The sequence below is a fragment of the Stenella coeruleoalba genome (genome assembly GCF_951394435.1).
Source record: "Stenella coeruleoalba genome assembly, chromosome: 4".
NCBI classification, from domain to species: Eukaryota; Metazoa; Chordata; class Mammalia; order Artiodactyla; family Delphinidae; genus Stenella; species Stenella coeruleoalba.
The window spans coordinates 38,824,838-38,896,926 of record NC_137149.1 but is presented as its reverse complement, the minus strand read 5'-3'; the positions used below and the strand labels follow the sequence as shown (position 1 = coordinate 38,896,926).

General features: G+C 42.8%; 1 protein-coding gene across 1 annotated transcript; it reads left to right on the top strand.

Moving 5' to 3' along the window:
* The first annotated feature begins 38,460 nt into the window (after positions 1–38,460).
* Positions 38,461–68,942, top strand: HS3ST1 (heparan sulfate-glucosamine 3-sulfotransferase 1). Its single transcript, XM_079921058.1, has 2 exons — positions 38,461–38,705; positions 67,190–68,942. The coding sequence occupies exon 2, from the start codon at positions 67,299–67,301 to the stop codon at positions 68,232–68,234; it is 936 nt and encodes a 311-aa protein (XP_079777184.1). The 5' UTR covers positions 38,461–38,705; positions 67,190–67,298; the 3' UTR covers positions 68,235–68,942.
* Positions 68,943–72,089: the final 3,147 nt, after the last annotated feature.

Sequence of the window (72,089 nt, the reverse complement as noted above, 5' to 3'; positions counted from 1 at the left end):
CTACTCTTTGTTGTGGCATGCCAGCTTTTCATTGTGGTGGCTTCTCTTGTTGCAGAGCATAGGCTCTAGGCACATGGGCTCAGTAGTTGTGGCACGCAGGCTCTAGAGCGCAGGCCCAGTAGTTGTGGCGTATGGGCTAAGTTGTTCCACGGCATGTGGGATCTTCTCAGACCAGGGCTCAAACCACATCCCCTGCATTGGCAAATGGATTCTTAACCACTGCACCACCAGGGAAGCCCAAAGACATTAACTTTTAAAAGGAAGCATGATTTAAAAATGAAAAGACTACATCTGGCTTTTACAAGAAAAAGACGGGTCAAAAGACCTATATGGAGTGATTACTTTTTGTCAAAAACTGTGTTACCTCCTTCCCATTCACAGCCTTATTTAATCTTCACAACTAGACTTAGAACTGTGGTGATCTTATAGATGAAAATATTGAGGAACAAAACACCAGAATTCATTGTCCTGGTGTATAAGTGGGAAGAAAAACTCTCCTTCTGCCTTTTCTAGCACAACCTGGATGTGTCTCTTTGTTTAAACTGAAGAACCTTTGCAAAATATTCTGTGACCTCCTTCCTGGTGGAGCTGAGGTGATGGTGGTGTCTAGAACAGAGCCTTAGTCATACTCACCAGGCACTGTGCACCCAACCAGAAGCTTGTCTGGGACTCTTTGACAAGTCATATGTGTGGTTTGGGAATTTTGTTTCCCCGGTGACAGAAACCAACATAAAATTGGCAAAAGTAAAACTGGAATTTGGTGTTCACCAAATATCGGGGTATTTGAACAGAGGGAATAAATATCTTAATATCAGAAACATAGGGATCTATTGGTTTTCAAGAGAACTGGAACCAGGGGCTCAGAATGCTGCCACGATACATTATTTCTCTATCCCTATCTCGACTTGTGTCCATTGTCACTGCATCAGCCTTACTCTCTTGCTATAGATGGGCTTGCTCCAAGTAGCAGGAAACTTACCTCCCAAGATCTGGGAAGGACTGACTCATATTCATCCTGGTCACAGATTTAGAAATTAGCTCACCTCATGTTGTGTGCCCACTGGTAGACCATCACCTAAAGCCAGAGAAGTAGCTCTGTATGTTCACGGTAGCTCCTGTACTGACAATACAAATGAAGTGGAAAAGAGAACTTTCCAGAACAGTAAGCCTACTGGGGTGACCATACCATTAGCATCCAGGACACAATGGAGGCAAACAGCCACGGGACAAAGGAGAAGTTTCTACCAAGTCTAATGTAAACATTTCAATGCCCTGGAAACTGTTACATTTTCAAACTCCAAGTAGGTGGTTGTCAAGACTTCAGAGTATGCCCACACTCTCTTATTCATTCCTCAGACTACTGGTGCTAAAATAGAAGAGAAAATAAGAATAAGATATGATCCCTACGCTCAGAGTTTACTGCCTGCCAGGGGAAACAGACAAGTATATTAATGATGTCAGTACTGTGAGCAGAGTGTATTAATGAAGGTCCATAGAGGGCAGCGTTTTTCATGCTGTATGTTGGGACCCATTGGCAGGTCATTAAATCAATTTAGTAGGCTGCAGACAGCATTTTTAAAAAAGAAATAAAACAGGCCAGAGTATATCAGTGTAAAGATGCAAGAATCTGGTGAAACAATTGTATTTCAATTGTGAGGGAGGCTGTGTATGTGTCGGTTTGTGTAGTAAGTCATGATATAAAATATATTTTTTACTTTAGGTCATTGTCAAGAATCTTTGAAAGACACTAATATGGTGTGAGTAGGAACACAGAGAAGAGATATCTAGATGAGACTCATAGAAGTTGGAAGAGGAAAAAGTTTTCTGAAGAAGAGGACTCTTCATCCGAACCTCGGAGAAAAGGCAGTAATTCCAAGAGAAAGGGTAGCTTGTGAAGAAAGCACAGAGGACTGAGAAAGCAGAGCAGACTGAAGAAATCTTGTGGCTGAAGAGTAGCAGTTGTGGACCTACAATGGGTCATGCACTGTAGTTTTATCCCTCAAGCTACCGTCCCATGACCAAGAGCTGAGAATGAAGAAATGAGGAGACGGGGAACATACCTATCACAGAAGGCATGAAGTGATGGATGAGAATCAGATGAAAATATTATAAAAATTTAGAGTGTCAAAGATCACTTTTGCTTAAGAACACAAGAAAGCTTCATGAAGGAAGAAGCATTTTTGAGTTATCTATGAATGTTTCTCAAGCTTGGCCCAGGGATCAAATGTATGGTGCTTGAGTGCTTGAGTGTGGGGAGTTGGGTGAGGAGGAAAGAGTAGAAAACATTCCAAGAAAATTTCAGAGCCAAAAAGAAAGGGGTGACTGAGTAGGCACACCCTTGCCCTGAGACTCTCTCAAACCAACGGTGGTCATCGTTTGAGTTCTCTGTACAACGCCAAATAAAATCTAATTCATTATTTGACACTCTGAAATATGCTCATTGGAGGGAGGCAGTCTTTCATCTTAGTTAAAATTCTAAGATCTGTGTGACATTGGTCTAGTTAACTTGTCATTCTGTGCTTTGGAGTTCTCTTGGGTGAAACTGATAATTGTATTCTGCTCAGATCTTCTAGAAAGAACTTGACAGTCAGCTGACAGTAGTGTCATTAGCTATCAGCCTTCAGCCACAGCACCATTGGTTTCCACTGCAGAATTCAAGCTGAGGGCACACTCTTTCCAGAAGGCCCTAGGCAATGACAGAGCATGGACAGATACTAGGCCCCAGCCATATTTGTCCAATGTGAGACTCTGCTAAAGAGTAAGCTTTGCTTTGGATCTCCCGCTTGGGATTGCCAAGACTTTGTCAAAGCTGCATCAGTGTCAGAGTCTCATTCTACCTAGCTCTGCTTCCTCCAGACTCCTCCCTTTCAGAGGTGTCAAATCTGCTTGGTGGTCTGAAGTCTTTCCCCACCCTATCCTGCTTCTTCCCTCTTTATCTTCCATAGGCAAAATGGCCAAGAAGTCTCTTGCACTGCCTGAGCATCTGTTTCCCTGAATGGACACAATACCCAAATGTTGGGCTGTCCCAGGTTTCAGTTCTTGAATCGCTACTCTTTCTCATTTACTAGATGAGCCCACTTCATTTTTAGGGTTTTAATGCCATTTATATGTTAAAGACTCTCAAATTTGTGACTCCAGACCCAAAGAGTCTTCTGAACTTCAGGCACATATATCCAATCCCTATTGAACAGCTCCAGTGGCTATCCAATAGGAACCTACGACAAAATTGTCCAAGTTCCAACTCGTCATCTTTTCTCCTAAACTTGTCCTTTCTTCAGTATTTCCCACCTCAGTAAATAGCAACTTGACATTTATAATTAGGCAAACACTTTGGTGCCATCCTTGATTTCTCTTATTCTCTCATAGCCCACATCAATCCAACGGCAAATCCTGTGGATTCCACCTAAAAAAAACACACTGAATCCCAACCAGTTCTCAACACCTGCACCAGTACAACACAGTCTCAGCCAGCATGTCCTTCTCTCTGGAATACTTCCATGGCCTCCTATTTGGACTCCCTATTCCTACTCTTAACCTATCCAATCTATTCTCAACACTGTAACCAGAGTACCCTTTTTAAATGTAAACCAGCTCATGTCATTTTCATCTCAAAACCCCCAACAACATCTCCTGTCACTCAGAATGACAGGAGACCTCGTGTTATCTGTCCCCTCCTTCACAGTTTCCTTCTTGTTCACTCACTTCTGGTATTCTAACTACACTAACTTCACTCCTGACCCCATATGCGTCTACCTCGGGATGCTGTGCATGCTATTCCCTTTGCCTGCAATGTTCTTCCCCTCAGTATCTGAATGGCTCCCTGTCTTCCCTGCTTCCCATTTCTGCTCACATGACCCTTATCAGTGAAGCCTTCTCTGAACTCTCTCTGCAAAATTGCATAGCCCAGCACTCCTTTTCCCTTCCTTGCTACACTTGTTTATGACACTCTTAACATTTAACATAATTGATGCTTGTCTTATTGCTCTCTTCTGCTCCACTTAGATGTAAATTCCAAGGGAGCAAAATGTTACACTTATTTCAATCCCTGCCATATTCCCTGAGGCCTATTTCAATGCCTTGTGTATGGCAGGAACCCAATACATGCCTGGTGTATAAATTAATGAACTGGGATAATAATAGTGCTGACCTCATACAGGGGTTGTAGTCTCCAATAATTGATGTAAATACCTTAGTACAGTGCCTGACACATAATAAGTACTTGACAACTAATATTAACGATTCTTAGTCAATTCTTGTGTAAGGTGGACACTTAAATGTAGTCCCCATTCTGGGGACAAAATTTGACAGCAGTAATCAGGTGGGGAAGACAGAATCTAGACATATCTCTATAAAACAATTTGTTCAGATTCTTTAGCAGGAAACTTTAGGGTAATGCATCCCATGTAGGTGAAAATGAGTACAATTAACCCACAAAATGACTGGGTAACTCTAAATAGTTTACTGTCTTCCTAATAAATATATTGTACTATTGTACTATAAATACTGCACCATAGATTTCTAGAAAAAAAGTCAATCTTTTCTTCAATAACGTGAACAATTTTAAGCCAGGTATAACTGAAAGATAAGACTCTAGTTTGGTTTACCTGGATTTCTCCTCTTTCATTGCCCAAGTCTGGGGACTGTGTTCATTTTTTTGCAACAAATGTTTTTGGAGTGCCTGATGTATCAAGGTACTGTGCAAGGGAAGAAGGATTCAGCAGCTAACAAGACAAGCTTGGTTTCTGTCTTCATAGAGCTTACTCTATCAGAAAAGAGGGATCATTCAATAAGAAATGACAGCAGGAACATGCTGGAATAGTGGAAGTACAGAATGCATATGATAGAAGCAAGTAACTTAACTTGGGGTAGGGAAGAAAGATGGGAAAAGAGAACACTTTAATTCTCAGAAGAGGAGATATTTAAGAAGATGTGTGAAGTTATCCTGGTAAAGATTCAAACACAAAACAAAATCAAACAAAAAACCACCTGGCAAAGAAGTTATCCTGGTAAAGTAAAGGCTGCTTCCAGGCAGATGGGAAATATGTACAACGGCTTGAAGCCTGGAGAGAACATAAGACCTCCAAGCCTTAAAAGTTCTGAAAGGTGTTTTTAAAGGTAAAACAAGGCTTACCTGCTGTGTCACATGAATGACTTGCCCATAATGAGTAGAGTTTCTCAGATTCTATTAGTAAGTATAGGAAATTCTTAATCTTTCTTTAATACATGTTCAAAGTTAACATTAAATCTTAATAAATAAGATTTCCTTTTTAATATGGTACACTCCAAAAATGTCTCCTGATCACATTTAAACTCTGGCCAGGATTCTTTCTCTGTTAACATGGACCTGCAATTCTCTGTCTCACTCAGTTGCACGAGTACACAGCTGGCCTTGGGCTTTGGACTTTGAGCTTCTTTCAGGGCTGGAGTATATGCTTGCTATTCCCCCTCCTTTTCAAGAAAAGAGTAACTTAGTATTGGCGACAGAGCCGGACATAGATCCTAAATGTAGGCACCACATGCAAGCCTTGGCAATTCCTTCCACTACCAGGCCCTGTAGAGTTGCTCTACAGGGCACTGGGTAGACTGGCTGATCCCAGGAAATATACAGTGTAAATAAGGAGATAGGGCGTGTAAGCATAAAAAGACGGTTAAAAATACAATGCAAACTTTGTGAAATGATGAGTGGTTTACCCAAAGAATATAATAGAAAATCAAGAGAAGGAAAGACCATCACAATTCGGACAGGTATTGCAAAGCAATAACAGTTTGAAATGGATCCTGAAGAATTAGTAAGATTCTGAAAGACGGGTATCAGCTGGATAATGCAACGCAGGGAGAGGGAAGGTGGTGGGGTGGGGGGCAGAGAGACAGGGGAGAGAGCATAAGTAAAGAAGTTCTATAGAAACCTGTAGTCAGCGTTCTGAGGTTCCAAAGAGACTCTCTTGAAATTAGTGATCTCTTTGCTTGCAAACTTAGACTCATTCATTCATCAAAATGTGGATGTGGTTATTAAAAAAACTTGGATTCTGCAAAGTTTTAGGATAGGATTTTAAGTCAAACCAAGGAAATAAAAAAAAATGTTAAAGAGTAAAGACATGGCTTCCCTGGTGGCGCACGGGTTAAGAATCTATCGCCAATGCAGGGGACATGGGTTCAAGCCCCGGTCCAGGAAGATCCCACGTGCCGCGGAGCAACTAAGCCCATGCGCCACAACTAATCTAATCATAAGGAAAAGCCAGACAAACCTACACGGAAGAACTGTCTATAACTGGTCTGGATTCTTTAAAAATGTCAGTGTGTGCAAGTGGGAGGGACTGATAAACTTTTCAGATTAAGGGAGACTAAATAGACAAGGCCACTAAATGGACCAGATCCTATATTGAAGGGGAAAGTGCTTAAAGGACATTACTGGGACAACTGACAGCTATGGGATGTTGGAAGGTAGATTTGATGAAAGTACTGTAATAATGTTAAATTTCCTAAATGGAACAGTATTGTGGGTATTTATTTAAGAGAATATTCTTGTTCTTAGGAATTACACACTGAAATATTAATAAGTAAAAGGGCAGAATGTATGTAATCTACTTTAAGATAGCTCAGAAAAACAAATAAATATTTTAGAATTTATAATTTAAGCATACATATGTACATGCAGATACATGTGTGTATACATATAACTGTATACCTATCTATCTATCTACATATATAGAGAGAGAAGATGATAAAGCAAATGTGGCAAAATGTTAAAAACCAGTGAATCTGGCAGAAGTATATCCAGAAGTTCTCTAGAGAGAGAGAAAGAGAGAGAGAGAAAGAGAGAGAGAGAGACTGTTTTTCCAGCAATTCAATGAGCTTTAGAAGTTTAAACAAATTGAAATTTCTATTAATAGGGAGTACTTACTGTGTGCCCATCATTTGCTATAGAATGTCCTAGACAGGTTACAGGCATTCTTTCTAAACTTTTTAAATAGCTGTGGATGTGGAAATCATTTTCATGTTTTGATATGAGGAAGTTGAAACAGGATACTCACTGCAGGACTTGGCAGGGTCCTGGATTTGAATTCAGGTTGGACTCATTTCCTATCACTAGAAGGGACAGTTCATGCGAGGTCAGGTGGGAAGAGGTGAGGCTTCACCCTTCAGGAGCTCAGAGCCTATAGGGAGGGTAGAGAAGGAAAATAGAAAAGACAAATATCATATGATATCTCTTATATGTTGAATCTGAAAAAAAAAAGGATACAAATTGAACTTATTTACAAAACAGAAAAAGACTCACAGACATAGAAAACAATCTTATGGTTAAGGGGGGAGGGATAAATTAAGAAGATGAGATTAACATGTACACACTAGTATATACAAAATAACAAACAAACAAACAAAAATAACAAACAAGCACCCACTGTATAGCACAGGGACTCTACTCAGTATTTTGCAATAACCTATAAGGGAAAAGAATCTGAAAAAGAGTAGATACATGTATATGTTTAACTGAATCACTTTGCTGTACACATGAATCTAACATGACATTGTAAATCAACTATACTTCATTTTTTTAAAAAGAAATAAATTTAAAAAATTAAAAATTAAACTGAAAATAAAAAGAAAGAAAAGTAACTGGATACCATAGAGTGCTGTGATAAGTACTGTTAAAGTCTTCCAACCACTGTTCATTGAACACCTACTAGGTGCCAGGTGTTATGCTTATCTCTCTGGGACCAGAGCTGTGGACAGCAGAGCCCTGGGCTCTGTCCTTCCAGACCTTCGGTTGCAGTGGATAAGATGACGCTTGTGAGCACAAGCACTATGGGAGCACCTGGGAAGGATGGATCTCACATCCAGACTGGGAGGATTCTCAGAGGGGATGCCGCCTTAATGGATTTTTAGAGATGGATGAACCTGTGAAATCTTGCTCACCCCTGTGTTCTAAAGCCTGGCACGTATAGGGAACTCACTAATTGGTGAACTTGGAAAAAGAAATAGAGGTGTTCTCCATTGTGTACGGACTGCACTATTCCTGATTAAATGAATGAATGAGAGAGTGAATGACTAAGTGAGTGAATAAATCCTCACCTGCAAGGAGCCCAGTGGGATGAGCTCTCCCAGCAGGTGAGCCTCTCTGTCATCCTTACAGGTCACCAGAGAGAATGGACCAGTCTCAGCAGGCTTTCCTTCAGTGATGGAACATTGAGAAGAATTTGGGGATGGCAGCTGGTGATTAACCCTAGTCTGCGTGTGTGCGTGTTTGTGTGTGTGTGTTGGGGGCAGGGTGCGGTTCCTTGTTGCCCTGGCTTCTGTGTTTTGCTTTTCTATTAGAGGAAATGCTTTATTAAGAAAAGACATTCAGATCTCTCTTTCTCACTCTCTATTTTTTTTTTCCTGACTTGCTCAATACTTTTTCAAGCTCTTATTTTCACAGAGGAAAACCAAGCCGCCTTCCCGAAGCTGTGCCTCAGGTTTTGTTCTTGCCAAGGTCATGCAAACCCAGCAGCCCACGTGCCTCTGTAGGTCAGAAACAAGGGCCCTTCGGCTCCATGCAAAGATCATAATCATCATAGTAACAAAACAATATCCTTTCAGTTTTGCTCAGTGCTTTTCCTTCTATGATCTCTTTTCATATATAGAGTACATTTAGGAAAATATGTACAACATTTGTGGATAAAATGCTTAGGGATTTCCACATTCGTTTTGATGATGCCCCAGAAACCTGTGTAGGAGCCTATTGGGGAGGGGGCCCCCTAAGGGCAGGATGCTCTGCTGACTTATTTCTCTGCCCTTTGCTCAGCCAATCACACCAGCCAACTCAGCTGCTTGCTTGTGCACGTTCCATATACTGGAGTCCCAAGTTCCAGGTAACATACATTTCACATTTCACCTGATACATATATCTCATAGCAGGGGAAAAAATAAAAAAAGTTTGGAGATTAGTAATCAGTGGCAAAGTTGCATATCTTCATAGTGTTGCTAAAGAAATACAGGCCCAGAAAGGGAAATCATTTGCCTAAAATCACAAAGCTAATTAGTGGCAGAGCAGGAACTAATCCCTCATCCTAGGTATCATTCTGATTTCTACTCTAGAACATGTTTTATTGCTGCATCTGGCTAAACCAATCACAATGAGTGAAAAGGACAAGTAATTTGGACCAAGAGGGGAGAAGTAATAATAGTAATTAAAAATCTTGAAAGCTGAAGCTTCTGGCCTGCCCCATCACCCTCCTGTGTACCTGGGGGATCTGAGTTCCCTGAAACTTGAGAGGTTATAGAAGGCCTGGTGCAGCTACTTCTCCCTCCTGGAACCTCACTTTCACCTCCAGAAACTGACCTGGGTTGGTCACTCACCACCATCTCTTTGGGCTCTGGAATGTTCTTCCAGGTAGGAAATAACTAGCAAGGATTACCCCTGTCCAGACTAACTAAAAGTCTGGATCTGAGGTTCAACTGAAATCAAGGATGGGAATGCTTTCTTTCTAATGTAAAACAATAAGGCTTTATAATGATGAAGTTGCTCCAAGCCTCCTTGCAGCAGCACAGAAAGACAATCAGCTTCCAGGGAAGAGAATCAAGTCTCTACCACAACTTTCAAAAACCGCAGAAGGGAGGTCTCCAAGCTGCATGAAGTTCCTTTGAGAAGGCAAACTCAGATCTATTTTAGCCTCTTCCTGTGAAGGAATGGCAGCACTGAAGATGCTCCCTGGTGTCACGACCACCAAAATGACACTCTTTGTGCCACCTAGAGGTACTGGGAAAGTAGGGGGAGACCAAGGCAGTGACTGCAGCTGAATTAGCAGCTCCAGGAGGGCAAAGCGACAGTTCTTCCCAAGTTTTCAGCATATTCAGAACACTTTTAAAGATACTTTTACCTTCTGTAAAGAAAAATATGTTTGCTTATAGCTTCCTTACCTGTCATTTCTTGCAGTGGTTTGCATACTGTCTGTTCTGTCCTTCCTTCCTTCCTTCCTTCCTTCCTTCCTTCCTTCCTTCCTTCCTTCCTTCCTTCCTTCCTTCCTCCCTCCTTCCTTCCAGTAAATCCCTCTCTCTGGCCAAAACAATACCATTTTTTCCTGTTCATTCCCTGAAGAGAGTACCAGTTATACTTATTTTGAAATGATGACAACAGTATCATTAAAAGCAGATTTGAATTCATGTCTAGTACTCAGATAATTTCTTCAAATTAAGCATTGGTCTCTCCTACAAGCTTATTTTTAAATGTAAATAGTAATGTAATATTTTAATAATATCTTGAATCATGGAAGCTTTTACTGAATTAAATTTATTGAATCGATTTCACATCAACAGTAGACTCTGGCCAGGGACATATTCTGGCTATACTTATAAGGTTCTTCCTGGGGAGCAGACCCATTCGTTTCTCATCTCTGAGAAAAGATGAGTGGAGAGAGTACTACAAGAGGGGGTAACAAAACAGGTAAATACAAGGATGTGGGGAAATCTGGAACACAAAGAGGGATAGTGAAGATCAGTGATTGTTTATAGGAACTATTTTGATGCATATCTCCTTGGTGGCAGATTATCTTCCATTATTCCCACCTCTTTAAGATGTACAACGACAGGAACTTCCCTGGTTGTGCAGTGGTTAAGAATCAACCTGCCAATGCAGGGGACACGGGTTCGAGCCCTGGTCCGGGAAGATCCTACATGCCACGGAGCAACAAAGCCCGTGCGCCACAACTACTGAGCCTGCACTCTACAGAACTGCGAGCCACAACTACTGAGCCCACGTGCCACAACTACTGAAGCTCACGCACGTAGAGCCCATGCACAACAAGAGAAGCCACTGCAATGAGAAGCCCATGCACCACAACAAAGAGTAGCCTCCACTTGTCACAACTAGAGAAAGCACGCGTGCAGCAATGAAGACCCAACGCAACCAAAAATAAATAAATAAATTTATTTAAAAAAAAAAAAAGGATGTACAACAATAGCCATAGTATTTTCCAGTGAAGCAGATCAATGTTATTTGCCATCAGGGATCTTAATCTTGTAAAAGAATAAAGTTAGTGAAATATATATATGAGTGAAAATAAACCTCTCTCTTTTAAAAGAAAAAAAACAAAACCTTTTATTAGTTTGTGTCACACGGCTTGTGGGATCTTAGTTCCCTGGCCAGGGACCAAACCTGTGCCCTCTGCAGTAGAAGTGTGGAGTCCTAACCACTGGACCACCAGGGAACTCCCCAGCCTTCCTCTTTTACACTAGAATTAACAGCCAAGGGCCCTGGGAGGTGGGAAGGGGGAGGGCTGAATGTAAGGGCCATGAGTTCATGCCACACATTGGTGCCGAGGAGTGTTGCCATCACACCTATTTCCAACTCCAACCACCTTCGCAGTCCTGCATGGAGCTTTACTTCTGAAGGGGTTTTTGTGTGTATAAACAATCAAATTTACTACTTGCTCTTTCTTTAATGTTCAATGTAATTATACTTATATTAACTAAATTTTCTCTAAACATTTAAACATAAATTTACACAACTTATAAATCAAAATTTAAACTTTATGAAACCTCTTACACATTTAAAAGTTAATAACAAACCTTAGTCAAATTCTCTATCTCAATAAAAGCATGAGCCTAATGTGCTGCATTCCTTTAAGTGCGTCAAACATCTTAAAAACACATTCACAAATGTGTGATAGTCACAAAGTATCATAATGCTTATAAAATATATTGTTATATTCATACTTAGCCTATGAGAAAATTAGTGATTCTATAGGTTTAGCTAAATTTCTCCATTATTCACATACTTTAATATATTTTAATGCATCTTTCCGGGTTACATGACCTATTGAACATAAAACCAAAAGATTATGGTTGGTCAGCTGAGATTGTTATCAGTGAATTGATTATTAATCACACCAAGGCCACTGTTTGAATTTCCAAAGTGAGTCAAACCCTAGCAGATATTTTTTATCAAGATTGTTTCATTGTGTCAATGAGAATGTCCACAGCCACGTCTTTTCCTGCAACTTGGTGTCTCTGCTTTCTTCCTTCATTATATCTGTATCATGGGATGTGACTTATGTCCTCCCCAAATTCATATTTTGAAGTCCTAACCCTCAGTATCTCAGAATGAAAATATATTTGGAAATTGTATCTTTAAGGAGGTAATTTAATTAAAGCGAAGTCATATGGGTGAACTCTAATCCAATATGACTGGTGTCCTTACAAGAAGAGTATACTGGGACATAGACGAATACAGAGGGAAGATGATATAAACAGAGAGAAGACAGCCCTCAATAGGCCAACTAGAGAGGCCTGGAACAGATTCTTCCTTCATGGCCCTCAGAAGGAACCAATCCTGCTGACACCTTGATCTCGGACTTCTAGCCTCTAGAGCTGTGAGAAGGTAAGTTTTGTTTATGCCACCCAGTCTGTGGTACTTTGTTCCAGCAGTCCTAGCAAACTAATATATAATATTTAGCCTCAATTTACAATTTAACTCGATTTACAGTTTTTGCATCTCAGGAAAATTGGTTGAGTCATCCAGAAGTTTCATTTTCTAGGAGATAAGAGGCTGAGTTGACCTAGCAGTCCTTCTTCTTGAATTTGACCCATTTATCATGTGGCAACCCACTGGTATGCTTTCCACTTAGTTTCTGCCCATGGTCTCTTGAGCTGACAGGCCTTTGCTGCTCTGGGTATAATTTCGATCTCCTAGGTAAAACAAAAACAAAAAACCATAATGCTTATAAACATGTACTTGGAAAAACAGAATGTCATGTATGTCATATATGTCAATAGTTCCTTACCAATTTTAGTTCATTTAAAATTTTTATTCACCCTTCTTTGGTATTATAATGATCATCTTATACGTGTTAATGAACTTATTTCATCTTTGAATGTCATAGCTTTCTTATAGACTCAATTCATTCCAGTTAGATATATTTAATATTCTTGTTTGATGGTCAAATTATTATAACTTGGCAAGTAGGAGTTTCTTAAAACTATCTCCTTTGTCCTTGCAGGATGACCCTACACATTTTTAAAAGTGTCCTTGACTTCTGACACTCACTGTAGCTCAAAGTTCATCCTAATTTTTCTCCATACCAAGACATGGAGTCAGTTGATCTCCAAGGAGCCTTGGTTCTCTCCAGCTCAAGAACTACCTAGTGTTGGAGGAGGAGATGTGGCCACTCAGCGTCCATGACCATGCTTTGCATTTGAGTGATGGGGGACAGGGAGACATCAGTGCTGGACCACCAGTGCTGGACCACCCTGGGGATAGAACTGAAAACATCTGTTTCTCGTCAAGGTCAGGAGGCTCACAATTAATCTCTAATTTAGCTTTAAGATTAATAAGTTATTAAAAAAAGATTAATATGTTATTTAAATTTATTTCCATTTCACTATGTTTAACTTAACTTTTAACCCATCATCCCAGTTGCAATCATGTCTCCTTTTTTACTTTCTTTTTATGTCTCGTCAACCACCATTTTGCAGTCACTTTATTGAACCTAAAGAATCCCAAAGTACCTCATAAATTGCCTCTGTGTATCCTCCCTCACTGTCAGGACAGATACAAAGCAATCTAGCCCCTTTCACACGTGTGAACACATTTAGGTCCCATAAGATGATATTTCACAGGCTTAAGGCCTAATTTTCTAAGGATGTAATTTATAGGCTGAATGACCTTTACCCATTTTGTTCCCCTCTCTGGACCTCACTAACTCATCTATAATGTTTTGTTTCGTTTTGTTTTGTTTTTTTTTTAACTAAGAAAAGAAAAAGAAAAGGCCAGGTTTCTGTGATTCTGTGATTCAGGAATGGATCTGGTCCAGGACCAAATCTGTTTCATTAACTAAAGGATCTTTACAGAATGAATACAGAGGGAAGGAAGGACAAAAGAGCTGAGAGCTCTCCAGTCCTATAAAACCAGACACTGAATACCACTCAGCTGTTCTTTCCCTATGTGAACCCGAAAATTAAAAGGGTTAAGCTGTGTGAAAGCACTTTATAAACTTAAACCATGTGTAAATTTTCTTTATTCTTATTACAAATTACCAATCATGATAATGGTTGAGTTAATTCAAGCATTAAGCTGTTAAAGCTCTCACCTAGGTGTCGGCAGCAAAGTCCTTACAAAGTCCACATACCCTGGATTTCCAATTCACTGCTCTATCCACCAGATTATGCAGCATTTCAAATATGAAAATGAATTCCATGGATGAGAAGCAATCATTCACCCATGGGCCAGGCTCTCATCTTTCTCTGCACACCTGTCAGGAAGAGATCCAACTGGAAAGGCCCCACTTGCCTGAGATAAAGGCCAGTCCACTAAGGACTGTGACGTCGGGTGCTCTGCTCTTGAGCATTACAGCACACCAGCTGCATTAAGGTTGTAAGGCATGCAAGCCTTCTCGGGCTATTTTATTCATTCCAGGTCTCAGGGATACCTGGAATGTGAGATGAGTTTGGGTATACCATGTCTCTTCAGCATGGCTGAAAAATGAAGTGCATACATTGTAAACAATACATGACTTGTGTAAATTTATTTTTAATATACATACACTAAAGTATACTGTTTTATTATTGAAATATAATTGATATACAATTTTTGTGAGTTTCAGATGTACAGCAAAGTGATTCAGTTATACATATAGATATATGTATTCTTTTTCAGATTCTTTTCCCTTATAGGTTATTACAAAATATTGAATACAGTTCTCTGCTCTATACAGTTGGTCCTTGTTCGTTATCTATTTTATATATAGTAGTGTGTATATGTTAATCCCAAACTCCTAATTTATCCCTCCCCCTTCTTCCCCCTTTGGTAACTATAAGTTTTTTTTCTGAGCCTATTTCTGTTTTGTAAATAAATTTATTTGTATCTTTTTTTTTTTAGATTCCACATACAAGTGATATCGTATGATAGTGTCTTTCTCTGTCTGGCTTACTTCACTTAGTATGATAATCTCCAGGTCCATCCATATTGTTGCAAATAGCATTATTTCAATCTTTTTTATGACTGAGTAATACTCCATTGTCCATATAGACCACATCTTCTTTACCCATTCATCATCTGTTGATGAACATTTAGGCTGCTATATGATCCTGCAATCCCACTCCTGGGCCTATATCTTGAGAAAACCATAATTAGAAAAGATACATGCATCCCAGTGTTCACTGCAGCACTATTTACAATAGCCAAGACATGAAAGCCACCTAATGTATACTTTTCGGTGTACTTTTTTTTTTTTTTTTGAGCTTTGACAAATGCCTAGAGTTTTTTTTGAGTTTTGACAAATAACCACCACCACATTCAGGATGCAGGACAGCTCCATCAACACACAACTGCTGTCCTTTTGTATTCAAGTACTCCGCGGTACGTGGGCCTCTCACTGTTGTGGCCTCTCCCGTTGTGGAGCACAGGCTCCGGACCCGCAGGCTCAGCGGCCATGGCTCATGGGCCCAGCCGCTCCGCAGCATGTGGGATCCTCCCAGACCGGGGCACAAACCCGCGTCCCCTGCATCGGCAGGCAGACTCTCAACCACTGCACCACCAGGGAAGCCCCAACCTTTTACACAATGTCATATAAGTGGAAATCTGGCTTCATTCACTTACATACTGTATCATATATTTTAGATCTATCCATGTTGTCTTGTAATTTGTGTTTTTTATGGCCTGGTAACGTTCTATTGTATGGATACACCAGTGTTCGTTCATCCATTCATTAGTTAAAGGACATTTGGGTTGTTTCCAGGCTTTGATGATTACCAGTGAAACTGCTATAATCATTTACATACATGTTTTTGTATAACATAAGTTTTCACTTCCTTGAATAAATACCTGAGAGTTGAATTGCTGAATCACATGGTGAGTGTGTGTTTAACTTTATAAGAAACGGCCAAACTGTTTTCCAAAGTGACTAGACCCTTTTGCATTCCCTCTAGCAATGCATGAGGGTACTAGTCAATCTACAACCTTACCAACACTTAGTAGTGTCAGATATTAGTATTAGTAGTAGCACTATTATTATTATAGCAATTCTAATAGGCATGTAGTGGCATCTCATTGTGGTTTTAATTTGCATTTTCCTTGTGACAAATGATGTTGAGCATCTATTCATGTGCTTACTTGCCGTGGTAAATTGTCTTCAGTGAAGTGTATACACAAACCTTTTGCCTGATTTTAAATGAGTTGTTTTCTCATTCCTGAGTTCAATAACTATATTTAAGCTTACAATTTTTTGTTCACCAAGAAAAATCCAAATACCCAAGATTATTATAAATAGAATTTGAATCAATGGTAACAACAGACACCTAGATTTTAAGAAGTCCATATATTTAGTTATAGAACAGTACTTCTCAAAGTTTAGTGTACAAATGAATCATCTGAACATCTTGTTAAAAATGTAGATTCTGACTCAGTAGGTCTGGAAAGGAGCCTGAGAATCTGTGTTTCTAATAAGCTCCCAGGTGCCGCTGGTGCCTATGTCAAATTTGAACTAACAAGAGTCTAAAAGATCCTGGTTAAGTTCCCTTTTCTACCCCAGAGCTGACCAACACTCATCATGTAATCAAATCTTCCTTTTCTTTTAGAAGAAAAACATGGAATTAATAAATACCTTAAGATAATTGTATCTCTTCCACGGGTTATAACACATATTGCTAGACCTTGAATGGTTATGTCACAGAGTCACCGTAACAAATGTTTGTCCAAAATTATCTTATCCTGTTTTATATTTTGAAATTTTGCTACTAAAGAACAAAGAGGGATCCCCCGCACTGAAGTCATTCCAATGAAGAAATAGTTACATTTGTACCTTATTGGAATCAATTATTTTTTGACCCCAAAATACTTTGAAATAGTTTCTCATTGAAGTAAAAACTTTGTGTTTTTCCCCCCATTACAGTGATGTGGGAGTGGGTGAGTCGTATCCAGATATCCTAGGATGTTATTTAAAAATCCTCACAAACACAGGCTTTTTTTTTTTTTTTACATTTAGATGGCACCTACAGGAATTATTGTAGGTACTATCTAAATGTTATTTAATATTGCATTGGATATAAAATAAAATGATAGTAGAAAAACCCTTTTATGTCCAAGTCTCTTTGAGGCCTGGAATTTCTGTTTCATTTCTTGGGTTAAGAGAATCAGAATCCTACTAGCTAGCCCAGAGAAGAAAATCATCTACAATTTTGGCAAATGCAAATACTTGTTTATAAAGGGATTGTGTATACTTTAGAGGGTAACCAAGATGAGCCACTGAGATTCAGGAAAAAACTATTAGAACTTCTATTTTCATTCATTTGTAAATTTAAAAGAATAAGAAAATCACATTTGATCAGTGTTGACTGTATCAGTCGACACATTGAACTTCATTTCATCTCCATGTCATAGAATGGAAGATAAAGAATTCCATTTTGGACATAAGTTTGAAATATCTGAGAGAGATTTGAGTGGAGATGTCAGGTAAGCAGTTAGACCAGCAATCACAAGAGAAGACCTGTTGGAGCCACAAACCAACAAGGTGTCAGAACAGAGAGGGAAGTGAATGGGATCCCTTCAGTAACAAAAGAAGGTGTAAATAGGAGGTAATTCTAACATTTAGAGCTTAAGCAGAGGAGGAAAGACAATCAAAGAAAATTGAGGAAGCAAAAGAGTAAAGAGTGTGGAGAGAAGCAAGCTTGTTCCCAGGAGAAAATAATGTTTCAGAAAGTAGTTGACAGAGTGTCAAGAAAGATTGATTAACCATATTAAATATTGCTGGCGGGTTTAGTAGAATGAGGGCAGAACATGACTACAGGATTTGGTTCCAGGGATGATTGGTGATCTCAGCAAGAGGGTGGCCATCTCAAAAGACCCCAATGCAAAGTGGAAGCACACAGGATCCATGCCCAAGGAAGGACACTTCCTTGCCGCTGTAAACAGAAGTCAACTTTATTTTGGTGTAAAGAAATACATGCATGTTCTGACTGAAATTAGGGGGAATTAAAGAAATGCAAGAGGTGACCAAAAAAACATGTTCTAAATTAATCACTGTTAATCCTATCATCTAAAGGCGAGCCCTGTACTAATGTTGTGTCCAACTCCTCTGTTTTCTCAGTTGGTAGGTTTTGTTCCTTTAATTTGCTCCACATAATTGTGATTAGGTTTTATGCACTGCTTTTTTCACTTCACTTTTTAACAAACAAACTTTAAATGGTTTGTCAGCATAGTATCCATAAAGTATGTACATCATATAGATACTCATCCCATTTAGATTGTTTCCAATTTGAAAGCTGTTACAAATAATGCTAAAATGAGCATCTTTCTGTATAAGACTTCTCCCCAATTACTTTGTACTTAAAAAAATTTTTTTTAAATAAGGAAATTTCTATGTTAAATGTTAAGATGACAAACTCTAAAGACCTATTTTTTTTTAACTGTAAAAAATTTTTTTTGAAATATAGTTGAGTTACAGTGTTACATTAGTTTCAGGTATACAGAAAGTGACTCAGTTATACATATATGTGTATATATATATATATATATATACACATATATACATTCTTTTTTTACATTCTCTTCCATTATAGGTTATTACAAGATATTGAGTATAGTTCCTTGTTGGTTATCTATAACTTTATAGTAAAATATTCAAACATACAACAAATTGGAAAGAATTTTACAGTAAACACCCATATACCCAAACCTGGATTCTACTATTAGGTACTTGCTAAGGACCTCTTTTTAAAATGAATATTAGCATGCTATGGAATGACAGAAAGGACCCCAGATCAACCCATAAACAAGATAAATAAACTCTTGGCAGTTTTAATTCAGCAATTTCCATGAACACAATTTCTAATTTCTTTTCTCATAATTCAGAATATTACTTTTCTACCTTTACCTCCAAGGATACAGAACTTGTCTAATACTGAGTGGTAGGACATTGCTGCCAGTAAAAGGAGAGGGAGGTGGGTCGGGGGAGAGAGAGAAACAGGAAGGGAAAGGAAGGGAAGGGAAGGGAAGGCCATTTGCTACCTTTAATTTCAAGAAAGCAGTTGAAGTTGTTTAAGTTATATTTTTCTCTAAATATCTGCATTGTCAAAAGCTGGAGCATCCACATAGTAGACACTTATCAGAAGTTTTAGCTTCTGGGACAACCAGCCTCCTCTTCCTACCATCCCCAGTCTCCCATTTGGGAAACTCCTCTTAGCTGGAGTCCTGGTGAGAAACACCAACCCCTCACTAGAGAAGAAGAAGCAATACAATTCTTCTCTCCCTGTCTTGGGTCAGCAAGAAGCTGGCTCGTGAGTTGGGCTCTGCAAGTTGGCAATCAATTCCAGGGTTTGGATCTTGAGAGAATGATGCAATAATGTGGGAACAGAGGTCATTTTCATCACCGTGGTGCCCTGAGAGGGCCATCCCATGCTTCTATAATGACCTTTGCTGCAGTCTTTGATGGTCAGCTCTCCCTGGTGATTACCTGTTTCTACATCTACTCTTTCTCCTCTTGTTGTTTCTATGAGCCCTGAAAACACTTCAATAATCACCCGTTTCAACTAAATTGCTACAAGTCAGTCTTTGGTGCTTGTAAAGATGTCTCCGTCAGAGACCAGTGGGCAGGGCCAGGCTGCATTTAGGATTTTGGACTTTAGAGCTACTAATGGGTAAAAATTCTTTCAGCACAGCACTCATTCTTCAGGGATGATGGAAACCTCCCTGAAAACTAGTGGCAATCAGAACAAAAGGACACACAGGAGTGAATGCTCCTGGATGCTAAGGAGCAGAAAGAAGGCTGCTCAGAGTGGCTGACACCCCGGGAGCAAGGACCTTCTCATCTTCCCATCACACAGAGGCTCAGGACACCAGGGAAGTAAAGACAAGGGACACAGAGACTGCAAGTATACCTGTCTGGGAAATCCAGGGACAAATGAGGACGCCAGGAGAGACATTTCCTGCAGCCTGTGTAGACTCCAATGCTGTGTTTTGTCCACTTTGTGGAGCCAGAAAGAATGAAAAATTGATAATAATCTGTTCTTCTGACAGCTCCTGACCCCTCAGTGCTCATCTCCAACATGTCAGGTGGGAAAAGCCCACCCAGCCTATAGCCACCACGCCCATCTTCAAGAAGTGTTTCCTAAACTTCATGGGTAAGATTCACCTGCAACTCCGGTTAAAAATGTAGCTTCCCAGGTGCTGCCCCCAGAGATCATGATTCAGAAGGTCGGGGTAAAAGCTGAGAATGATTTTTTACCATGTTCGGCCATAGGATTCTTGTCATCATGGAAGTTTGGGAAACACCACTGTAAAGTCTCTTACCTGATAAAGGTATAACATAGACGCCTAGGAGGGATTTCCCTGGCCATCTGCAGTATCATCACAGAAAAAAGGTGGTTTGAAGGCCAAGAATAGTGGTTCTTGATATTGTACATACCAGCATCTCCTGGAGGGCTTGTGACAATATAGATTGCTGGTTCTACTCCCAGAGTTTCTGACTCAGAAGGTCTTGGTTGGGGTCTGAGAATTTGTATTTCTAACAAGTTCTCAGGTGATGCTGAAGCTGCTGGTCCTGGACCACATTTTGAGAATGACTGACCTAGAAGGAACACAATGTCCACAGGTGTTCATGTTGGATGTCAGGCCATGGAAATTATCACTCACCTATTCTCCCAGAGGAAACCCCTCCCCCAATCGATGAACTATTAGAAAAGAACAGGAGATCCTCAATCCAGAATTACATAACCTGAGGCATCAGAGGCCAAGATTCCCCATCCCGCACAATATATCAGACAATAAAATCTAGAATCCCGGTTGTGGTCATCAAGTATACTCAGAGATGCAACCCAAATCCTAACCCTCCTGAAACTGAATAAAGTAGGAGGTTGGAGGGATATGGATGCCTGTACAGAGGCAATGTTTCTACAGTACAGCCTTGGGAGACCCATGGCAGAGTCAAAGCAAGGAAACTGATACAAAAACACCTGGGCCTTGGGACACATCCCTAGTGTGTCAGGGAGAAGACAGCTGAGAGGAAGGGGAGGGCATGCTGGGGTGGGGACTGGACACAGCTGAAAGAACCAGGCCGAAGCTCCCAGAATGACTCTGCCATACACTGGTGGGATGCCACCACGTGTAGAGTTGGACCATGGAACCCAGTGCATACAATCTACCTTTGGAGGGCTTTGTAAATGCCAGACAATGCAATGTTCTAAGAACTTTTCATGAAACAAACTCCCTTAAGACACACTAATCCCAGTGAACAGGTACTAGTAACATGGCCCTTTACTGATTAAGAAAATAGGGCACAGAAAAGCCAAGGATATTGGTGGAAGTCACAAGATGAGCGCTCACTGGAGTCACATATCCAATCCAGGCCATGTGACTTCAGTGACTCTAGGCTCAACCTCAATGTGCTGCTACTTCTCCTTAACAGAAGATGTATTTTGTGATTATCTGCCACCTTTAAGTTTATATTTTAGCCACTTTGGGTGGGGGTTAGAGGAGGGAGATATAAAATAAAAAAGATACTTTCCCTTCTTTGAGAAAGATTACCCTCTGGTAGGATGGACAGACATACTTACAGCTAGCAAGGCATCTACATCTAGTTAAAGGCTGTGGGGATGCAGAAGAGAGTATTGAGGGAGTAAAGGGTAAATCTTGAAGACTTGGTGATAGAGGAGGCCTTTAATCTAGGCCTTAAATGTATTATAAGCCGGAAAAAAAAAAAAGTCCTTGCAAGGTGGGTACTTAAGAGAGAATATCTTGGAGAAAGAAGCACGTGATTCTGAGGCCCTGACCTCATTTTTCAGATTCTCCTTTGCTTTTCATCCCTTTCTGGTTCCCACTATCACCATCCCGCTGGCCTTAGAGGGTAGCAATCTTCAAATATTCTGGACCAGACAGAAAAGACCTTTCTATCAACTCCCCACTGTACAGCTGAGGCCAGGCTGGAATTAAAAATAATGGAAATCAATAAGCCTTTTACTAAATGCTCAGGAGCAGAAACAAGGAAATAAACAGTCCTAATAATATCACAACTTTGTCTAAGAGGGCTTCTCCTTCCACACTGGATCCCTGAGGAAAGGGCATCATGCCTGATGCCTTCTCTTCTTAGACCCTAGTCTCCCTTGAGATAGTGGATATCTATTTTCATCCCCACCTGTTATCTGGACTCCTCAAAGTCTAGACAGGAGATGGAGAATAGTCTTCCCTGGATCTGGTGCCTGTCCTTTCAGGTCTGGCCTTGTATGTTCTAACTCACCTCTCCTCTGAGTAATTAGAAGTGATTGACCTTCTCCTCTGGACTTTCATTTCTTTATGGGCTTTTAAAGAACACCATGGCTACCTTGTCTGAAATCAAGTCTGGACACTGCCATGAATCAACTGCATAAATTTGATCCAGGCATTTGACCTTTCTGAGGTTCTGTTTTTCTGTTGGAAAAATTAAGGGTTGGACTGAGTGGTTAGCTCTGTTCCATTTCTGATCTCTCTATTATTCTAAGGTTGTCCATGGACATGACTCAAGTTGCTCGTAGCATATGTTTTTCCTCAGCAGTAATACATTAAGGGAAATTGTCTGAACCTGAAATGTCAAGTCTATGAGGAGGCCCTGTGTCCCTAAGCTCAAAGACTGCTTTGCTTTTAAAGAACAAGGTTGGGTGAGTAGAACCTGGGCTCTTGGATTCTCTATCTCTATATCCATAGTATTTAAAGTACATTAGGTCTAAAGAAATCCAGGAGCCCTTTCTATCTCTGGTAAGCTCAATTGCATGTAAAAACAGCATGGCTGATATAAACACTAAGGCCCATTCATCAGCTTCTCTCTCAGGCTGCAGCATCCAGTCTCTGAGATAACAAGTTGGATTCAAGCACTTTCCCAGGAACTACAAGCCACGGCTGGGTCATACAAATGGGCCATCAGCATGTATATACAAATGACTCTTAGCCAGCCATTGGTACTCACAAGTTCCTTTTTATATGTGAAGATATACACAGAATTTTAATATGATGATGATAATGATCAGGTTTATGCTCAAAGAGGAAAAGAACCCCAGTGGAAATAACAAAATGGCTTGAGGGAATTATGCAAAGGTGTGGCTACTAGGAGGTGGGGATCACGGGAGCCACTTTGAGTCTGTCACACATAAGTAGAGCTGCTTGTTGGTGCTGGCTCTCAATATTCTTCCATTCTCCTTGAGAAATTCAGTGAAGACACCATAGGCTTGGCAATGAACTGCCTCACATTGTTAAGTACAGACTGCTGGACCAGACAATGGGGCTCTCTAATCATTCCACAGTTGATGGGACAAGGTTGTTTCTCCTCTCTCTTGGCTAATAGCTGAGTTTCCATTCCGAGAAATCAAAGCTTTCCTTTTCCCAAGTAGACAGAAACCACAAACCAAATGAAATGAGGTAAAGAATTTGACAAGGAAAAGTATTTGGGTCCCCTAAACCTACCTCACAAGTTGGGGCAGAACTTGGTCATAAAGACTCGTGAATAAGGCTTAAGGGATTTGATTGACTCAATATGAGTCAGCAGTGTGATGTGGCTGCCAAGAATAGCAAAGGCTGTGTTACATGCAGTGTAATTAGTCCAGATGGAGGATTACCCGAGAGGAGATGACCTTTTCTCACTTTGTGCTACTCTGACCACACACAGAGGCTGGTGCTGATTCCAGATCTCACGTTCTAGAGGGCACATGGGGACATCCCTGAACCTGGAAAGGAGAGCCCCCAGGAGGTTGAGGAGTTGGAAAGCATGGAAGATAACAAAACAAAAGGAACAATCTCCCGAATGGAGAATAGCACTGTTTTCAAACACTGTCTTATGGACGAGGTATCAGGTGGTTTTATGTGAGCCCAGGGGAGAGAACTGATACACTTAGTGGAAGTCCTAGAGAATCAGAGTTCTGCTCACGGTGAGAAACATTTTCCAAAAGGCATAGCTGCCATAGAAGAGGGTAGATGCTTATTGCTGGAGATCTTCATCAAGTCGTTCAGTTATTCAACAAACTTTTATTGGTTCCTACTGATGGATAAGCACCAAACTATGCAGATACCCAACAAAGAAGATGCATTCCCTGTCTTCAAGGAACGTACCTTGAATAAGACAAGTCAATAAACAGTTTCAATGACAGGAAGTAACCAATAACCTCCAAGCCTCAGACATTAAGTTCTTGCTCATGTCCCATGTAGGAGGCCACAGCTCGGCTCCTGGGGTTCCATCTGCCTGCTCATTCTAGAACCAGAATGAAGGAACTTGGGACAGGGGAAGAACAAGAGTGTTGGTGGAAACTTGTGACGCCTTTGAAAGTTTCCCCTCAGAGGAGACTAATCTGCTCACATCCCATTGGCTGAAGCATGTCACATGCTCAATGCCAATGTCCATGGACAAAATAGTACAGTCTTGCCACAGGGGGCCCTGTAAGACACAGCAACAGGCAAGTATGTATAACCCTATACAGGAAGGTGGGAGCAAGTATCAGGAATAACCACACAGTTTACTATAGTACCCTCACAGTCATTCTATGGAAGTTGAGAGAACAAGATTTTGTGGGAGACGTAACCCTTTGAAGGGACTTCAAGGATGGAGAAGACTGTTTTCTTGACAGTCTTGGGCCAATCACTCTCCCTTTCCAAAAATCACTCTATATTCACACATGTACTTACTATACAGGATAATACATTTCAGTGTGAATGTTTATAACTTAGTTAACTCTCGTCTAAGTGGGATGGTTTTCTTGCCTAGGGAGAGAAGTGAAAAAATAAACACTTTCCACTCGGGAAAGAAACCTCCAGAAATTTAAATGAGGTAAATGAAATTTAACAGCTGAGAGAAATTACAACTACGAAGAACTAGGTTAATCCAGGAATGAAAGGGAGTGAATCAAGAAAAAAATATAAGAAGCTGAATTTAATTAAGGGACCTAGAAGGAAGATATTAGTAGCTGTTCTCCGTGAGGAATAATAAATGAAAGATTGTCATTTTTGGTTGTAAAGGCCTAAATTATGGTCCCCTGCACACTTCCCTCCTCAAAAAATAATTTATTTAAACTATCTGTGAAAATTTCACAAATGGAAGGAGCCAAGGCAGGCTGATTATAGTCTGTTGATTTGTTTGTTTATAAGAAATTCTATTGCCATGGCCCCTGGGAGCAATAGAGTGGAAAAGAAAAAAATATCCCTTTTTTCCTAAGTGTGGCTTGTGAACCAAGGGAAGAGGCTGGGATGGGCACTTAGCCTAAAATACTTCATTGCTCACATTGCATGTCCTTTAATTTTTAATACATTTAATTCCTGTGTTCGGGGAGTTTTTCTTTTTTTTTTTTTTACCCTCCTGGTGCAAAATCATTTTGTTAAAACTTTTGGAATCAACATGCCAAATGCCAACTGCACCATACAGTGGCTGTGAGATAAATGCTTCTTCAGTAATTTTCAATTAAAAAGCTACCTTGTTCTCTTCAGAGGAAAAAACAGTGCTTCTTCAGTAATTTTCAATTAAAAAGCTACCTTGTTCTCTTCAGAGGAAAAACACAATTTTAATATTTTAAAAATAGTGTGGTGATGATAATAAAATCACAACCAGCATTTTCCTCTAAAGCTACCACTGGGGCCCTGGGTGGGCCCAATTAGGGGTAACTATGGTGAGTTTCAATCTTTCTGGATGTGTAAAGTTGCTGTTGGCAAGACAATGTCTGGTGAATGGAAGTTAGAAGCTTCTTTGGAGTTCTGTGTCCACAACTTGCTAACCATGGGAACCTGGCTGATAACGATAGGAAACACTTAGGGGAGCACTTACTGTGTGCCACATATGGTTCTAAGTGTTTACATGCATTAACTCGTATAATCCTTGTGACAGCATCATGTGAAGCAGGTATTATTATTATTACCATTTTGTAGACAAGGAAACAGAGGCATAGTAACTTGCCCCAAACATATAAAGATCTTCTACAAATCAATAACAAAAAGACAAAAACACAACAGAAAAATGGGCAAAAGACATAAATAGGCACTTCATGAAAGAGGGACAAATTAAGGGTATGGTATTAACAGATATAAACTATTATATATAAAATAGATAAGCAACAGGATTATGTTGTACAGCACCGGGAATTACACCCATTTTCATATAATAACCTGTAATCAAGTATAAGTTGCAAAAATCTGAATCCGAATCACTATGCTGTACACCTGAAACTAATATAATACTGAAAATCAACTATACTTTAATTTTTTTAAAAAAGTGAAAGTTGATATTCAATGTTATCACCACCACCCCCAAAGAAAACCAAACAAACAAACAGTAATTATGTCAGGGAATGGAGGTGTTAACCTTACTGTGATAATCATTTTGCAATATATACATATATGAAATTATCATGTTGTACACCTTAAACTTATTTATGCTATATGTGAATAATATCTCAGTAAAACTGGGGGGGAAAAGAGGATATCCAAATGCCACTAAACATAGAAAAAAAGCTGCTCAACTTCATTGGCAATCACAAAAGTCCAAATTAAAGCCAAAATGGCACAGCATTACATACTCAGTAGAGTTCCTGACAGTAAACAGACTGGTGCTACCAAGTGCTGGAGAAGAAGCAGAGCCATGGAAACTCACACACTATGGGTGGGGACTGAGTCAGCACACATTCTCTGGAAAACAGTTTGGTATTAACCACTCAGTTGGACTTTTGCAAGTCCTGTGATGTAGCAATCCCACTCCCAAGTGTAGAACAACATAAATGTTTGCACTTGTGCACCAAAAACACATGCACCAGGATATTCACAGATGTGTGATTTGGGAAAGTCCTAAACTGGAAACAACCTGAATGCCATCCACAGTAGGACTAAGAACATTCCGCTACTCACACGATATAATACGATTCAGCAGTAACGATGAACTTCATCTCCAAGCAATGGTGTAGATGAATTGCATAAATGATGTTGAAAGAAAGGACTGAGACACAGAAGAATACTGGATGATGGTATGTAAATAACATTCCAGTTTGCAAATTTAATCTCTAATTAAAAAGTCAGGAGAGTGGGTGCTTTGGGGAAGGAGGGAGGGTGGTGCAAAGAGGAAGAGGCATGCGAGCCTTGCGGAGGTAAACAAGACCTATCCCTACGTCTTGAACCCAGTTCTTCATTCCTGGTTCATGAATTGGGTGAAAGTGAGTTTGTTTGACTACTTACCCTTCTTCAGACTTCCATGTATCATCAGACAATATTTGTTCATTTTCTATATGACGTGAATGTTGAAGTATTACCCACTAATTTAATTTTTTTAAAGCAAAGACCTGGCCCCTGTTTGTGCCTGTTCCTAAGAAATTAGAAATCCAAATATACAATAAATGTTATGCTAAATAAAGTTAAAACTAAACAAATTTAAATGCTACAGGCTTAGAAATACCCTAGTAGGACAAACTGGCAATTTCAATTTCATTTTTCATTTCAGCTATTATCTACCCAGTCTTAATCCAGGAATTGCCTTTGGGTAGTGGTGTTATTGTTTTGTTTTGTTTTTTCCTCTAATTTTCTGTGATTTTCCAAATTAGCTATAATGAACAAGTATTACTTTATAATCAAACAAATGCAAAAGTAAACTTTAAAATTTAGCTGAACCCTTAATACTGAGATGCGGAAGTTTAAAAGTAGCATGTAGTCCTTATTCATGTATCACTTGGGGCCTGTAAATGCTTCTTTCTCCTCTGACGTTTTCAGTAAATTCAGTGGAGAATTTTGCCATTTGAAACTCTTCTATAGAAACCAAGCCCATGATTCCTGGATGTGGCCCAGATCCCACCTCTTTGTGAGGCTTTCCATTCTCTGACTAGTCATTTGGAAGCAGGACCCTTGATGGTCAAGCAGGACCCTTGATGGTCAAGTTAAAATGATCTTTTTCTTTGAGTACATCAAACATTTTGAGGATTAGTTCACATGCATAGAACACAGTAGTATCGATCTCTTGAATGATTTACTAACTAAGTACCTCAAAATTTGATTCAATGGTTTTGGCTTTCTTTATTCTTATTATAACATGTAATTACAAAGGTACTGTGAAAAATTACAGGAAAAAAAATGTTATAATACATCACTTAAGGGTGCCGTTTCAAAGATTGTAAGAAATAACATACTGTATTTCACTGACTTTAAGGTTTTTTTTTACATTTTAATATTTGTGAAATTGGGATTATCCCACAGTTGATGGCGTCTTGCCATTGTGGTCAGCCAAGCAGTGTCATGAGGCTGATGTCGCTGCCTGCTTGTTGGTGGACTTGCTTGCTGCTGCAGTCAGTTTTGAAACTTGTCATGATCCCTGCCTCCTGAACTTCATATTTCCAGTAGCCTCATCCCCTACAGTATAGGCTAGACCTAGCTACTTATTTATAACAAATGGCTCGTGACAAATGTGACAGGATGTCTCTTCTGAGGTTAAGTTATAAAAAGATTCTGCCTTCCATCTGGGGTGTGCTTTTTGCTAACTCAGATGAAGCCCACTGCCCTATGGGGAGGCCATACAGCAGGGAACTGAGGGAAACCTCAGAATGGCCAGCAAGGAACCAGGTCCTCAGTTCAATGACCTGTGGGGAACTAAATCCTGCCAACAGCCAAGTGAGTGAGCTTAGAAGCAGATCCTCCAACTCTGAGCCTAGGCATGACTGCAGCTCAGACAGACACCTTGATTAGAACCTGAGCTACTCTGAGCCAGAGGACCCAGCTTAGCCATCCTGACCCACAGAAACCAATAGAAAAATGTGTGTTGTGTTAAGGCACTAGCATTAGGGTTAATTTGTTACACAGCAATATATAGCTGATACACCCAACTGCCATCACTTCATGTTATTATTATTTGAAGTACATGTGGTGAGTATAATTGTTTTAAAATGTCTTTTAGAAATACACTAAGAATTTTCATTGGAATGAAGTAAGTCAGAAAGAAAAAAACAAATATTGTATATTACAAAGCAGAAATAGAGACACAGACATAGAGAACAAATGTATGGATACCAAGGGGGAAGGGGGGGTGGAATGAATTGGGAGATTGGGATTGACATATATACACTATTGATACCATGTTTAAAATAGATAACTAACGAGAACCTACTGTATAGCTCAGGGAAGTCTACTCAATGCTCTGTGATGACCTAAATGGGAAGGAAATCCAAACAAGGGGGGATATATGTATATGTATAGCTAATTCACCTTGCTGTACAGTAGAAACTATGCAACATTGTAAAGCAACTGTACTCCAATAAATTTTTTTTAAAAGATAGTATATATGCAAAGAGAACAGAAACAGGGCACTGTGGTATAAATGTGACTTCACAAAGTCAATGTCCGTATTTGTAGTAATGACCAGGAATTCTCTATTCTCTTGCAAACCAACAACAAAGTGTTTATGGAACTGTGTTCATTTTTTAGGGCTGCCGTAACTCAGCACCACACGCTGGATGGCTTAAACAACAGAAACTTATTTCCTCGCAGCTCTAGAAGGTAGAAGTCCAAGATCAAGGTGTTGGAAGAGTTGGTTCCTCCTAAGGGTCTCTCTCCTTGGCTTGTAGATGACCATCTTCTCCCTGTGACCTTGTATGGTTGTCCCTCTGTGCATTTCTGTGGCCTAGTCTCCTCTTCATATAAATATACTAGTCAGATTAGGGTTCACTCTAATGACCTCATTTTCTCTTAATTCCCTCTGTAAAGACCTGATCTCCAAATACAGTCAACTTCTAAAGTCCTGGCAGTTAGGACATCAACATATGGATTTGAGAGTCGGGGTACACAACTCAACTCATAACATAAGATCATATGTTCACAGGTTCTGGGTGTTAGGATGTGGACATCTTAGGAGGCCATTATTCTGCATATATCAAGGGTGGATGATGAAAGAGAGTTTCCTTTATGCTTCAACATGCCACACGTGTGAGTGGAGTACAGCTAGCAAACTTAGAAAGATGTTCTCTGCAAAAGAAACACCTCCCATTCTCGCTTATTCAGAAGATAATGGCCCAGTTTGATTTCCCATGGGGTTGGGGTCTCTTCCTCTTGCTCTGTTCCACCCCTTCTGTGTCACTTGCCTTTCAAGTGAATACAAGTCCACTCAGGAAGCAACATCAGCTCTGGTTAATGGCACTACTTGAAATCAGTGACAAAAGGAATATTCCTTGTATTCAGTAAAACCAAAATATATGTGCCACACAGTCAGTGGCTGTTAGCTGCATCATCTTACCTAAATCTCAAAATATTGTCTTCTAAGTACCATTGTGTTTATCTTATAGAAGAAAAACTGAGGTTCAGAGGGAAAATGTGAATAGACTTGAAAGGCAGAGAATCATACTTAGCTTTGTCTGACTCCCAAGCTTTTCTCTTTGAGAACTCTCCTTCCCTTCACTGCTATGATTTTCAAGCAGCAATGACCTCTGGAGCAGACGTTGTCAGTTCACAAGAACTGTTCCCTTAAAGGGTCTGTAATCCAGAGGCATTTAGGGTGCTTAAGAAAGTAGATGGGTTTTGTTGTACTTTTTTTAAGAAAGGCGGGACCATCTGATTTAATTCCCTTTTATAATAATGTGCTTGCATTCAGTGTTTACTGTATGCTTTACATGTAATATGAAGAGAAGGGGGCCATTTTTATTTTCACCATTTTAGAGAAGAAGAAACTGAGGCTAAATAACTTGGGTGAAGTCACAGAGCTCATTCTGCAGAGCTGGGATCTGAACCCCAGCAATCTGGTTCTGGAACCTGCCCTCCTGGGGTTTGCAATATCTCCTGAATGTTTACTTTGGAGGAGTTCACTTCATGTTCTCTTTCTAAGTATGAGTAGGGCCTAAAAGGCATAGACTATGAGCCCAATAGACATACAATAACCCCAGGAAATGACCTTGGCCATGGTAACAATTAGAGAACAGGGCAGTACATAATGAGTGCTAATTGTGGGCAAGGGATAAGTGAATTAGGATCAGGAAAGAAAGAGGGTTAATCAGTTGGGAGATTTTAAATCTACCTCCATAAGTGGCACCCCTCTTCTGTGCCTCTGCAATAAACACCAAGACAGATGAAAGCTAAATAAGTTCTTCACTACTGAGGGAAGTTACGCTGGAGAACGTACCACATGAGAGCCAAAAGGGCTGCTAGCTGAACCCCAGAACTGGGTACACTTACGTAGGGAGGAAGAGACAGCCCCAGGCCAGAAAAGACCTCTCTCCAACAGGGGAGGACCCCAGAGAAGCAGCAGAGGAGTCGAGCAGGTTGGATGCTTTCTGCAGGCATCCTGCTCCCATGAGGAAGAAGGGAAGAGCTGATGAAGCATCTGAAGTTATTCTTCTTTGCAATCTGCTCACAAATCAGTCCATCCATTTCCCTAGACAGGTAGTGTCCCCACCAACCAGAACAGCTTCCAGGAAGAAATAAATTCAGAAAGGCAGGCTGTCTCCAAATAAAGAGCAAGAGCTGGCAAGCGCATTTAATCCTCCAAAGGATGTACTGACACCTTCCTGATTTTCAGCTCTAAGACGACAGCAGGTGCTGTCTCCACTTCACCCTGTATCTCCAGGGCCCACCCCTGTGCCTGGCAGAGAGTAAGAGCTAGAAAACTACCTGATGCTGGAATAAATGAACTAGTGACCATAAGACACTAGAGCTGAGATCTGAAGCACCACATGAAATCAAGGGCCCCAATGTGAGATAAAGTTTGCAGCAAATACATCTCCATAACAGCTACTATATTAAAGGGCTGATTGTATGTGGGGTGAGAAAAACAATTACACTGAGAACTGAGCTTTTAAGTCTAGAGTGAGTTTACTGAATGCAATTACAGTATGAATATTGGATGTAAATACCTTATGGATAATTCCTAGAATGTAAGTACATTTTCTAGGCATGAAGAGAACCCTAGATCTCTTCTTCTACATTTGGAGACAGGACATAAAATCCACTGGACTCTTCTTTCTGCTTTTTTAAAGTGCATACATGCAGGTAAGAGAGGAAAGAAAAAGAAAAAAAGAGAGAGAGAGGAAAGAGAGAATTACATCATGAGACAGGAAAAAAACATAGAAGGACTTGATGTTCACCTGGCCCTAAATCCAGCATTGCTAGTTGTATGCCCTTTAAGAACGTACTTAACTTCTATATGTCCATGTGCAAAATGGGAATAAAAGGAGAATGTATTCGAATCTCCTAGCATAACGCATATCAATAAATGTCATGATTTTTATTTACCTCTACATACCTCCTCCTTATTTCCCATGTTGTCTAATATATTTTCCTAACTTTGTACAAGTTAACCATTTTTTTTAACATGGAATTCAAGCATGGTTTGATCAGGGCTCTTTCTTAATTCTTCTCTGATCCACTTGTTTTTACATCTTCTGTGTACCAGAGGTCAGATTTTGTTTCCCTGCTGAGGTCTCTCATGGTCACAGGACAGCTACAAAAAGGAATTGAGGTATCATACTTGCAGGTTAGTCATTTTTACATTTTATAATAAATATTGTTACTAATATATTGAGATGTCAGCTTGATCATTTTAAATACAAAATGTTTGTTTTTCATTTAGAGCTAAGTTGTCTGAGCTTCAAAGTGTTCTTTGAAATACATATTGCTACCATAAAGGAGAAAAAATATATAAATATAGCTAGCTCTTCTGAGTGTCACTGCAAACTCTTTATAAGAAAAGTATAGCAAAAGTCAGAAAGAGAACTTGAGCATCTTTCAAGACTCTTCTCATAGCTCTGGCTCTATTTTAAATATAGAATCAAAACAAGGCTTAGAAGTGAGAAGGCAGCCCTGCCGGTTTTCACGGACAATAGGCCACATTCTGGAGGACTTCAGCGGGGACTCGGAGAGGAGAGAGCTGCTAGAAATATCATGTGCTGCTTGAAGCTGAGAGTTCAGGGTAGGAATGTAAGGGTGTGAGAATCACAGCCCAAATGTTCCTTTGACCTTCCTAGTATACAGAGAACAGGAGCACATGAGAATCGTCAGACTGAATTGTAATTTTTCTGTTCTGCTCATCTGTGAGCCCCTTCGGGTAAGGGATTACATTTTATTCTTCTCTATAAATCTCAGCCCAGGTATGTACCACGGGGCTGCTATATAGGATATACCCAGTAAATGTTTCCACTGAACTGATAGGGCTGAAGAGAGAGGAAAAGGTCCTTTTTTTTTTTTCCTGGAGAGTTTGAACCTCCCAGGATCCTTGAATAAGACCTAAAAGAGAGAATCAGCAAGACCTGCTCATCAAAGCATCAGTCAGCTTTGGTCCGAGCAAACCTGAAATCAAAGAGAGTGCCAAAATTTCCCATCGCCCTGAAGGCTTTCCAGCACTCAGCAGGGTCTAATAATTTGAACAAGGGGACCACTTTGGACCTGCAATATTGCAATTTTTGCAGCACTGATGTGTGTAATTTGGGGCAAAGTTTGACACAGGATCAGAAATAAAAGCAGTATGCTGTCTAGAGCTGTTTACCCAACACAACAAATGGACTATAAGGTATGAGTATCAAATTGGGTTTATCATACATCCTTCACCAGAATCAATTAAGCATTCATCCCTTGCAATATCACCATCTACACATGGCCAAGCTCTCCATTAGAAGTCATGAGAGCCCAGGGTACTTTCAGTGCTTCTCAAAAAAGTTTTAATTTCTTTTAAAATCAGAAGAAATAACAAGCTTTATATCTCAGAAAATATTTAAATAAATAAGAATAATATACTCTTCTTTACACCAATGTAGTCATGCAATATAATTTTAATTTTTAATTAATTAAGTAATTCATTTTGGTGAAGGATAGGTCCTATAAAGGCAAAAGTTAGAATTAAACCCTGTAACCACATGTGCCAAGAATACATCTGGTATCGGGAAGGGGATGAAAGTTCTGTTTTCAGAAAAACATCCAATAATCTATTAATCACAGAGGCGTGAAACGTTTTCAAGGACATATAGATAAAGTTGGGAGTTGGTCGGGCTGTTGGGGGAGGCATGTGATGGGTGTGCTGATTGGAAGGAACCACAATCCTACATGTTTTCTGGATATGACCCTCATTTTCTCTCTCACAAGCCGTCTGCTCCAGCTAATTAGCAAGTCAAAAGATATAGAAACAATTCTAGACCTCAGCACAATCAAATTAGAGGAGTTATTTGAGGATACCATTTCCACACAGTGTAATCATACTCTCTTTGTTTTGGTCAAATGAGTGAAAATTATCTTTCAAACCCAACTCCCTCTCCTCTACCCAACCAGCTCTGTGGATGGTGGCATTTCATATCTGCTTTTATCAGTTTTACATGTGATCTTTCCTATGAAGACAGGAACGCACAATCTACAATTAAACAATACCCATCAAACTTTCTATACAGCAAGGACCTTTTAAAAAATACATTAGGGGCTTCCCTGGTGGCACAGTGGTTTACAGTCCACCTGCCGACGCAGGGGACACGGGTTCGTGCCCCCGTCCGGGAAGACCCCACATGCCGCGGAGCGGCTGGGCCCGTGAGCCATGGCCGCTGAGCCTGCGCATCCGGAGCCTGTGCTCTGCAACAGGAGAGGCCACAGCAGTGAGAGGCCCGTGTACCGCAAAAAAAAAAAACCCAAAAACATTGACTTTTAAGATGATTCAGCACTGAGAGCCATTAGAGCTCTATCTAAATCAAGACTTGAAAAGTTTATTAAAATTGGATTTTTAACCTGATCCCAATTTCCTCTGCTTATAAAGAATCCCACTGAACTCCTTAATATTCATGCTATTAACCTGAAAGAGTCAAATGGCCATTAAGGGAGGAAAGGCTGAGGCTGCGCAGGGTAGCCTTACAGATAAAATCAGGTTGAGCCCAGGCAGGTAGAGTGACCGTGAGTCCTGGAGGTGCTCCAAGGAAGCAAGCTCTCTCTTTGTCTCTCTCTCCAACTCCCCTTCTCCTGACCTCTCTCTTCCATCACATATTTGGGGGAAAGTAAACAAACGAAAATACCAAAAACAAACATAAGCAAACTATTCAAGTACAGAGAGCATGGGCTAGGAGTCTAAGTTTTACTGGAAGGGTAGCTGCCTTGGATAAATCACTTCCTCCTCTGGTGCCCTCATTACTCCCACTCACTCATGTCATGACTTGAAACTTCTGTGCCTTTTTTTTTTTTTTTGTAAAATGTGGACATCATGGTTTCCAAGAAGATCGATGAAAGAACAAATGGTGAGGTTCATATCATTCACTTTGTACAGAACCTGGCACAAAAGTCTTGGATGAGTCTCAGCTGGGTGTATTCCTGATTCTTGATCCAACACACAGGCCAGTTACTTCCACTTCCATTTCTTTCCTGCAGCCTTTATCTTCTGCAGGACACAGTATGAAACTTAACTGATGCCAGTGAGTCCTGGTAAAAATGGGTTCTGTCAGTCTTGTTTCTCCTTGAGATAAGATTTTCTGCTCCCTTAGGGCAGTGGCGATGTCTTACTTTTCCATCTCTTCCTGAGTACCTGGCATAGTAGTAAACACATACCTACTGGGTGCTCTATAAAGACTTTGGTACCTTAGAATATGAGCAGCTGAGAGATCACCTACTAACACCCTCTCATTTTCTAGTTGATGACACTGAGTAAGAAGGTCTTAGGCCACCCATCTGAGAGTGACACCTACTTTTCTAGTTGACTGTTACTGTGTCTCCTATGTCCATCCATTCTTACACTGATAGCTTTGAAATGGAAAAACGGAACCACATCTGACCTAAACCCTGACTCCTTCAGGGAAGTTCAGTTTACAATCTTTTTTGAGAGTATACTATGTTTCAGACACCATGCAAGGTTCTGGAAGAGATAACTAAATTGTACTCCCCATGTTCAAAGCACTTCTAATCTAGTGGGGAAGACAGATCTCTAAGCAGATATTTTCAGTACAGTGTTTGTGTTGTTATAGCAGAGCTGAGTTCTGGTGATACATAAACACTTGGATAGAAAACCTAACTCAGGCCCAGAAGAGGTCAGGGAAGGTTGTTCAGGAGAAATGACAAATGTTTTGGCAAAGACAACAATGCTGAATAACAAAATAACCAATTAACTCTTTCTTAGTTATCTAAGCACAAGAATACTCACCATCGATCAGTGAATGTTGGCTAAAATCAAAAATTGAAAGAAGCTAAAATTCCAGTCCTTAAACTCTTGCCAGTTGCCAGATCTGCCTTGAGTCACTTGGTGCAAGTGAAGCTTGTAACAGAGACTCAAGGCTGGGGCCTGAGGTTCTAGTTCCTTTTTTGGACTTGTAGTGGGGAACTAAGCAGATCAGTTCACCCGACTTTGGCTCCCAGGGTGCAAATGGAATCACTGCCAGCCTCCCTTCACATCTTACAAATGAGTTGTGAAATTCGGACTATGGGCACAAAATCACTTTGAACTCTTAAGGAAAAGTAATCATGCCAACTTAGTACATCAAAGCCGCTCCCTATTTCGAAGAACTCATGGTCTGTGCAGGGCTTAGCCTCTGGTAGGAGCTTAAGGACACCAGTAATTGGCAAGGGTATATCTTAAACTACCACTTGACCCACACAGCCTCATATGTGATTTTACACGGCTTCATAGAATAGGGGGGAAAAAGCACTTCTTTTAAAGCTAATGTAAATTTGAACGTTAAGGCTTTTCAAAGTGGGGCTTTCAACTGACTTTGCTTTTTCCAGTTTTACTGAGAAATAATTGACATACATCATTGTATAAGTTTGACATACATCACTGTGTAAGTTGAAGGCACACAGCCTGATGGTTTGATTTACATATATTGTGAAATGATTATGACAATAGGTTCAGCTAACATTCATTTTCTCATATACACACGATAAAAAGTAAGGAAAGAAGAAACAAATGAAAGAAAAAATTCACTTTGTGATAAGAACTCTTAGGATTTACTCTATTCGCAACTTTCCTATGTGCCATACAGCAGTGTTAATTAACTATGGTCATTATGTTGTACATTATACCTCTGGTACTTATTTATCTTATAACTGGAAGTTTGTACTTTTTGACCACCTTCCTCCAATCTCAGCCCTTAACCACAAGTCTGATTAAAGTGACTTTTTAAAACATATATATATATATATTTCTTTTTTCTTTTCCTCTTTTTTTTTTCAACCTAAAAGAGACATGTCAAAATTAGTCTGGCTCAAAGAAGTAACCAGGGTCATTAAAACCCCTAAAAGCTTATTTTCCAAAATAAGACTTGGCCTTGGCCTCCCAGATGCTACTAGCTTTATTAGACAGCAAGATAATGTTGGTCATTATCTTGTTTTCTATTGTAAAAGGGCACTGGATAACAGTACGTGAGAAAGGGGTCAATTTCCTACAGCATTAATTACTTAGATGGGAGAGTATTTTTAATCTAAGCAAAGTTAATGAAAGATTTTTTTAAACTTAAAGGACAAATTCGAATTCTTCCAAGTATTTACCTTCTAATATTTAAGATATGGAAGAGCTGCTGAAATTTCATATAAAATAAATTACTTTGACGCTCACCTGGCATTTTTCTTTTTTTCTTTCCTTCTTTTTTCTGTTTTTCTTTTTCTTTCTTTTTTTTTTTTTTACGTGTTTGCTGATCTGCCTTTGAGGGTGACTTGCTTTGGCTCGGCTAGGCAGGAAGCCCAGCTTCCCCAAGGAGATTCCAACTCCAGGCCCCTGGAAACCTTAAATCTGAAATTGAACTGAAGGCCGGTCTAGTTCTCACACAAAACTTCCCAGCCACAGGAACGCGGGGTAGGGGGCAGGGAGACCTGCTTAATTTCAGAGCTGACATTTGCAATCCTGGTGCACTAGCAAAGGCAGAGCTGAACGCTCTGCGCTCCCCTGGTGAACCGGCATCGGCTCGCGGACGCGAAACCGAAGCTGGAGGGCGTGTTCATGGCGACACGGAGCGCTTGGGAGCCGGCTGCTCGCGCTGATCCCGGCCCGGGGTGCCCAGCCACTGGCGTCCCGGTTGGGCTGCGGTGTGTGAGGATGGCTCACCCTACTTCCTGGGCGGCGCGGGGAGCACCGACGCCTAAAGAGGGCACCTGCCGGGAAGGAAACCGGCCGTGCTGACGCACGTGGGAGGAGTGCAGGTATCGGGGACCTTGCAAGGCTGGAAAGTGGAGGAAGAGATGGGCTCGGGGTTCGGACCTACCTTTCCCTAGCAAGAGTGACGGAGTAGACAGGACTTCCCAGGTTTGCAGCGACGGCAGAGTCACCCAACCCACAACAGACCCCTTCCTCCCGGTAGCGCTGGTCCCCTCCCCAACCCCCCATCCCCACCCCCCAGCCTCCCGGGACTAAAACCCGAGGAACTGCCGTGTCAGGTGGGCGGGACTGACTCTTTCAATACCCATCGGCGGGAGTCCTCAGCCCAGCCCCGCCGCCGCGAGCGCTAAGTAGCTAGCCGGTCACCGAGCGGACCCGACTCGGGGCAGCACCGGCGCGGGCCGGGCAGCAGTGGGCGCTCGCGATCCTCCTCTGCCCAACGCGCTCTCCCTCAGCGCCCGCCTCCTCCGTCCCCTCCTCCCTCTCCTGCCCCTCCTCCTGCCCCTCCCCTCCTCGGGTCTGATAACCTAGCCTCGCGCCTGCAAAGTCCCCGGCTCGCGGGCAGCCACGAACCTCCGCCACTGCCTGGTCTCAGTGGGTGCCTGCGCCCGTGCCTCACCCGCCTGCCCAGGTCGTCTCGAGGCTCGCTCCGCCGGCCGCCGGTGCTCCACGGCGCTGCCCATGGCCAAGCCCGAGAGCCGACTTCGGGCGCCAGACCTGCTGGAAGGTGGCGCGGCTCAGGTGAGTGACGAGCGCGCGAGGCGAGGGCCGTCAGTCTGGGGAGTGGCAAGACGAGGGGCCGTCGAGGTGCCCTGACCTGGCAGCCCGGACTTAGGGCAAGAGCAGAGCCCAAGGTGAGTTGAGGCTGGAGCAAGTGGAGTGTACATTGGGGGAAAAAGGAAGGAGAGGCCAGAGGTTTTCCCATCCTCCTAACCTCCTGACTTGGTCCCTCAGCTGTGCAAGTCTTCAAGGACTGGTTTTTACAGGCAGGTATCCGGGTTTCTGATTTGGTGAATTGGATTCTTTTTTTTCCCTTACCCCCTAGCAGAGTCAGGAGGTTCGCTCCTGCCCGAGGCTTCTCTCTAGGACCGACCGTGAGGGATAGCAGGAGCTCAAAGCGCAGCGGAGCCCGGGTACCACTCTGGCTGAGAACTTGGGGCGCGGATACAGTCAGCAAAAAGTCAGTCTGTTGAGGGAGCATCCAGGGTGGGGAAACCTTGGTCTGGTTTGCTTTTGGAGCGGAGCAGAGATGGGGCATTTCCCGAGGGGCGGGGATGCTCGGGAGGAGAGAGATCGAGGCGACAGACAGTAAGTACCCTTTTCCCCTAATGCCAATTATGCACGGTTCTGATTTTTCGTGTTACTTTCTACTCTTTTTTTTTTTTTCCCTGCATCTGTTTCTATTTCAAGCACCTTGGGTGGTGACGGCAGATGAAGGTGAGGGGAGGAGGGGCGCCAACCTGCGGTGGGAACGCGTAGAACCCGGCTCAGGGCCAGGGGCACACTCACGGAGCCTGGTGTCTCCAGGTGCGCCCTCCGAGCCAGGCGGCCGACTGCGCGCTGCTCACCCTTCTGGCCCCTGCCTGTGCCGGGAGCCGGAGGGCCGCTTCCTGAGCTGGCAAAAAAAAATGGGATGGAGAAGCGAGCGGGGGCAAGAGCTGGGATGCATGGTGCGGGGTGTGAGGTGTGCTCTGCTCCGCAGACGTTTGCCGGCTCTGTGCGTCTTCCGTCTCATCCCCTCCGCCGGGCGGGAGTCCACGCTTCCTCGCACTCCCGGGCCCCTCTCTCGGGAGGGGATTTTATCCCTCTTCCTCCGCCCTCCACTTTGCAGGACCAGTTGTATCCGTTCCTTGTCTTGCGCGAGTCTCGCTCCTCCCCACAGCGTTGTCCGCCGGCTATTTTTATCCACTACTTGTACAGAGATGCTTTTGAGGGGATTCTAGGGAGGCGACTCCAAATCTACTGCCTTCTCGCTGCGCTCCCCGAAGCGGTCCCCTGCTAGCAGGGAGCAGCCAAGGGATGAGGATGGAGTGCGCCCACTTCTCCTTCTGCAGCCTGAGCTCTCGAAGCCCCGGCACCACCGGCTCGGCTGCTCCGCCCGCCGCTTGCTGCGGGAGCCGATCCCCGGAGAGTTCCTTAGGGCCTGGGCGCAGGTGCTTGACCGACTTTCGTGGCCACAGCCCTTTTACACGCAGGATCCTTTGGGTCCTACACGGGCGTTCTCGCCTTGCCTCAAAATCTTACCTTATTTTGTTGAAATGTAATTACCAACTTCCACTCAAGTGTTAATTTCAGGAATTTCATGTTTAAAAAAAAGGAAGGGGAGATAACCCAACTTCTGCCTCTCTGCATTTCTAAATGGGTTTCTAAAACGCAACGCCCCTCCTTTGGCGTTCGGAATTACTGTTGCCTTTTGCTTTCTCAGTAACGATTGGGTGCGATTCGAATAAGCGTGACCCAGTGAAATCTCAGGAGATGGACGCTTCTGCTACAAATCCCCGCGTTACTCTTTGTGTTTCCAGTGCTTAGATTTTTTTCTTTTTTCCCTCCCATAGGATTGCACAAATAATATTGAAATGGACCATTGTGTTACATAAGGTTTCTCCAGCGCTAGGCAGGGAAAGATCAGCTTCCCAAGGAGCTTTTCAGGGCTTCAGTGGGTCCTTTCTAACTCTTTCAGCCGAGTTTGACTGGGATCAGCAACTTCGTGACTAAGCACTCTTAAGTCGAAGCAGTTAATTACGGAGGTAACATCCAGTGAAGATCTCTTATGGAGGCATCTTGAGCGGTGTTTCCCGGCTAGAGATCCAGGCTGAAGCTGCGGGCTGTTCAGGGCACCGTAGCTTTAAGATGGAAAATTCTTTGCTTGGGAAACTGGTGAGAAAGTGCTACCTTGAACTTGCAAAGGGCATCAGGAAAAACCCATGGTTCTCAGCTGTGTTGTGCTTTGTGTGAAATTTCAAGTCCTCCACTTTGTAGATTTTCAGGAACCCTTGGACTCCACAATATAATTGGGGATGCACTTTTGTTGTGAAAAGAAGAAATCCTCTTACTGGAAAAGTCTGGAGTGCTCCTTGAAGGGAAACACAAAGTGGAAGCTTTTCTTATCTTGAACTAAAATTTGATGGCGAATAGAAAGGGGCTAGGGAGGTGGACTGGCTGATGTAAAATTGCTTGATGGGTAAACAGTGCCTTTCCCAGAACAGGGCATCTACCCAGCGTGGCCCATACCCACAGGGAGTACAGAGTCATTTTCTCTCTATTGAGGACAGTTTGGAGAGAGGGACAGTAAAAGGTAGTGATGTCCTGATGGAACTGAGCCTGTATTCAGGGTCACAGCTGAGAATCCAGGTTCCAGGGCATGCTTCTAAGCCAGGGTCCTTGTGTGAGAGAGAGTCTTGGAGGAGTAAAGGCCTGTGTAAAGGAATAGAGGCAACTTTGGGGAGTAGCAACTTTCTAACTGCTCTGTGGGAAATGCAGTAACTTTCCAGCTGGTGTTGGAAAAGATCTGGGTTTTTCCCCATCACTTTGATGTAAGTATCTTCCTTCAACCTCACTAATGACCCAGTGCTTCTTAGCAAGGCCAACATTTTCCAGTGGGGAATGGCAAGAGTGCTAGCTGAATTTGGAGCCAGCTTCTTGCCCCAGGACCCTAAGCAAATTATTTTTTAATCTCTGAGCCTCAGATTTTACCTCTGCAAAACAGAGACTGAAAGATTAAAAGTGAGAAATGTATGTGAAGAGCATTTGGGCAGTTCTCAAACACCGGTGAAAAATGTACAAGGTTACTTAATATGCTTTTCCTGCCAATTTCATTTGGTCTATTTTAATGCTAAATTTTATTATAGTTTGTGAATGTCTGTGTGAATTACATATGCTAAACTTTAAATGAGGGAGAGGATTCCATATAATGGACCAGTATCTTCTTGTGATTATGCCACCTGAAATTCACCAGCATCAGGGCTCCTGGCTTTTGAGAACTATTAGTTTCTTGTTTGTAGAACCAGAGTTAAATTTCTGAGTGTTTTTTGGTTTTTTTAGCTTAATGTATTTCATATGTCTTCAGGAAATATATGTTTCAGGAAGGGCCCTTATATTGATTAACCAAAAAAGGAGGAACTTGCAGATGAGTGTATCAGTTTCAGGAGATGACCTGGGTTTCCCTTGTCTACCTCTGTCATCAACATAAAGTGTCTCTCTATTGCATTTTGGTGTTCAAAAGTTGTCCTCAGGACCTAGCTAAGTGGCTAATACATGCTCGATAAGTTTTTTGTTGTTGTTTTTTTTTGCGGTATGTGGGCCTCTCACTGTTGTGGCCTCTCCCGTTGTGGAGCAGAGGCTCCGGATGCACGGGCTCAGCGGCCATGGCTCACGGGCCCAGCCGCTCTGCAGCATGGGGGATCTTCCCAGACCGGGGCATGAACCCGTGTCCCCTGCATCGGCAGACGGACTCTCGACCACTGCGCCACCAGGGAAGCCCTGGATAAGTATTTTTGAAGTGAGTGAATGAACGATTGAACTGAATCTTCACAAACAACCCCATGCTGTACACAGGCAGATGGCATCATTTCTGTTTTAAAGATTTGGAATCTGCTGATTAGAAAAGTTAATTAATTTTCTGAGGGTACAGAGGATTCCAGATTGGAGTTCAGATCTGTCCTCATTCCATTCCTCTGTACTGCCTGTGTTGCCCTCCCTCTCCCATCACCACTTAAAATCTCCTCCTAATCCATAGTGGACTTCTGCATTTTGGAAGGTTCCCAGCGACCAAACACCCTTCTTATTCAGGGGGTACCACCCTCCCCTCATGGAGGGACTTTTCCATGGTGGGGTGGGGCTCTTCCTCTGTGTCCACATCTCCGGGCCTTGAACTGGGGCTCAGCTGGATGATTCCACCTGAGACTTGGAATCTCGAGGGACTAACTAAGGGACAAAAGGACAATTGAGCATTTATTTATGACCGTGGGTCATGAATCAAGTGGTGTCAGCAGCAGCCTCAATGTCACAGGATGTCCCAGGGATGCCATTCCTATGTCATTATCCTGACGGTCCCTGGTGCCAGGTTGCCTCCATTCCTTTTCATTTCCAAGCCTGGCTTTTCAGCTTCTCATTAATTCCTAGAGGTAACTCATAGTCTTCAAGTAAATTCTTTCTCTGTTTGATTTAGCCAGAATTGTAACCAGCTGATGCACAGCCGTTCACAGTTTGTCTTCAGGCCTGCCTCTGGCATGAAGCATTCTCAGCTTCCTCTACCCACAGGGAATTAAGCTCATAGCTTTTTCAGGCCGTTAGAATAATATTTACTGGGCCATAGTTTGTCGGTTGTTATGTGATACCACCAGAGTTCTAGAAAAATGAATATATTATTCTTCCAAGAAATAGCGTAAACATAACGGAAATAGATCCCAGGGGACATCTTTTCTTTTCTTTCTTTCTTTTTTTTTTTTCATGTTACATGCTTTTTGGTAACTTTCCAGCAGGGGTCGCTCACTCAAATGCCTTCAGCAGCCAGGCAAGGAATAGCCTGAGCAAAACAGGCCTGGGAACAATCAGGGTAAGGGGGGTGGGGGGCTGCAGCTCTGACCCAACACACAAGTTGGGACCTCAGGCCCTGTCTTGCCACATCTGTTTTTTTTTTTTCTTTTTTCCAAGATAGGCTGCAAGTTCACAATTTTATGTAGAATCTACTGACTTTTAAGTACCAGCCGCTAATTCAAAGCAATTCTACAGGTAGGCCTCCTCATCTATATCCCACAGGCCTCCAATTTACGGCCTCTGGGTTCTGGGAATAGAAAAGAAATTGGTTGGAATATGAGGCTAAGTAAAATCAGTTCTTGGGAGTATTGAGGCAAGGATATGTTGGGAGTGTAGTGTAGACAGTGCTCCAGTGAGTTAAATTTCATGTCTACAGAATTTGTGTTTGCGGTATTCCTTTTCCTTGTCCTGTAAGCAGTTACACCAATTGCATTTATCCCTTTAACATATGTTTATTGAGTTCCAGTCATGTACCAAGAGTTGTTCTTCTCATTGGTGACACAGTAGGGAATAAAACAGAGGGAAAGCCTTGCCCTTCTACTTGTCTTCTAGTGGAAGAGACAGGTAAAAGCAAGATGGGTAAGGACAATCTATCCTAGATTAGATCGAGATGTGCTAAGAATAAAAATAAATCAGAGGAAGTGTCAGGGTGCTGGGGTAAAACCTGCGGCAGGCGGGGCAGGAATCTCCAAGTTCAATCTCTGACTCAGCATAACCAAAGTCAGCTTTCACTGTTGGAAATAAAAGATTTTGGGGTGTGAGAATTTGGACCCTGGATTATATTCTGGGAGTGGCTATTGTGGGTAAACCCCTAATAACAGACTGTTATCTTAATTTTAATGAAATCAACTATTGAGCCCATTCATTGAGTGTCTAGCAGGTGCCAGGCGCTGGATTAGGTGCTAGAATCCACTAACAGACAAAACCAATCAAGGGACAGTCCTCAAGGAAATTGTAGACCAGCATGGAAGACATGAATAAATGATAGCAAAAGAGTAGATGGCGAAAGTGAGCAAGGAGGGTGGAAAGGGTATCATAGCTATTGAGTTTTGACATTCGGAATGCTGGCATTCAGCATCTTTTTAATGGAGCATCTGATATGTGTCAGGAACAGTTTAGGTCTGTGCTTCTCAACCTATTTGAATCCTGGACCCCATCATCAGTGAAGATTTTTTTAAATCTTTTTTTACTTGGCCATGACATTTTGTGTGATTACCAAATTTCATTTTGTGTCAAGAAAACAAAGTATTTAAAAAATCTGTTCTAAGTGTGAAATGTACTTATGATTTTTGAAACTCTAGTACACCCTCTCCCCAGTCGGCCCAGCCATTGATAGTGACTGTTGTTGCCAGGGAAGTTGTGCAGAAAATTAAAGAAAATAGTTCTTGTTCTTGAGGAACTGACAGTTTAGTATGGTAGTCAGATAAATTAGCAATTTTTTTTTTTTTTGCGTATGAGCTGAGAAATGCATCCTGTTTGAGCCTTTGCCTGTGTCATCAGGTAAGCCTGTCCTTGAGAACACCTTCTTTACAATCACCCTATTTATTTCTTTCATTGCAGTACTCGCTCCCACAGCATGGTTTTGTAGCCATAATGTTTATCTGGAGTCCTCTCATTACTTCATTGGTTCACTTGCTCACTATCTCTCACGCCCCCATCAGAATATGCACGCTGTGTGAGCAGGCATCTGGAGGTACAGGCTTGTTTCTCCCACCAGCTTCCAGAACAGTGTGTCTGGTTCCAAGTAGTTGCTCAGAAAAGAAACAAGAGGCAACCTTTCTGCCTGGGGGAATTAGGAAAGGCTTCATGGGGGAAGGAGAAAGGCTTGCCGAGAAAAGCCAAAGAACGATGATGATACAAGATAATCAAAATATGGCCCCAAGCCCTAGGTGCGATCTCATTTGTCGGTTTTAGGGATTCCTAGTGTGGTCAGCCCAGGTGAAGAGCTGACATGCTAAATACAAACCCTTCCCTGATTAGATCCTGGCAGCTCCAAAGCACTCTGGCATGAAAAGAATGAAAATGATTTAAAAAGACTGAAAAAAATGGAAAAAGAGAGAAAAGAGTGAAAATGATAACTGTTTACTTCCATCTAGTACGTTAATACCCACTGTCTCCTTTTTCTTCTGTACCCAGTCCTTCAAGGCAGACAGGGAGCTCTTAGCATCTTCATTTTGTATTTAAGGAAACCAAGGTCCAGGAGTGAAGCGACTTTTCTTAGATCCTCAGAACGAAGGCAGCAGACCCTGGATCCAGGGCTGTGCTTCTCCGCCTGCAGTGAGCAGATCGCTCAAGGTGGAGACTGGTTAAATCCCTGGAGGACTGAGTTTTCTATAAGCGAAGAAATACATTTAGATTTCAAACATTCACGTCTCCTTTGATTCGTTAAGAACTTCCATTTCAGCACTTTCTGAGATGTGTTTTGTGTCTTGTTGAATTTCCCCTAGAATTCTGCAGATGAGGTACACCCTGCAATAGGGTTGCTTTATGTAAATGTCTTCACTCTTTAGTTTAGGAGAGTAAATCAGAGTCCTGCATCAGCAGTTAAAATACAGTGGGAGAAAGGTGATTGCAGATGCAGCTGAAATGAAAAGGCATGCTCTTTTAGCTGTGCTCAGAAAAATACATACTCAAGTGGCATGGAGTGAAAGCAGGCTGGCACTGTCTCTGGAAAACTCACTTGCACTTGATGTAAATTATGTCTTCAACCAGATTTTTCCCAGTGTCCCGGACAGGAAGGACAGAAAAGGTGTCAATTACAGATTTCTGGGATTAGATTTCGGAGTTATTCTTGAGGTGGAAACAGCATGGCTTTTGAAGTCATGTCTGTTGGCATTTCTGATTCCCCTCCTTACTGATTGTATCACCCTGAGAAAAAGACAGTTTTTCTGGGTCTCAGATTTTTCAACATTCTAATGAGGATTAAAAGAGATTGCCCATATCAAATACCTAGTGTAATGCTCAAGAAAACTTATATTCATCTTATGCAGAGTTGCCCGATTTAACAAATAAAAATACAGGACACCCAGTTAAATTTTAATTTCAGATAAATAGCATATACTGTTTTAGTATAGGTATATCCCAGATACTCAATATTAAGACATGATTGATTGTTTTTTCTGAAATTTAAATTTAACCGGAAGTCCTATATTTTATTAAGCATCTCTATTCTTGCAGTGACAGTTCTGGATAATGCCTTTGGTGAAAGTTCCAGAGCTGTAGACAGTTACAGAGGGGGGAATACAGTAATTTGGAGGTGAAATGACTTAGTCAGGGTTCCAAGGAGAGCAGGAAGGGCTGTTTTCTATGATGAAGGGCTGTTTTCTCTGATGAGCTTAGCAACAGATTAAACCAAGGCAAGCTTACTTGTTTGCTAAAAGAAGCAGAAGAATTGTGGACAAGTCAGATCTCTGAGTGCATTTAATGAGTTAGTCAGATATCTCCCATGCGTGCACCAGATTATTCCCAATACCCTTTGGGAAGAAGGTATTTTAATCCCGTGAGGCTACCAGGGGAGCATTCAGTCCGCTAACGCAGCACATGATTCAACAATATTGCTCCGAGCTCATTTACCGCACAGGGCTGGAGTTGGAACTACGAGGCACACACAAGGGTTCCACTGAGTACACTGAAGGAATACTTTGTGCTTTGAAAACTCACACCTGCAATGTCTCCCTCGTCTGATGAATCCAAAGCTCATAAAACAGTGAGAGGGCCTTTCAGACCCGCTCCTCCCAAGTAGATGAACTCAGGTTATGAATTGAGTCTGAGATCTCCCCAGGACTGCTAGAATATGTTGTTCTGAGGATGGCCATGAAAATGTGTTTCCATTTCAAGTAATAACCTGCTGGGGAATTCAATAAGCAAGACTTTGGCTGCTGGTAGACTTTTCCCAAGCAGAATTTAATGCTTTCTTCTATAGTGAGATACTGCTCATGCCAAAATAATCAGTTTCTGTTGCAGCTTATATTACTAACTCCTCATTTAACCTGAGCTGCTTACTAGCATTATGTTTATATGGAATATGGACCAGAAAGAAGGCGAAGCGGCATAGTGGTGAGGATGCAGCCTTAATCAGCCAGAGAGATCTGGTTAGATCTACTTTGCTACTTCTCAGTCATGCAGTAGGAGGTGTTACTTCCCCTCCCTAAGCCTCAGTCTCCACATCTTCAAATTGGGCACAATTAAAATTATAGCAGAGGATTGCTTAGTGCGCATTAAACCAAATAAGTAGTGTCAAGCATTTACATGGTGCCTGGCTCATAGTCATCTTTTTAAAAAATGTTATTAGTAAGACGACAAAAGAAAGCAGTGTAGACCTTGAGATTGCAAACTCAATGTCATGTCACAGAGACCATGGACTGAATCTCATGCATCATACTCATGGGAGACTCTCTGAGTCTTTTGCCCTTTGTTTCTTTAGTCTTTATTTATATAATCCGTACAGATCTTATTATTTCATTTTCTGGGCCAATAGCTTAGAAGCAGTAATGTAGAAAAGCTTTTACTGTTAGGGGAAGACACAAAGTACAGAGAGTGAAAGGGAGGGAGGAAGAACCTGGGGAAGAGGGAGGGAAGAGAAGAGAAGGGAGAGAAGCAGGGCAGAAAAGGAATGTAAGAAGACAGAGGATTTAAAGCCCAGGGAAGTGCAGTGACATCTTGTAACAATAAGTCCCTGGTTAAATCCTATCCCGATGCAGTCATTTAAGTAAATGCCACTCCCTCTCCCTCTCCCAAGGCTTCTCAGGACCCCAACTTAATACTTATGACCTTGAGGGAAGGACTGCAAGAACTGTAATGGTGAAACTGGAAAGAGTGTGGAACGTGATGGAAATAGAGAAACTGGAACCTTTCCCCCTGCTCTGTAACAGCATAAAGTCCTAGATGACAACTGAACACAAGGGAACCCAGTGACATTGTGTGGAGGACACAGCCACTGTGCCCATCTTGGTCCTCCTCTTGCTGCGAGAGGTGGGTCTGTTATTTTGGGTTTAGTTTTACATTTCCCTTCATTAAACATGGACTCTTATTAGAGAGAGTTTCAGTGTGGCATCTCTCCTGCCCCTATTTCTCCCTGTGAAATGGTTCCCTCCCTTCTGATCTTTAAGCACTTTCCACACCACACATCAGAGGAACTGACCTTTTCTGGGGGGACAGGTCGGTCCTCCTCAGTTGTTCAGCAAGCTGGGAGCATCCTCGGGGCCAGAGCACCTTGGAGGTCACGGAAAAGAACTGCCCCTGCTCCAAAAGGTAGTGTATTATCTGAGGTGTTTGACATTGGGAAAAATGATTTTGTTTTTCCCAACCTTGGTTGCCTTGTTAAATGGAATTACACTTCATGGACCTTTTGTTGCTAGAATCACATTTAATAACATATGTGAAACATTGATTTGAGAGTCTGGACCAAGGAAGTGTGTATAATGCCGCACTTAGTAGTGATCATTAGCTTTTCTTGCTGGTAAGCCTGATTTTGTGTGAAAAGCAGATCAAGAATGTTATTAAGACTCTAGCTGTGTATTGCCTTCCAGGTCACCTCCCACTTCTGCTGATCTCTGTCTAGGTGGTGAGAAGCCCATGGTGGCCCCAGCAGCCTCCCTCATCCCTTTGCTCTAACATAGGAAGGGAGCAAGTTTGGGGAACTCTTTTAATTGGGGAAGGAAACCTTTCTCAAAAGCCTGCAGAAGATTCCCCGGTAGGTCCCATTAGCCACAGGCTAGAATTACAGAAGGAGAAACTAAGGCACAGACATTTGAAACTGTGGAAGAGGCCAATTAATCGAATACGGTCATCCCAAATTGATCCCTCTTGCCTTTGAGCAACTGTTACATTTATGTTTGTATCTTGCAATGGGCTATGGACCCTGCTCTGCTTCATAACATCTTTTATTTCTGTCTTCGGCTGAAATACAAATCTTGTATTCTCCTGGTTATGCTTTTCCTTCCCTCCCCAGCTCCATAACTTTTACAACCATTTGCATCTGCAGTATTTCTCTATGTTAATTTCTCCAGCCCTGATCCGAACAATCTTTGCAAAACACAACTATAATCAGGTCCCTGCCCTGTGCCTTGATGAATAATGTCCCATGGATCACCGTGATTTACAGTATTAGTGTTTGAGTGCAGGACACTTAAACATAGATGAGATCTCGGCTCAGCCATGTTGCTACATCACGATATCCCTCTGGGCAAGGTCATCGTCTCTCTAAACCTCACATATTCTGTGATTTTTAATTATGGATTTTTTCATACACTTATTTAATGTTTAATCTGTTCCAGTAGATTAAATCATAGGAGGATGGAGGCTACAACCCTGGAACAATTCTGAACCAATGCCTGGTAGGCAGTTGGCACCCAGGAAATAACTGTTGACTAAAAAAACCTAAGAACCCAATATATTCTGTTTTTAATTCTGATTTGTCAGGATTAAATGTGGTGGTGCATAGGGAACACTTAATGCCCAGAGTGGGTGCTCAAAACCTAGTTTTTCTTTTGCTGTTTTGTTTTTTTTTTAAAATATAATTATAAGTAATGATGCAATTCAAATCCTGCAGCATGGCATTGACATTCTAATCTTTCAAGCCTCGTCCCTCACCATCCTCTGTTCTGACACACACCTTGTGTTCTGACCACAGGACTGCCCATTGTTTCCCCAGATAAATCAGGAATGTGGACATTCCACCCTTTGCCCATGCTGTTCCCTCTGACAGCCTCCCCCCTTTTTTTTAAATTAATTAATTTATTTATTTTTGGCTGTGTTGGGTCTTCGTTGCTGCGCACGTTGCTGCTGCTTTCTGGGCTTTCTCTAGTTGTGGCGAGCGGGGGCTACTCTTGGTTGCGGTGCACCAGCTTCTCTTTGCGGTGGCTTCTCTTATTGCGGAGCATGATCTCTAGGCACGTGGGCTTTAGTAGTTGTGGCACATGGGCTCAGTAGCTGTGGCTTGCGGGCTCTAGAGCGCAGGCTTAGTAGTAGTGGCACATGGGCTTAGTTGCTCCGTGGCATGTGGGATCTTCCCGGACCGGGGCTCGAACCCATGTTCCCTGCATTGGCAGGCGGATTCTTAACCACCGTGCCAGCAGGGAAGCCCTTCGCCCTGTTTTATTAGCTCCAGACTGTCCTTCCCTTAGGTCTGTCCTGGATGCTCTCCAACCACCACACCCCCCAGCTCCATCCATAATAAATAACGTGCATGTGGAAGTTGCATGTGGCAGCTCTGCGGCTCTCTCTCTTCCAGGCACAGAGTAGGGTTGCATTTTTCCTATCTGAAGATTAGATGGCCTTGTGACTTGCTGTGGGCAGTGAAAGCAAGAGGAAGTGAAGTGTCACTTCCTGGAGCTTGAAGGGCCAGCTGAGGTTCTGTGCATTTTCTCCCCACTCTGGCGTGATGGCCTGCACTGTCTTTCTAGGTCTCTGAGAGCCTCAAGGCAGAGTCCTGCCACCGACCTGAGTGGGACAAGCTGCCGAGGGAGGAGGCACTGAGATGTGGGGTCGATTCTCAGTTCTCCTGGCTCCTTCTGGCGCCGTGACGTTGCTGTGATTGCTGTGGGCTTCACCGCATCCCTCAGGAAACAGCTGCCCCCAGAGAGCAGGATAAACCACTGCTCTTAGAGCTTTGCACCCGCTCCCACCTGCTCCCTGATCTCAGTGCAGGATTGCTCAACAGAATGTACCACTGGGAAGTGAAAGTACCATTATCGTAAACAGAAACATCAGTCTTTGAGAGAAGCCTGATGTTTTAGTTCAGATTTTTTGAGCTCACGTGGGCAGCTGTCCTTAGTGACCCACCAAGGAATGAAAGTGACCCCAGAAAATGTCCTCTGGGTAAAGTCAGTGCCACCCGGCTCTCTGTCCTTTCCCGAGCCCTCTCACTGCAGGCAGCCCTGTGTGCATAAGCCTTCCCCTAGCCTGGGAGGCCCCTGTCCCAGGGAAGGCTCTACACTGTTTACTCTTGAAAGTGGAGCCGGCCTTGGCCTTGCTCTGATCCCAGCCACGCTTCCTCCATCACACAAATTCCAGCAGATGCAGCAGAAGGGCTCGGGGTTGGCATGGAGCCATTAGCGAGGATTCTGATTACACAAGCCACCGGGCCCTGCTGATTTAAACAATCGCGTGTGTTCAGAATTGCCTTCACCTGCCGCCTTTTCTTACTTAAATAGTTCTTTTCGGTCCTCTGCAAAGATGGTTCAAAGGGTAATTATCTCATAATTGTTGTCCTTTAAAAACATTAGATTGAGCCACTTGGTGCTTTTCATTCTGCTGTTTTCTTTGCCATCTATCTCTCTCTGCATAGCTCTCAATACTCAAAATTTTCCACTTTTTCTGAAGAATGCTTTTCCTTGTCAATTTTTGGAATGTTGCAATTCCTTTCTTACGACAATTATTTAGCAGCTTACCTGTTATAAAAATCTGAATTTTAATTGCTATTATTGTCCTTTTATTTTTCTCTTCAAGCTAATTCATCATACTACTGTTGATTGAACCAATTTTATTGAACTCCTATGTATTGAGGGTCTAACCCTGTGTCAGGTGGACTGAGGTATTTTTCTGCAATATCTCATTTAATTCTTACAGCCACTCAACATGGTAGGAAGCATACCCTATCTTTGGATGGGAAATAATAAGACCCAGGGAGGCATGTAGCTTTTCCGTGATCAAATAACTAAGCCAGGATTTAAACTCCGGCAGATATCAACTCACTTGCTTTGATCTTCCCACACCGTTCTATTTATTTCTCTATTTTTCTGTTTATATACTTTACCCTGGATGTCAGTTAAAAGCATTGAGCTTGGTTTTTGTCCTCATCAGACCTCTGAATGTTTCTTAGGTATTTTTTCATGAAGCATGTCACAAACTTCCTCTTCCTGGCCTCCTTTAAGTTGCTAAAATTGTGTCTACCACAGAGCTCCTTCCATCTCATTGAGCTGTAAGTATATATTTCCACATCCATCTTTCCCCTTCCACAGTGGTCTCCTGGAGGCTGAGGGGGAACCTGTCTCCTTCCTGTATCCCTGGCCAATGCCCGGAAGGGACCTGCCCTCAGGAGACCTGGTGTCTGTGTCCTGAGCAAATCACATAGACTCCTGGGTGGTGTCTGAGGGAAGAAGGAGAGTAATATGTGTAAGAAGAAATCTTCTTGAAATCTAATTTAGTGACTCACACTAAATGTCTTTCCTCCTATGACTCTAAACATTTGAAGGAGACTTGTGGAAAGCCAAACTATGAATTTCAGCACAATCTTCAAAACCTCATTTAATTTGAACCCTTGTGCTTTGGCCAAGCCACTCCTTTTCCCTGGCATGTTGGACACCAATGCTAGTTTGAGTTTGGTCCTAATCTGGGGTACAAAGCCAGGCCTGCACGTTCCTACCAGCTGATGGGGGAATGAAGGTAGTTGTCAAAGTGGGAAAGCAATGTGGCTCAATGATCAAGGGGGACACAGTCATATTTTTTCTTTGAGAACTTTGGAAACTCATTGTCATGGAAGCATCACATGGGCAGGACCTCAAGACACGTGTTAGCTTCATTAGTGCATTGATGACCTTGAGAGGGTGTGAAAGTTGCAGGAAGTCTTGAAAACTTAGTTCATCATTGGAGCTATCTCTCTCTCTCTCTCTCTCTCTCTCTCTCTCTCACTCACACACACACACACACACACACACACACACACAATTTTATGTAGCAAATTCCTTTCAGAAGGAACTGGAATGGGGAATCCCGTGGATGAGCCCTACTGAAGTTCCATCAAATCTAATCAACACCAAAAAACAAAGAGCAATGTAGAAAATCACATGAAGACTCCCTCTTCCAATGCCTTTGCTTTTTCCTTCTTGTTCACTAAGAATTGGAGAAATACAGTTATTGGGACATGATAACTCATTCCCACGCCATTTTCCATCTTTGATTTTGAAACACAAAACAAGCTATTTCTAAATGTAACTCTGTTACAATTCTTCTCGTCTCTTGACACATTAATAAGACCAAAACAATTTGATGTGTGATGTATGTCTACCCATTATTCTGTTGTCTATGAATCTTTCTGCTAATAAGCAGCATATCTGTAGCCATCTCTCAGCCCTAACCTTAGTGCAGTCATCACATATTTTGCCCCGTCTCCCTCCATTTGCCTCCCAGTACACCCTACACCCCTGCGTGTACCTGAGTCATTTGAGGGAAGGAACAGGATGCAAGCTGTATCTCCAATTCCCCAGTGCCTGATACACAGCTAGTCTATTTAGGGCTTGTCTGAATTGTGGCTACGCTGAGCAGGCTGATAATTGGGTTTTTGCACGTCCTACTATTCTTCAAAGGTTGCATCTTCATTTATTTAGGGAGAGACTGAGTGTTATGTGTGGTCAGAACCAAGAAAATGAACGCCTGTGGCAGCCCTCAGCCCTTTTCTGTTGTCTTAGGCAATTTTGCTCACTCCCAAACTTACATCCCTCTCTTACACAAGCAAAAGCCCTAGAGTCCACTGCTTCTAGCCAGCCTAGAAGGTCCTGAAGCTGACCCTTTGGAGTTGGGTGTGGGGAAGGCTTATCTCAGCACACACAACCCCTCAGCCCCTACCCCAGCCTGAAGGGCTTGGTTTAAATGTATATCTTCTTATCACTGAGAAGCCTTTTATATAATGCTATTTTTCTTCATCATGTTTTGTTCTAGTGGTGACTAAGCATCCTTTGGAGATGGGTCTCTAATCTAGCTGATCCACCTCTTAATCAGGTGCTACGTTCAATTAATATTTGTTGAATGAACGCTGGATACGATCTGAATAGAACTAGAGCAGCAGGTAGTTTGGGAGACCCTACCCAAGGGGACAGTCTTTCCTGCTAGAAGCTGTATTATTTTCCCTTATATCAAAGGACTTTGGCAGTGTAGAAATTCAAGACATGTTGCTACCTTTAACCCATGAAATGTTAGACTGATGCCAAGTGACAAAGCTTTATGATTTATTTTTAACAGTAATTGTTTTGTTTGGAATTTTGGATAATAGTATCTTGCTTTGATAGTCAAGAATGTTTCTTAATTCTCTAAAGCCTTTGCGTTGTAGATAGATACAAGAGGGCGGATGTTCTTAGCATTTGTGGTCCGATTGCTTCCTTTTGTAAAAGAGGCTTAGAGTATTTCTTTGTCTTGGCCAAGGTCACACAGAAGTCAGGACAGAACTTGGGACTAGACCCCAGCTCCTGACCCCAGCTAGCACCATGCTCACTCTTGTGCACTGGTCCTTTCAAGCAAAGGTGACTTTGTGGAGATGCATTTTATGTGCCTGAAATGATTGGTGTTAGCAATATTGACTACCTGAATAAGACCTTTATCAGCCACTACAGTGGAAAACAGAGTCCTGCCAGGGCTGATGATGACATTTGATGAGGGTTTTCTATATGCCAGGCCCTCTTCTTAGCACTCATGTAGTAAATATCTCCTTTAAGCCTCATGACAATCCTACAAAATTAATACTGTAACCATCCCTACATTTCAGGTAAAAAACAAACGAAGCACACAGAGAACACATAACTTGCTCTTGGTCACACAGAGGGAGTAAGGGATGGAGATGGGATTCAAACCCACACTCTTAACCACCAGCCTGCCCCCTCTGAGCTCTTGTAATTCATCTTAGGATTCCTGAATGTCTCCCTCAGATGCCAGATCGTTTCAAATATGTTATTTAAGTAATAATAAATTGAAAATATTTTAAAAGAAGAAACCATAAATCACTCTGCAGCAATATTCAGAAAGAATAAATGACCAGGCTGATGATGATTGAACTTATTGTAGAGTGTTACATTTAATCTGAAGATACTGAAATTATAGCAAGAGATAACAAGAGATCACAGGGAAGCTTGTGTCAAGTGCAAGATCTTTTCGATAGATTAAATGGCATTTAAAGATTTCGAGATGACTGAGATAATAAGGTAGGTGTTTCCTGTTTAAAGTAAATTCATTATAGATAAGTTCAAGCTCAAATCAGAGGCACATGAGACACTAATTCATTTTTTAAAACCTGAAGCTTAAGAATAAAGGAATATTTAACTTGAATAGTGGTTTTAAAAAATTTTTAAGTAAGGGATGAACAGAAATCACAGCCCTATGTGTATGTGGGGAGGATGGAGGAAAAAGCCATGCACCACCATTGCTGCATTCAGTGCTGTTACAGGAACAGCAGCAATTTAATTCAAAAAATGAAAGAAAACATACAGACAATGTAAAATCAAAACCAGCCATGGTACCATGCTTTAATTCTGTCCATGCCTGTTTCCCCCTCAGCGACTTGCAGGCAGGGATGTCAGTCCTCACTGCACCCCCAGTGTGTTTCAAGGTCAGTACTAAGCTGTCACTTAAATGTCTGCCTTTAAATGATCATGTTTAAACCAAGAACATGCATATCCAAAGCAAAGACAAAATCAAGCTCTTGGACCAAAAGTGAGCAGTAGTTTCCAAGATTTTCCATTAACTTGCCCCATCTTGGAGTCTGTGAGTGGCATTGCTGGGATTCAAGCTCAGCACCTTTTGCTTTGTTCCGTTGCCATGGCTCTTTCCCCTCCACTGTGTTTCCGAATCTCAAGTCGTGGCCCCTGCTGGCTCCTGCAGCCTCATATCTGTCACCCTCCCCCACAGACTGTACCTCCACAGCCAACCCCAGCACAGGCCAAGTCCCCGCAACCTGCCCTGCCCGGCCCTGATTCTGCTACAAACTCCATTTGGGATGATTGTCCCTGGGGAACTGCCTGCTGAGCAGACCCCAAGCCTCCTCCCGGGTTATACCCGGCCATTGATCACCTTTTGGTAGAATGGCACCAGGCCCTCCCTGGTCTTCTACCTGTGTGGCCTCTCTCCCCTGGACTCTGATGCAACTGTACCTGATCCCTGCCCACACTGAACACGGTAATAGGTCTCCTTCCACCTGTATCTTCTACTTTACAGGGTGCTCTGAGGACGGTGACTGGGTTATTTCTGTGTCCCCGGGAACTCAGTACAATCTTAGCAACATCATAGGTGCCTTGTAAAAGTTTGGGGGGAGGGGCACCTGTGGGCAAAGTATAGACCTGAGGCATCAGTCTTTGCAGACTTGCTTTCTAATCTTTTCTTTTTTTCATCTTCACCTGTCTTGGCAACTGATAGCCATTTATTACATTCATACCTAATAATAATCATGAGTTTTCACATAAATATCCATAGTTCAATTTTGAAAGCTCCAAAGATCAGCCCACACGGGTCTCTTGTCTCCAACCACATCTGCCAGAGTTGCCAGCAGCTGGCTCCTTAGACAGACCACGTACACACGTGGCTGCCTGCTGCAGTCCCCACTGGCCAGCAGCCTTCCTAGGTGGATGTCACTTGCCTGATCCAGGAGACCGCTGTGTGCTACCCCTGGGAAAACTTACGCAGTGGAAGCAGTCCCAAGCAGACTCTTTTTCTTTACTATTTCTTCTAAGGGCTATGTATGAGTCTGCTCAGGTAGCTGTAACAAAATGCCATAGACTGGGTGGCTTAAACAACAACAAAAATGTATTTTTCCCAGCTCTCCAGTCTGGGCAGTCCAAGACCAAGATGCCAACAGATTCAGCTCCTGGTGAGAGCTCTGTCCTGGATGCAGATGGTTGCTGTCTCCTAGTGTGCTCAAGTGGCAGACAGAGTACCAATCTCTCTTCCTCTTTTCATAAGGACACTCATCCCACTGTGGGTCTTATCCTCAGGACTCCATCTAAATTTAATTACCTCCCAAAGGCCCCATCTCCACACTGGGGATAAGGGCTTCAACCTCTGAATTTTGGGGGGAAACAAAATTCTCTCTGTACAGTCTGGCTCAAGAAATGAGACAAATCCGCCCTCTACCTTTGCCCACCCAGGGGAAGAATTTACTTTGGCTTGTATATATGTATTTTCAGCTGCAAAAGTATTCTAATGTTCCCTAATTCTAATGTCCCAACATAAAAGAAACACAGATTCCCATGTGTTTGGGCCCTGGTGGCATGGGAATCAGAACACCTTGCTTTCTGATTCATTTCAGCCCCTACACACTTGACCTTGGGATTCCCGTTCTGTGCCCACCTGTTTCCCCATCAACAGGGATACGGACAGGACAAGATGACAGCACAGGGTTCTTTGGCCTCTGATGCTCTGTGTGTCTTTCCTTGCCATTTCTGGGGAAATGTATGGATTTCATAGGTGCTGGCCATCTGTGGGGTGATGATGACCGTCCACCTCAGCCAGGGAGGCTCCCACAGTCAGATGGTACCTGTTGGGAGGTTGGGTCACAGCTGGAGCAGGGATCGAGCCATGCATATCCAAGTGCACTGAGGCAGCCCAGCTCCTGTCTCCTGTCTGCTAGCGCGGCCCTCTTTTCCACTCAGCCGCACCGAGTAATAAGAGAGGCCCTGTCCGCCCTCCTGTCACAGAACTCTGCCTGTGCCAGTGTGTTTCTGCTTCTAATGAAGGATTTATTTAGGTCACTGCTGCCTTCTGTGCACAGCACCGCAGATTAAACATGTTGAGGAGAAGTAGCCCCTCCTCAGCCCTCCTGGGGGCCTCCCCGCTGCACACATATGGCTGCCCATCACCCAGGCAGGGGATATTCAGGGAGGACCCTCTGTGTGCCCCTTCCCCAGATAGAGAGCCTGGATTGCTTCTGTGTGTCACTGTCCTTTCTTCTGTAAGCCTCTGTCTGGTTGAGTCACTGCAGTACTTTGGATCATGAACAAATGCGTTTGACTAATTATCATCCTTGATTCCCATTTATACCACACAGCCTTCTTTTTTAGGGACAGAAATAGCTACCACGATTGAAGGGCTTGCCTTGGGCCAGGCAATATGGCAACTTCGTAAGCACCACACAGACTGTTCTATTTAATCCTCAAAATCGGTATATATTGGGCCAAGGCATTCAATCTAAGGCTCTGAGATTTCAATCCTGTCTTGTGGATTTTAAGTTATACAGCTGAGGTTTGAGCCTGGGTTTTTGGCTCTAATCCTCTGAATTCCAACATCTCCCCTCTGCCCGCCTCCACAGATAACACCAGCTCTGTGACGGGACTGATCCCTCTCTATTTTGTCTACTGCAGGTGGTTCCAAACCTGGATTTAAAAACAAACTGCCCCAACAATCATAAGAAACAAAAACCAAAGGCACATCAGCCTTCACAGCCCAAGGCCAAGGGCATCAGGATCTGAATGTGAATGAACACAGTTGTTCCAAGCTCACTGAGTTCTTGCCATTCCGAGGGCTATGGGTGGGCAGACCGGTTCTCCTGGGAGCTTATTGAAACACAGACTCCCAGGCCTCTCCCCAGAACTCTTGGATCAGAATCTGCATTTTGAACTACCTCTCTAGCGGATCGGTGTGCACGTATAAGTTTTCAAAGCACTGTTGCTGGTGATTGTCATGGGGCAGACAGAGCTCCTGGGGGGATGCTTTAGTCACCTCCCACTTGCAACTCCTTTCTAGATGCTTCAACCCTAATCTCTCACTAATTTGGAAAACAACTTTGCATGGGTTGACTTCAGACTACCTATGGGACAGTTTTCCTTTATCATCCTCATAATATCATGGAATTCTCAGAAGCTCGGCAAAACACTGTGACTGAAATCTTCTGGCCCTAAAGCCTTGCCCCACCATGCTGCCCTCCCTGGTTGGCCCAGGTCCCTCCTTCCTTCAATCCTGAAGAATTACATTCATTATGCAGGCAACCTTTTGTATATATGGAACCTCCCAGCCGTGCCATGGAAGCAACAGAGCATAGAAAGTCTGGAAGAGGGAGTGTTGGAAGAGTCCTGATCTTTTTCAAGGGGAAAACAGGGCCAATTACTCCTCCTTTTCCCAGATAGCCAATGTGACCCAGAGAAACTTATTAACATTATGTGGACTGACCTGGGGTCTTTTCTACCCTGGACTCTTTCCACCCCATCCTACCTCACAGCAATTACCATAAGTAAACCCAAACAGAAGTGAATGTCAACACTGGATGACAAGTGTCATGTGTAGGCAATTTCAAGAAAATAAATATTAATGCAAGTCTTGAGATCTCACTGTCCTTCTGTAGACTGACAGGCATGAGCTAAATCTGTTTCCTCTTTCTTGGTTTCCAAGATGATCTGCCAAGGATAGAAATTTGACAGATCTGCCATGCACTCTTAAGTTAGCAGTGCAAAGGTAAAAGAGAGACCTTTTTTTCTCCTAAACATGAACAAAAAATCGTATACTGTTGATTGCTCAGAAGTTTGGTTGGATATGGAAATGACAGTTCTGATCAAACTGTCTTGGCTCAGGCATCAGTGCATTCCAGAAAATTAAATCACTCAATACTCGGGGATGCTTGGAGAGAAACAATCCTTGTAGAGCAGCACAAGAGCTCTTATCCTTCCTGCTATGTTATCATCATTCTTTGGAGTAAGCTCTCCCCTCTGCCGGGAATGCACTTGCCGCTGCCCACAGAAGGCATCTCCATTCAAAGGCAAAGCAGCACAATGGGCTTTACAGATGGCCTGCGGAATTTTAGTCATCACACTTCCTGGTTCTGTGACCTTGAGAAGGTCATTTAACCTTAATAGCATGTTTCCATGTCTGCCTTGGGGAGAGAGACAGGCCATTAACATTCGTTGAATGCCCACCGAGTGCCAGGCACTGCACTATCTCTTTGCCGTGGGTAATCTTACTGAGGCACGATGGCATCCCTATGAAGTAGATTTTAGCCCATTTTGCAGAACGGCACATTGAGCCCCGGGGAGGTGAGAAACTTAGCTGAGGTCAGTTAGGTATAAGAATTCTAGCCTGGTTCTGTCCAATTACAAAAGCCTCTTTGCTTTTCTACTACTGCACACTGCCTTTTCATTGCTTAAAAAATATATAAAATAAAAGGAGACTAACCACCTCTTACTATCGTTACAAGTATTAGAGGAGATAATTTATACACGAGTGCCTACTGCCTGATACGCAGTGGGCACCCAGGGAGGAATCTATTTCTTTTCAACCCTTTTGTCAGATCCCTTAGATGACTTGGGTCCCCATGTTTTGATCGTCCCTGTTATCCAAGGAGATTCTCACCTGTGCCAGCTGGGTCACCGTCTTTTGTTGAGAGGCTGGGAAGTTTTTCCTGCAGACACAGGGACCGCAGGCCTCACTGTTCCCGATGCACTGAATTTCCCTCCTGTTAAATATTCTAGTTATTTCATTTTATCCACGAATATACTCCAGTAGTGGGACTGAGAGCAAATATATTGTATTAGTTACATTTGAAATCTGGGTCATGATGTGAATTATGTAGTAAGAAGACTTAAGGAGAAAATTAAAATATTTTTGAAGGGTGACTTCACTGCTTCCCCTCCTTTTGTAATGAAAATATGTTTTAGACTCTCAGTGATCTTGTCCAATCGCCATGAGAAATTTTGAGTCCCCCCTTAACATCTGGTTTCTGCTTGACCCTCTAGGGAGGGAAAACTCACTACTTTTTGACACAGACATTTTCATAAAGGGACAGACTGTTAAGTTTCTCTTTCTGCTGAATTAAAAGGCTTTCTCAGTGCCTTCAATCATTTGCCTGACTTTCCACAACATTCAATGTATTCATTCAGCAAATAGCATCTCTAGTACCCACTGTGTACTAGCAATCATGCCAGCCCCAGAGGATGCAGCAAAGAGAGACAGGAAGGACATCGATAAGGAAGCTCTGAATTAACATTGTTGGGTGGAGAGGCAGGCAGTAAACAAGCAAACAATTTTGGATAGTATATGAGGAATATAAAACAAGATGATGTCAAAGAAAGTGATTAAAGGAGAGTGGGGGCGCTAACATTGCGGGAAAGCCAACATTTGAAATAAAATCTGAATGACAAGAGAGAGCCAGCCTCGCAAAGCCTGGGGCTAGCATCCTGGAAAGAGGCAGCATTAAATGCCAAGGCTCAGAGCTGGTGTGAGCTTGGTGTGTTCAGATGAACAGAAAAATCAGGGCTTGGCTTAAAGGAGGCGGGAGGGGCAGGCAGGTCCCATCCTAGGTTCCTCCCTGACCTGAAGAGGAGTGTTGAGTTAATTTTCTTTTTTTACTTTTCTTTTTTTTTTTTTTTTTTTTTTTGCGGTACGCGCGCCTCTCACTGTTGTGGCCTCTCCCGTTGCGGAGCACAGGCTCCGGACCCGCAGGCTCAGCAGCCATGGCTCACGGGCCCAGCCGCTCCGCGGCATGTGGGATCTTCCCGGGCCGGGGCACGAACCCGCATCCCCTGCATCGGCAGGCGAACTCTCAACCACTGCGCCACCAGGGGAGCCCTCGATTTAATTTTTAATGCAAGGAAATCTCCATCTGGAAAAGCCTGTGTCCTCTCCCATGTGTTCCCAATGCCTGGTGTGTGGTCAGCCTCTTCATGGTGGGGCCCAAGGACACCTAGTGCTGCTGATGGGAAAGACTCTTGTCTTTGGAATTCTTGAAACTCCAGGCTTGGTTTATCACTGCAGGATGAAGCAAACAGCCTCCCGGATAAAAGGGAGTGAACAGGGAGTGGGCTGGATCTCTTTTGGGGACCTTTTAACCCATCTACAAAGGGAAGGATGGGGTTCATTTTATGCTCATTCTAGCAAGACTGGGCCATTCCAAGGAATCCTGTTCTTCATCAAAGAATCAGTGGCTGGCATGATGGTTCAACAAGACCAAAGACAAACCAAGGAGCCCAGTAACTACTTATACACTAACTCTGGGTGTTGCCACCTAGTGTGAGGGATGGTGAGGTTCCTGGCTTTGCCTGCTCAGACTGAGTTTGAGTCCTAGTACTGCCTCTAACTTTCTAGACAAACCACTCTGTTTCTCTGAGCCTCACTTTCTCATAATGATATCAGTTCTATCGAGAATGCAGTGAGCATCACAGGGGTCCTGTGTGCAAAGTTGCCAGCCTAGTGTCCGCTTAGTAGCGAGGGCTGCAGATGGCAGCTGCCATCATTGCTTTTGGGAGGAATGTGGCTTGGGTTCCAGGTTCTGTTGAACAGTCTTTGTCTGTGCCTGTGCCAACTCAGGGCTCCAGACTTTCAGAAGATTCCTTTGACAGTACCTAGTTTACTTCTGGAGGGAGAATAATCAACTTTGTGCTGCTTGCAAGTTCAAACTTGCCTTCCTGGTCCTTTTCCTGTTTGGGAATCTCCTAATTTGTGAATGGGGTAGAGTATCTTACTTATTAAGAAAGCACTTTCCACAATTAAAGGGATTTCCGAGTAAGAACTGCAACACTGCTCAGTGTTCTAATACCTCTCTGCTGTCCACCTCAGTTGCCAGTAGCCACATGTGGCCTTGAGATGTCCTGTAAGAGTAAATGTATACACACTGGATTTTGAAAACAAAAAAAATGCAAAATAGCTCCTTAATTTTATATAGTGATTATGTGTTGGAGTGATAACATTTTGGAAATACTGGCTTACATAAAAGTTGCCTTTTTAAAAAGGGGCTCCTGGAAAATGTACAAGTGCATATGTGGGTCATTTTAACACCTATAATAAAAGTAACGATAAGACATGATCTGTCTTAGGGCAAGATATGACTAAGTGTCAGGGACATAAATAAATAGTGGCTGCTATCACCTTTGAGGGGAGTTGCTGTTACTTTCCTGAGCATCTCTAGATCGCCTAAGGAGATTTGAGTTTTTTCTCCGAATGTAGTAAAACTGTTACACTTTTTATTTACACAACTCATCTGCTGCATAACTCCTATGGGGAAGGCATCGTGGTTGGCATAATGGAGGGGAGAAAGTATTGGTGAAAGTGGGGAATTCATCTCATAGCTTAGCTAAAATGCTAGCTATGTAGCATGAATTCAATAAATATTTGTTTGATAATTGGAAAAAAAGTGCATATGTGCTTCACGTTACATTTCTATAGGACAGTGCTGATAACCCATCTCACTTCAGTCCCAAAGTAGCCATTTGAGGCAAGTGGAATTATTACCACTTTACAGATGAGAAAACTGAGGCTAAGAGAGGTTACGGCACTTGGACCAAAGTCAAAACTGGAGACAGGATTCCTGACTCCATAGCCTGTGTGATTCCTTTAACTCTTCTACTGAGTAGAACAAATGAATGCGTTTCACCCACGTGCTATATGTATATCCCCTGTGTACCAGCTGATTCTGGAGTTGGCAGCCAGGGCTTGTCACTGCTAGGTAGGTTTTTTCGGGGGGCTTTCTTCTTTAGGATCCCCAAAACACTGCCATTGCTTTAAGACCACATGCTAGGGAGATAGCAATAATAGCAGAGAGTACAGAACTGGAACTCAGGATCCACAAGTTCTAGGCTCTGATTTTCTACCTGATCTTGGGCCTGTCACCTCAGGGCCTGCTCACCCATAAAATGAAAAAAAGGGACTTAATGACATGATGCTCTGATGCTCATAATTCCATTGTCAAGACCAGCTGGCCCAGATGTCCTGGCTTACAGGTTCACCTGAGCTTGGGGATCTTTCCTTTTCTGAGAATGTTACTAAAAGGCACAAAAATTCTATCTGTACCACTGAGAAATTCACATTATCAAACTACAACAGGAAGAACTTGGCTCTCGATGGCCACTGTGTGTGTGTAACTACATTTTATATATATTTAGATGTACAAATATATGCGTGTATATATACATAATATATGTGTGTATAATATATACATAAAACTTAGTTAAAGTTTCATACACACACACACACACACACACACACACACACACACACACACACGTGTACATATGAGACTTTAGCTAAGATTTTTTTTTCCATATACCTCAAGTACTTTTGGAATGTAATGTAGATGGCTTAGAATAAGTAAATATACATTTTAGAAACTATTACATTATAAATGAGGAGCTTTTAAACTACAAAGTGCCCAGTTTTTTGGTTGTTTGGGAGGGTTTTTGTTTTTTGCTTTGTTTTTGTAAAGGACAAACTATATTTAGTTTCTTGTTTCTGCTGTCTGCTGGTAACTTCCCTTTAGGAAAAAGATCTCAGATGTGCACTGTGCTAATCAAGATGCCTCATAACAGAATGGAAAGAGCATAAATAGTCAGATAATATGAATCTCAGATCTGGGCTCTGACTCTAACCCTTAGATGTTGCAGGATCAGGTTGTTTCCTAAGTCTGGATGCAGAGCTGTATGATGGGGATGACAATACCCACCACAGAGAGTATAGCAGTTTAGTGTGGAGAAGCTACTCTCTCCATCACTTCACCCACCCCACCCCCTGCACACGCACGCACACACACATACATGTGCACACCCACATACACACGTGTACACACATACATACATAAACACACAAGAGCATACACTTGCACCGGCACACACATACCCCAAACATGTAAAAAGCAAGCACAACTGGTCCCTTTGGTCAAACCACATGGGCAGTTGAGAAGGAAATAGAATTTCACTGAAACATACTAAAACGTTCATTTGACTGAAGCAAATGGCCCATTAAATTGGGCTCATCCAATCAGTAAGACCAGCCTTGAGCCCCATCTTGTTTGGCCATCCCTCCTTGAATTTTTCTCTTTTCTTTTTCCTAAATATGTATGTCAGGTGATTTGGCAAGTCCCTTTTCTAGTGTTCTGTGATTTTCTAAAGGTTTCAGCTTTTTAATTGCTTGATCTTTAATATACATTTTACAAAGTGGCTATTACAGTTAATATCTGAGGGAGGTAGATCAATTGATCTGATCATAAACACGGAAGTCCTGCCTGTTGTTCTTAGTTTACACATTCTAGACAAGTTTTAAGCTAATAAAGTGAATTTTAAACCTGGCATAAAGAAGATGATGGGCCCTCTTGATAGAAAACATTTTTCTGGCTCTGTAAATCCCATAGTCCCCAAACTGGGCCTCTGTGCAACTCTTCCTGAGCTGTGTTTAGACAGAGATTACTTAAAAGAGAGTTTCCAGGACTTCCCTGGTGGTGCAGTGGTTAAGAATCCGCCTGCCAATGCAGAGGACACGGGTTCGAGCCCTGGTCTGGGAAGATCCCACATTTCTCAGAGCAACTATGCCCCGTGCACCACAACTACTGAACCTGCGCTCTAGAGCCCGCGAGCCACAACTACTGAAGCCCGCACACCTAGAACCCATGTTCCACGAAAAGAAAAGCCACTGCATTGAGAAGCCCGCACACCACAACGAAGAGGAGCCGCAACTAGAGAAAGCCCGCATGCAGCAATGAAGACCCAACGCAGCCAAAAATAAATAAATAAATATAAATAAACTTTAAAAAAAAAAAGAGAGAGAGTGTCCGATCTGCTCTTTCCGGGAGAGGGTCGAACACGGATTGCTGCTTATCAGCCTCCTAAAAACAACAACCATAGCTCTTGTGTCTTTGGGAACTCCATGCCATGTAGCTTAGCAGTGCCCGTGTTCCTGAGGGACTTTAACGCCCAAATGTGATAAGTCTCAGTTAAAGAGAAAAAGGTATAAAGCAGGCAGTTCACAGGAAGAGCCCTGAATTTCGAATTTTAAATTTGGACCGTGAATTTTGAAGTGGACTAAATTTTTGTGTCCTTGTGTTTCTATAACTGTCCTGCGTTTCTACCTTGCACTGTAGTGTTAAAATGACAATCCACTGAGCAGACTGCAAGACCTGTTCTTTATAAATAGTAAACGTTTGCATGCATGAAGGTTTTTTGCTCTTTCCAATAACCTCGCCTGTTTATCCCTCTAGGCCCACTTCAAACATTTGCTTTACTTGGAAGACATCTCTAATCATTTCAGGCAAAATGAATGAACATAGGCCCTCACAGTACTCTCCCTAAATTATAATCGTAACATATATCGCACTGATGCTTACAGTCCGGTTGTATCAATTAACCTTTGCCAAATTGGTGCTGTAATGCAAACCACCCCAAAACTCACTGGCTTAAAACCACAAGCATGCATTCTCACTCCTGAGGGAGTTGGCTGGGCTGCACACAGGGGGCTGATGGGGCAGCTCTACTGCAGGTGTCTCTCGTCTTCCTCCTGGCACCAGCAGCTGGCTGGCCAGGGCATGTTCTTCTCGTGGCAAATAAAAAAAAAAATCAAATTGCTAGGAAGTACACTCCCCCTACAAGGAGGCTATAGCAAGAATTGGATTCAGGGAAGAGTAAAGAATTGTAGTTAATCATTCAATCTTTCAAACAGGTTCACCTGCCCTGTTAGATCAGGAGCCCCTAGTGGGTTGGAAACAATGCCTGCTTCCATATCGCTTGCCCCTCTGCCTGGGGCTGGCAGCTGGTAGATATTCTCTGATGTTTGCCAAGGTCCAAAAGTCCTTCCTAACCTTTTCCTTTATAGCAGATGTTGGCAAACTATGACTGCAGGCCAAAGCTTGGCCTGGTTTTAGTGCCAACAGAGCAGTAAAAATACAAATGTTTGAAAAAAATTAAAAGAAGAATATTTAATGACCCATGAAAATTATATGAAATTCAAATGTCAGTGTCCATAAATAAAGTTTTATTGGGACACAACCACACCCATTTCTCTGTGTATCATCTATGGGTGCTTTAGAGCGAAATAGCATAGTTGGAGTTGCCATAGAGACTATATGTCCCCAAAAGCCTAAAACATTTACTCTCTTGCCTGTACAGAAACCATTCGCCGCCCCTGCTTCATAGGATAAAGGAACCAAGAAAGCCCCAGGAGGTGAATGTCGTGCCCAAGACGACAGAGTTGTCAGCTTGATTAAGCCCAGTATTTATGTGGGGTTAATACTTCTCCCCTTTGTTTCCTAGTAATCGGAAGCCTGCGACACCCATGTGTCACTGATCTGGAGGCATCCCTCGCGGCAGCGCTTCATGACCCAGCGGCGCCCCGCCCAGTGAAGCCACCGTGGTGTCCAGCATGGCCGCGCTGCTCCTGGGCGCGGTGATGCTGGTGGTCCAGCTCCAGCTAGTGCCTTCCCGCCCCGCTGTGCCCGGGGCCGAGCTGGGCCAGCCGGAGCTTGTGAGGAAAGCGGCGACCTTGCAGGACGAGATCCGGGAAGGCGCGGCCCCCAACGGCTCCGCCCAGCAGCTGCCGCAGACCATTATCATCGGTGTGCGCAAGGGCGGCACACGCGCGCTACTGGAGATGCTCAGCCTGCATCCCGACGTGGCGGCCGCAGAGAACGAGGTGCACTTCTTCGATTGGGAGGAGCATTACAGCCAAGGCCTGGGCTGGTACCTCAGCCAGATGCCCTTCTCCTCCCCGCACCAGCTCACAGTGGAAAAGACCCCCGCGTACTTCACGTCGCCCAAAGTGCCTGAGCGGGTCCACAGCATGAACCCGTCCATCCGGCTGCTGCTCATCCTGCGGGACCCGTCAGAGCGCGTGCTGTCCGACTACACCCAAGTGTTCTACAACCACATGCAGAAGCACAAGCCCTACCCGTCCATCGAGGAGTTCCTGGTGCGTGATGGCCGGCTCAACGTGGACTACAAGGCTCTCAACCGCAGCCTGTATCACGTGCACATGCAGAACTGGCTTCGCTTCTTCTCGCTGCGCCGCATCCACATCGTGGACGGCGACCGCCTCATCAGGGACCCCTTCCCCGAGATACAAAAGGTCGAGAGGTTCCTGAGGCTTTCGCCGCAGATCAATGCCTCGAACTTCTACTTTAACAAAACCAAGGGCTTTTACTGCCTGCGGGACAGCGGCCGGGACCGCTGCTTACACGAGTCCAAAGGCCGGGCGCACCCGCAAGTCGACCCCAAGCTCCTCAATAAACTGCATGAATATTTTCACGAGCCAAATAAGAAATTCTTCGAGCTTGTCGGCAGAACATTTGACTGGCACTGATTTGCGATAAGCTAGGCTCGGAACCTTTCCTATTGTAAGTTCTAGTGTACATCTAGGGGGGAAAGAGAATTTTAAAAGGGCATTTAGGCTATAATTTATTTGTAAAATCCATAAATTACTTCTGTACAGTATTAGATTCACAATTGCCATATATACTAGTTATATTTTTCTACTTGTTAAATTGAGGGCATTTTGTATTGTTTTTCATGGTTGTTAACATGTGTAATATGTCTCTATATGAAGGAACTAAAATATTTCACTGCAAAAAAAAAAAAAATTCTGGACACGCTGTCTTTTTTGAATGTAATTAACTTGCCCCCAACTCAAGATAGCTGTCTGTGTTCACTCACTGCACATATTCCTTTATTACTTACTTAAAAAAAAAAAATGTTTTTCATAGCTGTTATACTCCTCTCCCATTCTCTCCCTTCTTCATTACCTTTTAAAAATTTTAATGGCTCGCTGTGGTCATCAGATTTATTTTTTTACTTGCATGGTGAGATTTCTCTTCATTGAGATCCCCTATTATTTTTGGAGGTGATAGTCTCACCCATGCCCAACTAAAGCAAGTACCTGAATGTGGATTTTAACCCCATGTAAACTCCAAGTGGACAAAGAAATTAAGCTGGAGAAGTAGTTACTAACCAGCAAGAGGCTTGCCTCAGAGAGTGCTTGCACTTACTTCTGACTGCAGCAATATGTGAAACTACAATAAAGGGAATTAAACCATTGGTCTTCAGAACGATCTTGGGGCTGTGTACTTTGCCCCAGGTGGCAGTGGGTCTCTGGAAAGCCACTTAGAATAGAAAAGAGGAATTGCAAAACCTATGCATGTCCCCATTTGTAAAAAGCTGACTAAAGTGGTAACTGTTTCCTTGAGTTGGGAGTCTATTAATCTATTTCCTTAAATATAAATATTATACTCCATATACTTTGAGACATAGGTGTATGTATGTTTAAAAATCAACTCTGGAGTCCTGAAGGTGAAAGGAAATTTAAACTCCCAAGGGTTGCAATTGAAAAGAGAAAAGTGCAAAGCAAATGGTGAAAGGTAAAGAATCCCTTGCACCTGCCTTGATAGGCCAGAGGCCCAATTTCAGTTTCACTTCTGCCCCGAACAACTGGGTTGTTAGAAGTGATAGAATAAGCCCTTCTGTGCCTCAGTTTTCTCATGCGTTCTTCATTCAGTCAGCCTTTTACAGAATTAAATAAATTGGATTTTTTTTCTTATTATGAATGAAATAGACATTATATATAGGAACTCATTGAAATTCCCCCCAAGCAACCCCAGGAAGAAGGAATTATTACAGCAAGTTCAAAGAGGAAGAAATAGGCATGAAGAAGATAAGGAACTCGCGCAAGTTCACACTGGCTATAAGCCAGAGCTCAGAGTCCACTTAAAGCCAAAGCACAGGGTTTTTGCGTTGTTTTTTTTTTTTTTTTTTCCTACACAATTTTTTCTAAATTCAAATGGAAAGGCCCAGGCTCAGAGACAGTTCTTCCTGACATATTCCTTCCCTGGTGCCAAATGTCTTCCACCCCAAGAGGTGAGCCTGAGCCAGAGGAAGAGGGCAAGAATGAGCCTGAAGTTCTCTCAGCAGTGCTATCAGGGAAATGAGTCACCTTGGTTGTGCTTTGCAGCTGCACCCTGGCTTGACCTTAGCATGGCCCATGCCCCAGCCTGGGCCTTGCACAGACAGCAAAGAATGTCATCTCTCCTCCTTTATTAAGGTTGTCATTAAACAAACAACTCCCCAGAGGGTGTGGCAGAAATATAGCAGGTTTCCTGTTGACATGGTACTTTGCCATTTGCGGAGTGTTTCTCTCTGTAGCACATCATTGGATCTTACTTTTATCACACTCATTCAAGACTGAAAAAGTGAGAGGCTGGGCTTCCCTGGTGGTGCAGTGGTTGAGAGTCCGCCTGCCGATGCAGGGGACACAGGTTTGCGCCCCAATCTAGGAAGATCCCACATGCCACGGAGCGGCTAGGCCCGTGAGCCATGGCCGCTGAGCCTGCACGTCCGGAGCCTGTGCTCCGCAACGGGAGAGGCCATAACAGTGAGAGGCCCGTGTACCACAAAAAAAAAAAAAAGAGAGAGACCAACAAAGGTGAAATTGAGTTATCAAGTTCGCCCAGGATTTGGCTGACAGAGTGGAGACTCCAGGGTGTGTTTTCTGACTCCTAAGAGGGTGCTCTTTGCAAAATACTTATGCATGTCTGTTCCCTGATAAGGATGGTGTGCGTAAAGCCTGCACTGTTGGGACAAAAGGTGGTGGGTGGGGCTGGAGGAGGGGAAGACCAAGCACTGGAGACACATCTAGCTGCTGCGGCTCACACAGCTGATGGTAGGGGATGATCCAGTTTAAAATGATCAGAAGGTATAAATTCAATAATTGTTGGTTTGGAGGTATGAGTCTTGACTAAAAATGCATTCATGGGGTCCACCATGGGCAAGGGGTCAAGGGTCAGATGAATATTTCTATTCATCTATTTATGGTACAACCCGAGCCAGCCATTTGGAAGAGATAAGCAGTAGGAGCCTGTCGCTCCAGACCTAGCCCAAGCACTTAGATCTCATCTGAGCTCTGTCAAATTCAGAGGAGATCCTGCAGTAGACCACCTGCACAGAGAGACAAATGCAATGACTCGGGAGCCAGATGGGCACCTGACCCCTCTCCAAACACACCTAATACTAAGTCTGTTAACAAAGAGAGAGATGCTGAGGGAGTGAGGTTGCTGCCTGGACTGATCCAGGCTCAGGGGCAGCCTGGGGGCCTCTGGATGACAGCCTCCCAGAGGTGGCTGAGGGCAGTTGAGCAGGGCCTCAGCTATTATATTTGGAATAGTCACTTCACTTGATGCTTCTGAGTCAGGACAGCCCCCTCCCATCCTCCAGGAACTGGATAGTGCTGAAACCCTGGTAACACTTTGGTTATCAGCTCACAGCCTGAAAATTTGCCATTTTAGCAAAAATGATTATGTGCCTCTGAGCAGAGTGCCTTGCCCTTTCTATCCTGGGAGGCTGTACTCAGCAGAAGGGAGGTGTGAAGCAGAAGAGGCCATTGCTCAGGGTGCCTGCTGAGCAATGAGGTGGAATCAGAGATCACTGCCAAGAGTTCAGGTATTCATTAAAATTGTATTTTTCTTTCGAGCCCCTACTATGTGCTTAGCATGGTATTAAGATCTCAGGAGTAGGAAAATGTTAATGCAAGAACGAATAGACATTAACTGTTCTGTGTTTAAATTAAAAACGACAACAACAATATGGAAGGGCTAGGAAGGCTGTTCTGTGTTTAAATTAAAAACAAAACAAAACAAACAAAAAGACACACATGGAAAGGATGGAAAGGCTAGAAAGGCAGGTAGTATTAACTGTGTGTAGACTGACCAGTGCAGTCATTCTCATTGAATTCAAGAACATCCCTGGGAGAAATCAACTAGCCCTGTGATAGAGAGGACTAAACTGGGCATAAGAAATGGACCTGCACTCATTGTTTTAGAGTAAATAGAGGAATACTACTCACGGTAGGGGGATGGTTGCCCCAGCGATGGGGAATGTTGGAATTAAGGATCATACACAGAAAGTGAGAGATGACAGAGACATGTTTCATTACTCAGGAGTAGCAAGAGATGGGAAATCTTCCCGAAGGCTGCACGGCCAAGCTGTGAACCAGATCACTTACCTTGTGGGCCACAGGACCCTGTTCTTTCCACAGGAAGTCTTGGTGAAATTGCCATAGAGCTGGAGTACATGAGGCAAAGGACATAACCAGAGCAGGGCATTCTGAACAAGGGCAGCTTGAGGAATCACGACAGTGGTGATAAAGAGGGGGAAGGAAGTAGAGAGATGC

What these genes read in the sequence shown, in the direction of transcription:
- HS3ST1 (XM_079921058.1), top strand. Translation starts at nt 67,299, where the DNA reads ATGGCCGCGCTGCTCCTGGGCGCGGTGATGCTGGTGGTCCAGCTCCAG.